Source organism: Taudactylus pleione, unplaced genomic scaffold, assembly GCF_031769625.1.
Source record: "Taudactylus pleione unplaced genomic scaffold, aTauple2 ptg000575l, whole genome shotgun sequence".
Taxonomy (NCBI): Eukaryota; Metazoa; Chordata; class Amphibia; order Anura; family Myobatrachidae; genus Taudactylus; species Taudactylus pleione.
Genome location: NW_028284977.1, coordinates 534,373 through 606,461, shown reverse-complemented (window position 1 = coordinate 606,461; position 72,089 = coordinate 534,373). Strand labels below are relative to the sequence as shown.

The 72,089-nt window shown below is 42.3% G+C and overlaps 1 protein-coding gene across 1 annotated transcript; it reads right to left on the bottom strand.

Annotated features, from left to right (window-relative positions):
* Positions 1-21,332: 21,332 nt before the first annotated feature.
* LOC148481523 (vomeronasal type-2 receptor 26-like) lies at positions 21,333-69,502 on the bottom strand. The gene is made up of 7 exons (XM_088453280.1): positions 69,426-69,502; positions 63,283-63,574; positions 52,320-53,108; positions 51,319-51,357; positions 49,586-49,810; positions 24,187-24,310; positions 21,333-22,240 (listed from the first exon to the last, which is right to left on the bottom strand). Exons 1-7 carry the CDS (start codon positions 69,500-69,502, stop codon positions 21,333-21,335), a joined length of 2,454 nt encoding a protein of 817 aa, XP_088309406.1.
* Positions 69,503-72,089: the final 2,587 nt, after the last annotated feature.

Here is a 72,089-nt window from a genome sequence, read left to right as displayed (position 1 = left end):
TTTACTAATTAGGAAATTCTTTTCTTGAATACTTACGATTCATTAGAGAGCGTTGTCTATAACCGGCAGAATAATTGCAGTATTATACTGCTTGATGATTTGATTTAGTCAATATTTCGCATTTGTGCAGCAGTCATTTATTTTAGGTGTATTTTATACTAACTCCTTTTATTTTATTAGTATTATATATTAAAAGCTAAGGGCCTGATTCAGACCCACTCGCGAGCGGCTGTCCACTCGCAAGTGGGTCGATGTTCTGCACTGAGCATGCGCACGACGGAGGGAGCTCCGTCGTGCGCATGCGCCAGATGCGACGAGCGAAGGATTTTCCTTCGCTCGTAGAGTCTCTTCAAAGGGGGCGTGCTGTCGATGTTGACTGACAGCACGCCCCCTTTGGTGGGTGTGCCGGGGGCGTGCCTCCCTGACGGGGGCGATCCCTCGGGAACGCCTCCCGTCAGAAGCCGGCCCACTGACATCACTAGTGATGTCAGTGGGAGTGATTTTGGCTCTGATAGAGCCAAAATCACTCCGGAGCTTGCGGTTGAAAACCTCAACCGCAGGCTCCGGCTCGCAGTTTCGATGGTCGCGATGGTCACGACCATCGCGGCCATCAAAATGCACGCTCGTATAGGCTGTGGGTGGTGACCCAGGAGGACGCTCCATTTTTATGGAGGGCGGCCCTCATTCAGAGCGTGCGCTCTGCTCAGAGCGTACGGCTCTGAATGAGGGCCTACGTTTTAACTATATTTTCTCCCTATAAGTGTGCCCCCACACAGAGTCCTTTTTCTACTTTTTCTTTACCATGATGACTATACATGACTCGGGGGAGCACCATTGACCAAGCAGAATTACTACCAACATATATTTTTATATAAAGGTAGTTCTGTTCAAATTACAATTTTTAGTGATTTCTTTGGTCAGTTTCAGGAGAATTTCAAATCTTAAATCCTAATCAAGGTGAATTTTTTGTAATACCCTTTACGTTTTCGTGGAAGAAGTGAATGATACAGTGACAGGCGTCACTTAGAAAGTGCACAGTGCAATAAATATATAGAAAAAAAAATTTAATCAAAGGTTCAAAAGGACACACTAACATGAATACATGAAATAAAAACGCACATATTACATATGACTTTAAATGTCAAGCTAATATCTAAAAAAATGAAGGAGCAAAGATATTAATAATATTAAATGACTGAGTTAAAAAGCAGATAAATAAATCTCAACACCACAGTGTTGGAATAAAGTGCAAATTGGAAAATGGTAAGTATTGCACAAGCCCAATAATATAAATAAAAAACAAATGAACTGAGAGTAAGGTTCTAAAAACAGAGATGAGTTCAAAGGTGCTTATCTTAGTAACTCAAAGGCAAGAGTGCAGCTTCCCCCTTTACTTTTTCCTTTGTGCGGACTTGCCTAAAAAACTTTTTTTGCATATATCAGACTGTATGCCTCCTGTCCAGTCCTGCCCATCGCAGACCCTGGCCTCAGCACTCAGCACAACCCCTTTCCGGGAACGCAGGCTGCCACCACCCTTTCCCCATCCCTAAATGGCATGTCAATGAAGCTGCGGCTTGGAGCAATGTGTGCGATCACGTAAGACTAGTTCTGTGCATGTGCCGGCACTCCACCCTCATATGCTGGTACTGTATGTATGTAAACCATCATTTCTGAGACAGTCTCTAAGTTACTGTTATCAGAAACAGCAAATCCTGAGGAGGGTCTTCGTGGGGTAAGCCACTTAGCTATCACATCCCTGAGTTTTCCCAACAGATTGACACCAGTATGCATCCTAGTGAAGCCAATGATACAGAACATAGTTTGCCTGCGAATGGGCTGGTGTTAGATGACGCTGCTGAATGTGATACACCCACCCAGTGTGCTGCCAGTCATGTAACCTTTAGTTTGACCATTACAGATGGTCCAAATATCTGTACTTAATTGGATAGTACTGTAGGGACAATGGATTTACAAGGCAAATGATAATATTTTTAACATCCTGGTACAGGAGAGGAATTGCTGTTCTGGTAAAAAAGAATTGAGATGGAATTTTTAAGTGCGGCCACATGACATCAACTAGTCGGCTAAGACCAGAAGCATTGCTTGTTGATATTGGATGCAGATCTACTGCTAACATAACCGTCATGGCTTCAGTGATCCGCTGTGCAAGAGGATAGCAGCTGTCATACTGTACTTGGTTCCTCTTGCAAATGATTGTTTCACAGCCAATTGTTTGAACCTTCTAGTTTTCTTAGACCTGTTCTGTGATGAAGATTCACCCCAAGCAGCAGGAGCCCTAGCATGGAAGGATTTTTCTTGGGCATCCTGGACAAGGGAGGAGTCAGGTACCTTTCGAAAGTGGGTGCAGTAGGACTACCTCCGATTATTATTGAGGAGGATAATGATGAAGGTGTTGGCAGTGGAGATAACATGTGCAGTGATCTGTCCAGATTTTGATAAATAATTTGCATTAATTCGTTGCGCATGATGTAACAGTGAGGAGGTGCCTAGATGGTTAATATCTATACCTCCATTTTCCTTGGCCTCACAAATGCTACAAATTCCTTGGTAAATGTGGCATTGTTGGTCTTTTACCCATGACATTCTCTTTCTTGTTATAACTGGCAATAATTGCTGCACTGGTGGCTGACTTACATTGACACAAACAACATCCTCCTCCTAAATGTTATCAACTTGTTCTTGTCCAACACATTCATCACCAAAATCCTCATTAGTGTCAGTTACAGAATTATCACCCTCTTCCTGTTGCACTTCCATAGTAGCATCCAAAATTTCTATGCCACCATCGTTACTTTTACTGCTACTCATCTTCACAATTGAAGATAATTAAAAAATGGTGGAAGGAGACTTCTCTGGAAATACAGGAATGTTAGACTCACCCATAGTGCATGTGGACATCCTTAGACTCTCATCAAGAATCTGTTAGGTTTGTTAACATACTTTGTTCTTCAGCCTTAGTGTTGTTTTTGTGCACTAATTTGTCTGTTTTAAAGGTGACACTTCTAGTGAGAAGGTAGCACAAGTGAGTTTACAGAAGATGCCACACTGTGTTTGGCCAGAGCATTCTAGTGCAAGAAGCAGCAGTGGCAGGACCACCACTTGTAAAGAAATACATTGTACTGGGTTGCTCCTGCTCTGCTATTAATTGATCCATGAAATATACAAAATTTTTTTTATACAAGGACAGGAGTAAAGCTGTTATTTAACTGCCACCACACCAAGTGAACATACAATGAGATAGTGACTATTACCTTTACCATGCAGTTTTCATAAAAGACTGCAGTTTTCCTTTTACACTTTCATTATTTTTTGGGGCGCAGCTAATGGAGACCTACCAACACCCAGAATAAGTACAGTAATATATGCTAATTTTCAAATACACACACTCTTGAAATACTATTTAATTATATTTTTTTACACCAGATAATAAAAAATGTCTCTTGTCCACTCTAATTATCTTTTTGGGGTGCAGCTAACCAAACCCATCAACACCAAAATTATGTGCAGTAATATATGCTGCCTTTCCAAGACACAGACTATTGAAATACTTTTCAAAATATTTTATAAAAAGACTACAGATAAAATAAATATGCTATGTTATGTTTTTTGCAATTATTTTTAATAATAGGAAACAGGTCTTCTTTTTTTATTCTTCATCCAAGGTCGTATGGCCCTCAATGATGAAGTATTCACCTCAACGCAGGAGATACATAACACCAGAGCAAAACATTATTGCTCGAGTCTGGAGACAGCTGCTCCAAAATGCAGATGTCCTAACTATAAGTGACACTGACACACAAGAAGCAGCATAAACTCCCCACATCGCTGCCTTCTGCAAATGTGTGACCTAAGGTAATGTATGCGCAATGCCGCCAGGGGGGAAGTGAGGAGATGGTGGAGGGATCCGCTGAGATCCCTTCTCACATCCCCAGAACTCTTTCACATAGGAAGGAGTGGGTCTACGAGAACAAGAGCCATCTGAAGTGTGTGTGACATATATAGCAATGTGTGACACTATCACCTGTTATTACACCATAACCCTCTCATGTACAGACCACAGTCATTATAGTGTAATACTCACTCCAGATCTATCAGGCTGCACCGATGTTCCCTGCTAATGTCTCATCATATATACCTGTCACTGATCATTACACAGTGTGTGTTACACAGCGTGTGTGATATATACAGCAATGTGTGACACTATCACCTGTTATTACACCATAACCCTCTCATGTACAGACCACAGTCATTATAGTGTAATACTCACTCCAGATCTATCAGGCTGCACCGATGTTCCCTGCTAATGTCTCATCATATATACCTGTCACTGATCATTACACAGTGTGTGTTACACAGCGTGTGTGATATATACAGCAATGTGTGACACTATTACCTGTTATTACACCATAACCCTCTCATGTACAGACCACAGTCATTACAGTGTAATACTCACTCCAGATCTATCAGGCTGCACCGATGTTCGCTGCTAATGTCTCATCATATATACCTGTCACTGATCATTATACAGTGTGTGTTACACAGCGAGTGTGATATATACAGCAATGTGTGACACTATCACCTGTTATTACACCATAAACCTCTCATGTACAGACCACAGTCATTATAGTGTAATACTCACTCCAGATCTATCAGGCTGCACCGATGTTCCCTGCTAATGTCTCATCATATATACCTGTCACTGATCATTATACAATGAGTGTTACACAGCGTGTGTGATATATACAGCAATGTGTGACACTATCACCTGTTATTACACCATAACCCTCTCATGTACAGACCACAGTCATTATTGTGTAATACTCACTCCAGATCTATCAGGCTGCACCGATGTTCCCTGCTAATGTCTCATCATATATACCTGTCACTGATCATTATACAGTGTGTGTTACACAGTGTGTGGGATATATACAGCAATGTGTGACACTATCACCTGTTATTACACCATAACCCTCTCATGTACAGACCACAGTCATTATAGTGTAATACTCACTCCAGATCAATGAGGCTGCACCGATGTTCCCTGCTAATGTCTCATCATATATACCTGTCACTGATCATTATACAGTGTGTGTTACACAGTGTGTGATATATACAGCAATGTGTGACACTATCACCTGTTATAACCCACTCATGTACAGACCACAGTCATTATAGTGTAATACTCACTCCAGATCTATCAGGCTGCACCGATGTTCCCTGCTAATGTCTCATCATATATACCTGTCACTGATCATTATACAGTGTGTGTTACACAGTGTGTGTGATATATACAGTAATGTGTGACACTATCACCTGTTATTACACCATAACCCTCTCATGTACAGACCACAGTCATTATAGTGTAATACTCACTCCAGATCTATCAGGCTGCACCGATGTTCCCTGCTAATGTCTCATCATATATACCTGTCACTGATCATTATACAGTGTGTGTTACACAGCGTGTGTGATATATACAGCAATGTGTGACACTATCACCTGTTATTACACCATAACCCTCTCATGTACAGACCACAGTCATTATAGTGTAATACTCACTCCAGATCTATCAGGCTGCACCGATGTTCCCTGCTAATGTCTCATCATATATACCTGTCACTGATCATTATACAGTGTGTGTTACACAGCGTGTGTGATATATACAGCAATGTGTGACACTATCACCTGTTATTACACCATAACCCTCTCATGTACAGACCACAGTCATTATAGTGTAATACTCACTCCAGATCTATCAGGCTGCACCGATGTTCCCTGCTAATGTCTCATCATATATACCTGTCACTGATCATTATACAATGTGTGTTACACAGCGTGTGTGGTATATACAGTAATGTGTGACACTATCACCAGTTATTACACCATAACCCTCTCATGTACAGACCACAGTCATTATAGTGTAATACTCACTCCAGATCTATCAGGCTGCACCAATGTTCCCTGCTAATGTCTCATCATATATACCTGTCACTGATCATTATACAGTGTGTGTTGCACAGTGTGTGTGATATATACAGCAATGTGTGACACTATTACCTGTTATTACACCATAACACTCTCATGTACAGACCACAGTCATTATAGTGTAATACTCACTCCAGATCTATCAGGCTGCACCGATGTTCCCTGCTAATATCTCATCATATATACCTGTCACTGAGCATTATACAGTGTGTGTTATACAGCGTGTGTGATATATACAGTAATGTGTGACACTATCACCTGTTATTACACCATAACCCTCTCATGTACAGATCACAGTCATTACAGTGTAATACTCACTCCAGATCTATCAGGCTGCACCGATGTTCCCTGCTAATGTCTCATCATATATACCTGTCACTGATCATTATACAGTGTGTATTACACAGCGTGTGTGATATATACAGCAATGTGTGACACTATCACCTGTTATTACACCATAACCCTCTCATGTACAGACCACAGTCATTATAGTATAATACTCACTTCAGATCTATCAGGCTGCACCGATGTTCCCTGCTAATGGCTCATCATATATACCTGTCACTGATCATTATACAATGTGTGTTACACAGCGTGTGTGATATATACAGCAATGTGTGACACTATCACCTGTTATTACACCATAACCCTCTCATGTACAGACCACAGTCATTATAGTATAATATTCACTCCAGATCTATCAGGCTGCACCGATGTTCCCTGCTAATGTCTCATCATATATACCTGTCACTGATCATTATACAATGTGTGTTACACAGTGTGTGTGATATATACAGCAATGTGTGACACTATCACCTGTTATTACACCATAACCCTCTCATGTACAGACCACAGTCATTATAGTGTAATACTCACTCCTGATCTATCAGGCTGCATCGATGTTCCCTGCTAATGTCTCATCATATATACCTGTCACTGATCATTATACAATGTGTGTTACACAGCGTGTGTGGTATATACAGTAATGTGTGACACTATCACCTTTTATTACACCATAACCCTCTCATGTACAGACCACAGTCATTATAGTGTAATACTCACTCCTGATCTATCAGGCTGCATCGATGTTCCCTGCTAATGTCTCATCATATATACCTGTCACTGATCATTATACAATGAGTGTTACACAGCGTGTGTGGTATATACAGTAATGTGTGACACTATCACCTGTTATTTCACCATAACCCTCTCATGTACAGAGCACAGTCATTATAGTGTAATACTCACTCCAGATCTATCAGGCTGCACCGATGTTCCCTGCTAATGTCTCATCATATATACCTGTCACTGATCATTATACAGTGTGTGTTACACAGCGTGTGATATATACAGCAAGGTGTGACACTATCACCTGTTATTACACCATAACCCTCTCATGTACAGACCACAGTCATTATAGTGTAATACTCACTCCAGATCTATCAGGTTGCACCGATGTTCCCTGCTAATGTCTCATCATATATACCTGTCACTGATCATTATACAATGTGTGTTACACAGGGTGTGTGATATATACAGCAATGTGTGACACTATCACCTGTTATTTAGGGGTGAGCGGGTTCGGATTTCTGAAATCCGAACCCCCCCGAGCCCCCCCGATCCGAGTCCGATCCGAGTCAGGCTCGACTTTTCCCGCCTGACTCGGATCTGAAATCGAGGCAAAACGTCATCATCCCGCCTTCCGAGTCTCGCGGGTTTTGGATCCTATATAAGGTACCCGCGTCGGCGCCATTTTCTCACTCGGCTGTGGACAGTGAAGAGGGAGGGTGGGAGTTATGGCTGTGTAGTGTAGTGTAGTGCTGCTGTTGTCCACTACTTCAAAGTCCATAGGGGCTGGCTGGACTGTGTTGTGCAGTCAGTTCTCCATAGGGGCTGTGTCCACTCCAAAGTCCTGTGCAGTGTCCCAGTCCTAAAGGAGTGCTGTAGTGTTGTCCAGGGGGTGCTCTGTCCATCAGGGGTGCTCCCCTCAAGTGCTAAAAAAATAATATATTTTCTGTGTTTGTGAATTGTGTGCGCAGTAGCCGCACGTGCATCAAAAAAGTAGTGCCAAGCGTGCGCCTGTGTCATAAGTAAAGGGCCGGCTGGCTTGACCGTTAAAGGGTGCTGTAACCCCCGAAAGTACACTCCAGTCCAAACCAAAAAAAAATTATTTTCTGTGTTTGTGAATTGTGTGCGCAGTAGCCGCACGTGCATCAAAAAAGTAGTGCCAAGCGTGCGCCTGTGTCATAAGTAAAGGGCCGGCTGGCTTGACCGTTAAAGGGTGCTGTAACCCCCGAAAGTACACTCCAGTTCAAACCAAAAAAAATTTATTTTCTGTGTTTGTGAATTGTGTGCGCAGTAGCCGCACGTGCATCAACAAAGTAGTGCCAAGCGTGCGCCTGTGTCATAAGTAAAGGGCCGGCTGGCTTGACCGTTAATGGTGCTGTAACCCCCGAAAGTACACTCCAGTCCAAGCCTAAAAAAAAATTATTTTCTGTGTTTGTGAATTGTGTGCGCAGTAGCCGCACGTGCATCAACAAAGTAGTGCCAAGCGTGCGCCTGTGTCATAAGTAAAGGGCCGGCTGGCTTGACCGTTAAGGGTGCTGTAACCCCCGAAAGTACACTCCAGTCCAAACCAAAAAAAAAATTATTTTCTGTGTTTGTGAATTGTGTGCACTGTGGCTGCACGTGCATCAACAAAGGAGCAGCGCCAAGCGTGCGCCTGTGTCCCATAAGTAAAGAGCCGGCTGGCTCATTTCTTAAAGGGTGGTGTAACCCACAAAGTGCACTACTCTCCAGCAAAAATAAAATAATATTTTCTGTGTTTGTGTGCGCTTTAGCCGCACGTATATATATCAATATAACATAAATGGAGGACCAAACTTTCTCCGATAAAAATAAAATAGGGAAAGATCAAGAACCTCTTCCTCCTAGTGCTGTTGCTGCTGCTCGGAGTTGTTCATCATCCCAGAGAGGAAGTAGGAACATCACTACTTTTACTAAACAATTGACCCTCCAACAGTCCCTAGCGATGAGGATGAAGTACGACAGCAGTCATCCTGAAGCAAAACGTATAACTGAGGCCTTGACTGCTATGTTGGTGTTAGACGTGCATCCGGTATCCGACATTAGTGCAGTGGGATTTAGACAATTGATGGAGGTAGTGTGTCCTCGGTTCCAAATCCCGTCTAGATTCCACCTGCATCATCAAAGCAGCAGCGACAAGCGTGCATCTGTCTGTTAAAGGGTGGTGACACCCTCAAAGTGTGCTACACAAACAATTAAAATATTGTTCTTTTTTTTTCTGTCTTTGTGAATTGTATGGGCTGTAGCCGCACCTGCATCCTTAAAGCAGCAGCGACAAGCGTGCATCTGTCTGTTAAAGGGTGGTGACACCCTCAAAGTGTGCTACACAAACAATTAAAATATTGTTCTTTTTTCTGTCTTTGTGAATTGTGTGGGCTGTAGCCGCACCTGCATCCTTAAAGCAGCAGCGACAAGCGTGTGTCTGTCTGTTAAAGGGTGGTGACACCCTCAAAGTGTGCTACACAATCAATTAAAATATTGTTCTTTTTTCTGTCTTTGTGAATTGTGTGGGCTGAAGCCGCACCTGCATCCTTAAAGCAGCAGCGACAAGCGTGCGTCTGTCTGTTAAAGGGTGGTGACACCCTCAAAGTGTGCTACACAAACAATTAAAATATTGTTCTTTTTTTTTTGGTCTTTGTGAAATGTGTGGGCTGTAGCCACACCTGCATCCTTAAAGCAGCAGCAACAAGCGTGCGTCTGTCTGTTAAAGGGTGGTGACACCCTCAAAGTGTTCTACACAAACAATTAAAATATTGTTCTTTTTTTTTCGGTCTTTGTGAAATGTGTGGGCTGTAGCCGCACCTGCATCCTTAAAGCAGCAGCGACAAGCGTGCGTCTGTCTGTTAAAGGGTGGTGTAACTCTCAAAGTGTTCCAAAAAATAAAAAACTATTTTTTTAATGTGTTTGTGACTTGTGTGCGATGTAGCCACACTTGCATCCTCAAAGCAGCAGCGACAAGCGTGCATCTGTCTGTTAAAGGGTGGTGACACCCTCAAAGTGTGCTACACAAACAATTAAAATATTGTTCTTTTTTTTTTGGTCTTTGTGAAATGTGTGGGCTGTAGCCGCACCTGCATCCTTAAAGCAGCAGCGACAAGCGTGCGTCTGTCTGTTAAAGGGTGGTGTAACTCTCAAAGTGCTCCAAAAAATAAAAAACTATTTTTTTAATGTGTTTGTGACTTGTGTGCGATGTAGCCGCACCTGCATCCTTAAAGCAGCAGCGACAAGCGTGCGTCTGTCTGTTAAAGGGTGGTGACACCCTCAAAGTGTGCTACACAAACAATAAAAATATTCTTCTTCTTTTTTCTGTCTATGTGAATTGTGTGGGCTGTAGCCGCACCTGCATCCTTAAAGCAGCAGCGACAAGCGTGCGTCTGTCTGTTAAAGGGTGGTGACACCTCAAAGTGTTCTACACAAACAATTAAAATATTGTTCTTTTTTTTTCGGTCTTTGTGAAATGTGTGGGCTGTAGCCGCACCTGCATCCTTAAAGCAGCAGCGACAAGCATGCGTCTGTCTGTTAAAGGGTGGTGACACCTCAAAGTGTTCTACACAAACAATTAAAATATTCTTCTTCTTTTTTCTGTCTTTGTGAATTGTGTGGGCTGTAGCCGCACTTGCATCCTCAAAGCAGCAGCGACAAGCGTGCGTCTGTCTGTTAAAGGGTGGTGTAACCCTCAAAGTGTGCTCCACAAACAATAAAAATATAATTTTTTTTTTCTGTCTTTGTGAATTGTGTGGGCTGTAGCCGCACTTGAATCCTCAAAGCAGCAGCGACAAGCGTGCGTCTGTCTGTTAAAGGATTACATCGGTGACAGCATCCAAGTAGGCATGTCAGACAGTCCGTACCTGTACTGGCAGGAAAAAGAAGCAATTTGGAGGTCCCTGTACAAACTGGCTCTATTTTACCTGAGTTGCCCCCCCTCCAGTGTGTACTCCGAAAGAGTGTTTAGTGCAGCCGGGAACCTTGTCAGCGAAAGGCGTAGGAGGTTGCTTCCACAAAATGTGGAGAAGATGATGTTCATAAAATGAATTATCAACTCTTCCAGGGAGACCAGCCTCCAGAACGTACAGAGGGACCTGTGGTTCCAGCAGGGACGAATTAATACTCTGTGAGGATGAGGATGTACACACTGAAGAGGGTGAGGAATCAGTGGATGAGGAGGATGAGGATGACATCTTGCCTCCGTAGAGCCAGTTTGTGCAGGGACACATTAATTGCCAGCTTGTTTTGTGGGGGCCCAAACGAACCAATCATTTCAGCCACAGTTGTGTGGCAGACCCTGGCGCTGAAATGATTGATTTGTTAAAGTGTGCATGTCCTGTTTATACAACATAAGGGTGGGTGGGAGGGCCCAAGGACAATTCCATCTTGCACTTCTTTTTTTTCTTTGCATTATGTACAGTTTGGGGCCTAGTTTTTCTAACTGCCATCCTGTCTGCCACTGCAGTGTCACTCCTAGATGGGTCACGTGTTTGTGCCGCCCACGCGTGTCGCTTAGCATAGTCATCCAGCTACCTCGGTGCAACCTTTTGGACATGAAAACACTATTGTGAGGTGTGAGGTGTTCAGAATAGACTGGAAATGAGTGGAAATTAAGGTTATTGAGGTTAATAATAGCATAGGAGCAGAGAAACCAACAAATTCTGTGATTTTAGCTGTTTTTATGCTTTTTTTAAAAAAAATACAGATCCAAAACACAAAACCCAGAACCCAAAACACGGAAGGGTGGTTTTGGCAAAACCAATCCAGATCCAAAACACGAAGAAAGATCCAGATCCAAAACCAAAACAAAAAACACGAAAAGTGGCCGGTGCACACCCCTAGTACAGACCACAGTCATTATAGTGTAATACTCACTCCAGATCTATCAGGCTGCACTGATGTTCCCTGCTAATGTCTCTTCATATATACCTGTCAATGATCATTATACAATGTGTATTACACAGCGTGTGTGATATATACAGCAATGTGTGACACTATTACCTGTTATTACAGCATAACCCTCTCATGTACAGACCACAGTCATTATAGTGTTATACACACTCCTGATCTATCAGGCTGCACCGATGTTCCCTGCTAATGTCTCATCATATATACCTATCACTGATCATTATACAGTGTGTATTACACAGCGTGTGTGATATATACAGCAATGTGTGACACTATCACCAGTTATTACACCATAACCCTCTCATGTACAGACCACAGTCATTATAGTGTAATACTCACTTCAGATCTATCAGGCTGCACCGATGTTCCCTGCTAGTGTCTCATCATATATACCTATCACTGATCATTATACAGTGTGTGTTACACAGAGTGTGTGATATATACAGTAATGTGTGACACTATCACCTGTTATTACACCATAACCCTCTCATGTACAGACCACAGTCATTATGGTGTAATACTCACTCCAGATCTATCAGGCTGCACCGATGTTCCCTGCTAATGTCTCATCATATATACCTGTCACTGATCATTATACAGTGTGTGTTACACAGCGTGTGTGATATATACAGCAATGTGTGACACTATCACCTGTTATTACACCATAACCCTCTCATGTACAGACCACAGTCATTATAGTGTAATACTCACTCCAGATATATCAGGCTGCACCGATGTTCCCTGCTAATGTCTCATCATATATACCTGTCACTGATCATTATACAGTGTGTATTACACAGCGTGTGTGATATATACAGCAATGTGTGACACTATCACCTGTTATTACACCATAACCCTCTCATGTACAGACCACAGTCATTATAGTGTAATACTCACTCCAGATCTATCAGGCTGCACCGATGTTCCCTGCTAATGTCTCATCATATATACCTGTCACTGATCATTATACAGTGTGTGTTATACAGAGTGTGTGATATATACAGCAATGTGTGACACTATCACCTGTTATTACACCATAACCCTCTCATGTACAGACCACAGTCATTATAGTATAATACTCACTCCAGATCTATCAGGCTGCACCGATATTCCCTGCTAATGTCTCATCATATATACCTGTTATTGATCATTATACAGTGTGTGTTACACAGTGTGTGTGATATATACAGCAATGTGTGACACTATCACCTGTTATTACACCATAACCCTCTCATGTACAGACCACAGTCATTATAGTATAATACTCACTCCAGATCTATCAGGCTGCACCGATGTTCCCTGCTAATGTCTCATCATATATACCTGTCACTGATCATTATACAATGTGTGTTACACAGCGTGTGTGATATATACAGCAATGTGTGACACTATCACCTGTTATTACACCATAACCCTCTCATGTACAGACCACAGTCATTATAGTGTAATACTCACTCCAGATCTATCAGGCTGCACCGATGTTCCCTGCTTATGTCTCATCATATATACCTGTCACTGATCATTATACAGTGTGTGTTACACAGCGTGTGTGATATATACAGCAATGTGTGACACTATCACCTGTTATTACACCATAACCCTCTCATGTACAGACCATAGTTATTATAGTGTAATACTCACTCCAGATCTATCAGGCTGCACCGATGTTCCCTGCTAATGTCTCATCATATATACCTGTCATTAATCATTATACAATGTGTGTTTCACAGCGTGTGTGATATATACAGCAATGTGTGACACTATCACCTGTTATTACACCATAACCCTCTCATGTACAGACCACAGTCATTATAGTGTAATACTCACTCCAGATCTATCAGGCTGCACCGATGTTCCCTGCTAATGTCTCATCATATATATATGTCAGTGATCATTATACAGTGTGTGTTACATAGCGTCTGTGATATATACAGCAATGTGTGACACTATCACCTGTCATTACACCATAACCCTCTCATGTACAGACCACAGTCATTATAGTGTAATACTCACTCCAGATCTATCAGGCTGCACCGATGTTCCCTGCTAATGTCTCATCATATATACCTATCACTGATCATTATACAATGAGTGTTACACAGCGTGTGTGATATATAGAGCAATGTGTGACACTATCACCTGTCATTACACCATAAACCTCTCATGTACAGACCACAGTCATTATTGTGTTATACTCACTCCAGATCTATCAGGCTGCACCGATGTTCCCTGCTAATGTCTCATCATAATTACCTGTCACTGATCATTATACAGTGTGTGTTACACAGCGTGTGTGATATATACAGCATTGTGTGACACTATCACCTGTTATTACACCATAACCCTCTCATGTACAGATCACAGTCATTATAGTATAATACTCACTCCAGATCTATCAGGCTGCACCGATGTTCCCTGCTAATGTCTCATCATATATACCTGTCACTGATCATTATACAATGTGTGTTACACAGCGTGTGTGATCTATACAGCAATGTGTGACACTATCACCTGTTATTACACCATAGCAATCTGCAAAATTGTCACAACTTCAGTCACTATCCCATCTGTAGAAATACCTGGTTGTAGCTGCACACATGTTGTGCTGTGTCTCTCTTAGTACATGTATGTAACAGGATGTGTGCTCACTCTTTAACTACTTTAATAATTTCTTCCAAGAGAACAAATCATACAGAAATAATCCTGTAAATAGGACAACACACAATAAAGCAGTTATAAAAGGCACAGCACATACATTGATACAGACTTACTGTGCACATATATTGTGTAATACAGATATCCCATCATGAGAATTATGCTCTACAGTTCTGGAATGAGCAGATATTAATCCTCCGATAATGACGTCTCCATCTTGGTAATATTTATACTCAAACACCGGTCTTTGTGCGGCCAGGTTACAGTGAATGGCAGAATTCTGCTTTATAATCCCATAACATGTTAGCGGCAGGATAAGTAACCACTGATAGGAGGCAGAGTGTACAGGAGACCAATTCATGTCCCATACAGGATCTTCTCATTCATCTATAGTCACTGACAGCCCTGCAGGTCCTCAGTACAGGAGCTTATATACATTATCTGGGACTGATAAGACTCAGAGCGACAGCTGCAGAATGATAAACAATTATAATAATGGCAACTTCAAAAATAATATCTATATTTGATTGTGTTATTACTATCGTACAGATTTCTTTATTTCCTTATTTATCTGTGATTTGTCCAGGATGAGCTTTGATAAACACAAAAAGGGGTTTCAGAGCTTCATACAGAATGAAGTCACTGACGCGGAGCTGAGCGCATACCAGTGTGAGTAGCGTATCCTGCATAAGTTCGCTGTGCTAGGAAAATGAAACCGTGCGGCTGTGGTATTTGCTTACATAATAATATAGAACAAGAACAGTGCAATACTACAAAAAAAAACAATGTAACCTAAACTTAGGCCACTGGTCACTGGACTCTACAGACACCCGTCTGTGACATTACCACCACTGGTCACAGGACTCTACAGACACCCGTCTGTGACATTACCACCACTGGTCACATGATTCTACAGACACCCGTCTGTGACATTACCAATACGGGTCACAGGACTCTACAGACACCCGTCTGTGACATTACCAACACTGGTCACAGGACTCTACAGACACCCGTCTGTGACATGACCACCACTGGTCACATGATTCTACAGACACCCGTCTGTGACATTACCAACACTGGTCACAGGACTCTACAGACACCCGTCTGTGACATTACCAACACTGGTCACAGGACTCTACAGACACCTGTCTGTGACATTACCACCACTGGTCACAGGACTCTACAGACATCCGTCTGTGACATTACCAACACTGGTCACAGGACTCTACAGACACCCGTCTGTGACATTACCACCACTGGTCACAGGATTCTACAGACACCCGTCTGTGACATTACCACCACTGGTCACAGGATTCTACAGACACCCGTCTGTGACATTACCAACACTGGTCACAGGACTCTACAGACACCTGTCTGTGACATTACCACCACTGGTCACAGGACTCTACAGACATCCGTCTGTGACATTACCAACACTGGTCACAGGACTCTACATACACCCGTCTGTGACATTACCAACACTGGTCGCAGGACTCTACAGACACCCGTCTGTGACATTACCAATACTGGTCGCAGGACTCAACATACACCCGTCTGTGACATTACCAACACTGGTCGCAGGACTCTACAGACACCCGTCTGTGACATTACCAATACTTGTCGCAGGACTCTACAGACACCTGTACTGGTCGCAGGACTCTACAGACACCCGTCTGTGACATTACCAATACTGTTCACAGGACTCTACAGACACCCGTCTGTGACACTACCAATACTTGTCACAGGACTCTACAGACACCCATCTGTGACATTACCAACACTGGTCACAGGACTCTACAGACACCCGTCTGTGACATTACCAACACTGGTCACAGGACTCTACAGACACCCGTCTGTGACATTACCAATACTTGTCACAGGACTCTACAGAAACCCGTCTGTGACATTACCAATACTGGTCGCAGGACTCTACAGACAGCCGTCTGTGACATTACCAACACTGGTCGCAGGACTCTACAGACAGCCGTCTGTGACATTACCAACACTGGTCGCAGGACTCTACAGACACCCGTCTGTGACATTACCAACACTGGTCGCAGGACTCTACAGACACCCGTCTGTGACATTACCAATACGGGTCACAGGACTCTACAGACACCCGTCTGTGACATTACCAACACTGGTCACAGGACTCTACCGACCCCCGTCTGTGACATTACAAACACTGGTCGCAGGACTCTACAGACACCCGTCTGTGACATTACCAACACTGGACACAGGACTCTACAGACACCCGTCTGTGACATTACCACCACTGGTCAAAGGACTCTACAGACACCCGTCTGTGACATTACCAACACTGGTCACAGGACTCTACAGACACCCGTCTGTGACATTACCAATACTGGTCGCAGGACTCTACAGACACCCGTCTGTGACATTACCAACACTGGTCACAGGACTCTACAGACAGCCGTCTGTGACATTACCACCTCTGGTCACAGGACTCTACAGACACCCGTCTGTGACATTACCAATACTGGTCACAGGACTCTACAGACACCCATCTGTGACATTACCAATACTGGTCACAGGACTCTACAGACACCCGTCTGTGACATTACCAACACTGGTCACAGGACTCTACAGACACCCGTCTGTGACATTACCAACACTGGAATGTGTTTTAAACTCGTAGAAGGTTGCAGATTAAGGGAACTTGGAGTGAGAAAAATCCGTGGGCGCTGCACCATAGCACTTCATATACAGAGTCAGGCACTGTCGCACACATATGTACAAATGTCGCACATCATATTGATCAGTGTAAGTTAGCAAAGTAGTTTTGTCACTTTCAGTTGTTTTATTTACGCGAGTAGAATGCACATTTGAAGTGAAAAAGATGTTGAACTGAGTCTCGTGGGATCTGGTGTGAAGAGAGAGGAGCTGCTTGGTGCGACTGTAGCCACAGTCAGTGAGGACACATCTGTAGTTATCACACCCCTGACATGTTCTATCTGTGAGAGTGGCATCTCCAGGTCCTCCAACAGAGATGATCTTGGTTAGAAGTCAGAAGTACTGATGCAGGGAATAAAAGTGATGGCCTCAAGTCTCCTTCAGCCTGGCCCTGGTGGTGTCATAGCTCAGCCGGGGATTGGCTATCCCTTACCATCCCGCCGGCTTCCTCTGACTTCCCAGGCAGTCGGGCGGCTGGCGCGGTGATGTGGGAGGAGCTGAGCATTCATCCTGTTGCTCCTGTGTCGGGCGGTCCGGTGAGCGGGGATCGCAGTTTCTGTCATGAGAGAGCTCCCTGAGTGATAGAGAAGTACCTGACAAGAGATTGTACGGAGCTGCAGTGCAGTGTGTGGTATCCGGCTGGTAATCAGCAATAAACAAAGCAGGACGCGTGTTTCGCCAACAGGGCTTGGTCACTCTCATCTGAGTGCACAAGCAGATGACTCCCCCTGCAATGCTTTTATAGTAACAGGGGAGAGACTCTGCCCTATCTCAAACAGCAGAAGCGCTGGCTGTTGTTTCATTTGGGGTAACACGCTGTTTTTCACTCTCTCATCCCCCGTTTTATTTGATGGGGGACAGTAGAAGTGATCACACATTTCCTATACCCCAAACTTACTTCCATCTTATTTAATTCTAATGCTATTAATATCTTTTGTATTTATTAACTATGTTATGCAGATGCACATGTCACTGTTTTGTATTGCTGATTATTATGGATAATTCTCTTATTTAGGATGTCATCAAATTTATATTATTCACTACATATGTGACTTAGTGCATTCTATTTGTCAAGACATGAGAACTATGGCCCTGATTCAGAGCCGGACGCTCTGACCAGAGCGCTCGCTCTGAATAAGGGCCCTCCTCCATTAATATGGAGCGTCCTCCTGGACGCTCATATAGCTGTGGGTCACCACCCACAACATATACGAGCGTGCAAAAAGATGGTCGCGATGGTCTTGACCATCGTGACCATCGGAATTGCGAGGGAAACCCTGCGGTCGGGTTTCCCTGCTGCAAGGCCAGGAGTGATATTGGCTCTATCAGAGCCAAAATCACTCCCACTGACATCACTAGTGATGTCAGTGGGGCCGGCTTCAGACGGTAGGCGTTCCCATGGGAACGCCTCCGTCTGGCAGGCATGCACCCGGAACGCCCACCAAAGGGGCGTGTTGTCAATCAACATCGACAGCACGCCCCCTTTGGTGCAAGACCCGGAGCGATGGAAAGTCCTTCGCTCCCTCGGTCGTGCGCATGCGCAGTGGGGACCATCGACTCACTTGCAAGCGTACTGCCGCTCACGAGTGGGTCTGAATGAACCCTATGACATTGATTGTTTCAATTCACAGCCTGAGATTGATTCCAAAAAATAACTTATTTTAGGTCCTGTCTATTTATATGTTCATGAATTTCTGTTCAGAATATACTTAGATTTGGATCCTAATTTTGAGATCTTGATTATTTGACTGCAGTACATCTTTATCGTATATGTCTCTGGAAGAGTGCATTTCAGTACTGTAGCTCTATATATTTTGACGCTCTACAACTATCTCCCAGAACATTACATCTGATTAATTTCTGTGTGAGATCAGTTGTATTTATTGTATTTTCGCCACAATTTTGACTATTTCTGTCATTATATGTCTATTTCTTTTAATATTTATCTATATATTGCCTATTTAGCATAAATTCTACATTGCTATATGCTTCAAACGAGATAATTCATTTTAAGTTATGAATTAAACGTTAAGTTTTAAATTTCATCATTTACCCCACCTTTACTCCTTGCTAATTTATTTGTTTCTTAAGAGTGCCCCATATAGACATATTTGTCTTCAAATTGGATTTTTTTGTCCTATACAAAAAAATTCTCCACTTTTCTTCATTGTGTATTGCACAAATTTTATGGGCGCACCACCAACACAGTGTCATTTCATTATTCCAAAAATATATATAATAAGACCTTTATGTTGGTTTCTGTGATTGTAATTAAATAAAAATATATCCATTCACTTGTGAAACTGTGCGGACTCTACTCCCCCTCTTTCAGGTGCACTATATTATGTCCCTATTTATCCCCAGCATCTCCTGGCCTCCCCTATCTCTTCCCTGGCCCTTCCCCATGAGGCCACGGCCCTCTCTCAGGTGCACTATATTATGTCCCTATTTATCCCCAGCATCTCCTGGCCTCCCCTATCTCTTCCCTGGCCCTTCCCCATGAGGCCACGGCCCTCTCTCAGGTGCACTATATTATGTCCCTATTTATCCCCAGCATCTCCTGGCCCCCCCTATCTCTTCCCTGGCCCTTCCCCATGAGGCCATGGCCCTCTCTCAGGTGCGCTATATTATGTCCCTATTTATCCCCAGCATCTCCTGGCCTCTCCTATCTCTTCCCTGGCCCTTCCCCCAAGAGGCCATGGCCCTCTCTCAGGTGCACTATATTATGTCCCTATTTATCCCCAGCATCTCCTGTCCTCTCCTATCTCTTCCCTGGCCCTTCCCCATCAGGCCATGGCCCTCTCTCAGGTGCACTATATTATGTCCCTATTTATCCCCAGCATCTCCTTGCCTCTCCTATCTCTTCCCTGACCCTTCCGCATTAGGATATGGCCCTCTCTCAGGTGCAGTATATTATGTCCCTATTTATCCCCAGCATCTCCTGGCCTCTCCTATCTCTTCCCTGGCCCTTCCCCATGAAGCCATGGCCCTCTCTCAGGTGCGCTATATTATGTCCCTATTTATTCCCAGCATCTCCAGGCCTCTCCTATCTCTTCCCTGACCCTTCCCCATGAGGCCATGGCCCTCTCTCAGGTGCACTATATTATGTCCCTATTTATCCCCAGCATCTCCTGGCCTCCCCTATCTCTTCCCTGGCCCTTCCCCATGAGGCCATGGCCCTCTCTCAGGTGCACTATATTATGACCCTATTTATGCCCAGCATCTCCTGGCCTCCCCTATCTCTTCCCTGGCCCTTCCCCACAAGGCCATGGCCCTCTCTCAGGTTCAGTTTATTATGTCCTTATTTATCCCCAGCATCTCCTGGCCTCCCCTATCTCTTCCCTGGCCCTTCCCCATGAGACCATGGCCCTTTTTCAGGTACATTTCTTACGTCCCTAATTGAGAAATAATGGCGGGGATGCCAAAGCTCTTTCTGGCATAGGGCACCAAAAATTCTGGTTATGGCACTGGTAAAGTGTCCCCTGCGGTGAGGTGCATACTTTATCATTGGGGTCATACAGCTCCCGATGATGAATAGGCCCCTCTGTCTTATTTTAAGCAGCTGTCAGCATGCAGAAAATACAGCATGTAAACCATCTTAAGGTAAACATCCGAGTAATGATTATGGTGAGGAGTCACTGTATCTTTTAATGGCAGACAAGAATAATACATACAGACTATTTGTGTATAATAGCAATCCCTCTGTTGTGATGTCATAACCCTACTGTTGCGCAAATGCATCCGATTTTGTGATAAGTACATAAATCATTATGACACAAAGAATAACATAGAATAGGAGACTACAGTAGTTGTGTAACTCTGCGAGAAGTAGAATTGTAGGTATGTCATGCCCAATGTATTGGTCATGTAACTTTATTCCCTTAGGTGCATCTATACCTATTTACATAAATAATTTTACAATGCAGATAAGTTTAATGAAACAAAGGTCGGAGAGCACAAAAGTTATTGTATTGCATAATAGTTTAGTATCTGATGTTTTATACATTGTTGTTTTCCAGGATTATTTTCCTGGAGTTAAGTTCAGGTCTTATTATCAGAATATACATCTTTGGGAAAAATATACAGCCCAGAACTCCAGCACATGAGGACAATATGGCGAATATCTCCACAGCCACTGTGTCCTTTCCTTTGGTACTCAGATAGGCCGGGATCATTGCAATCCAGACACTGCAGAACACCAACATGCTGAAGGTAATGTACTTGGCCTCATTAAAACTGTCCGGTAATGTCCTCACCATGAAAGCCAGAACAAAGCTCACAGCCGCCAGGATCCCCATGTAACCCAACACAGAGTAAAACCCAATCACCGACCCTTCATTACACTGAATGATGATCATTCCCTGATAGGAGTGGTGGTCATACTCCTGGTAGGGAGGAGAAACAGACAGCCAGATACCACAGATCAGAGCTTGGACAGAGGAGCACACAATCACTACACAATTAGACACTTTGAGTGTGACCCACTTCCTCCAGGGACTGCCAGGTATGGTGGCTTTGAAAGCAATGCAGACAGTGACCGTCTTGGCCAGTACAGAAGAGACAGCTGTGGAGAAGAAGATCCCGAATGACGTCTGTCTCAGCCTGCAGGTTATATCCACTGGCCGACCGAGGAACAAGAACACAGAGAGGAAGCTCAGCAAGATGGAGACCAGGAGAATGAAGCTTACAGCCCGATTATTGGCTTTCACAATGGGAGTGTCCCAGTAATAAATAAAGTTCCCTAATATAAATAATGTTATGGTAGAAAAAGATGAAGCTGTTACTGCAGAAATAAGCACCACAATGTCCTTCTCATATGACAGAAAGTCGTACGATTTTGGAATACAGCTCACTTTTCTCTCATCTGGCCATTCTTCATCAGGACATCTATGGCAGCTCTCACTGTCTGTAATTGAATATAAAATAACACATACTATTATTATTATCAGTTATTTATATAGCGCACACATATTCCACAGCGCTTTTCATAGAATATTCGGCCATTCACAGCCATCCCTGCCCCAGAGGAGCTTACAATCTATATTCCCTAACACATGCACATACACACTAGGGGTAATTTTGTTAGCAGCCAATCAACCTACCAGTATATATTTGGAGTGTGGGAGGAAACCAGAGTACCCAGAGGAAACCCACGCAAGCACAGGGAGAATATACAAACTCCACACAGTTAGGGCCGTAGTGGGTATCGAACCAACGACCTCAGTGCTGTGAGGCGGTAACACTAACCACTACACCATCTGTGCTACTGTTTGCTCAGTATTTCTGTTTATAATAAAACAATTCAACAACATAATACTTCAATATAAATCTACAAAAATAATCTTTCATTCATTTTCTCAGAAATGGGAATTTCAGACGTATTTCAACCTATAAATATTTTGTGGGGTAGGTGCACTATTGATTGGTATTAGACTATAAGTAATATAGATGTAATACCTGTATCTCTCAGATGGGATGTAGTTAGATTACCGCCGGCCGGAATGCCAGCCGTCAGAATCATGACAATGAAAGCCCGACCTGGGACTAAAGATAGGCATCTAAGTCCCTACACCTATCTTTGGCCCACACCGAAATCCTGACAGCCAGCATCCTGAATGAAGGTAAGCCAGGCTTTCTAGCTGTTACCCGTGCAGAGGGGGAGGGGGGGGGCATAGGTTTAGGCACCTCTGTGAGACTTAGGGTTAGGCACTCCTCGGGGAGGGTTAGAGTTAAGCTAGTTTAAACAGGGGGTTAGGGATATGCACCACTGGGGGAGGTTAGGGTTAGGCACCCCCGGGAGGTTTATGTTTAAGGTGCAGGAAGGGGGAGGTTAGGGTTAGGCACCACCGGGGAGGTAAGGGTTAGGCACCACTGGAAAGGTTAGGGTTAGGCATCACCGGGGGAGGTTAGGGTTAGGCACCACCGGAGAGGTTAGGGTTTGGCACCACCAGGGAGGTTAGGGTTAGGCACCATTGGGGGTAGGTTAGGATTAGGCAACCCTAAGAGAGGGTTAGGGGGGGACAGGGAAGTGTTAGGGCACTTACGAACCCCTGCTGGGATGTAGACCGTTTAGGCTTCCGGCGTTGGTATTTCATCTGGCGATTAATGAGCCACCGGCATTACATACTGATTCCTCTCAGATGGGTAGAATGTGTCACTGCTGACTTGTAACAAGCAGTGGTCACTAATTGTAAACACTTCCAGCATTACCACAATATGTATTTAGTAGTTGCATTGTAGTAAATCATTAGCAGTGTCCTCATTATTACACTAGTGTGAGGACACAATTTTATTTTTCACTCGGGGGCCTATTCATTATCCGGGTCCATATAGCTGTTGATGATTAAGTATCCAACACGCCACGGGGGACACTTATCCGAAAATCATTTGTCCCCGCGATTAGTATCACTGCTACAGAAGCATTACTTACCTGTCCCAATTGCCAGCCTCTGCCCATGCATGACCTGAGGTCATACATGCACAAAGTCGCTGGGGAGGCAGTGAGGCGGCGGTGGACAGATCTGCTCGGATCACTTTTCACATCCCCGGAACTCCTTGCCAAAGGAAGGAGCGAGGCTACGAGAGCAAATGCCATTTGAAGATGGTGTTCGCAATAATGAATGGCCTGTTACCTTATATATGCGGAAAATAGCGTTTGCGCAGGGATAACATCCATTTTAGTGTTGATGAATAGGCCCCTTAATGAACTGGTTACATAAATATTATTGTTGTATTTTATTTGTCTATTAATTTAATTCTATTATGTATACTATCCTGACCACATAACCCATAATAATTCTATCCTCAATTACTCTCATATGATGATTCTTCCTGTGTGTGACACATCCCTACCTGTAACATTGGACATTTCCCCCTCAGCACACGGCACACAGTCATAGCAGCAGACATGGAATCCTCCATTAGAAGCTTTTCTGTAGCCAGGAGAACATCTGTCATTGCATCGGGATCTGGGGATCTTATACAGAGAGTAAAATGTAAAGTGTGAATCTGTTTTTTTTTATATATATTACTTTTTTGAATAATTATTTTTTTACTTGGGATAAGCTCTAAACCTGGTTACATTTATATGTGTTAATTATAATTATTATTATTTAATTTTTTTTATTATTATTATTAGTATTATTATTATTATTATTATTATTATTATTATAATTATCACTAATAATAATAAAATAATAATAATAATAATAATAACAATAATTACTTATAAAACACCAGCAGATTCCATTGTGCCTTATAATTGGGAATAAGGCACTAATAAATTAAGTCTGGCTATTATCAGAGAGTGAAAAACAAATACAAGGTAACCTATGTATATATCAGGCGCAAACTGAACACAATTAAAATTATGGTTAATTAATAGCTGTAATACAGCTACCACTTAAAGTGCTGGGAAGTCTTCTATAGCTATATAAAACTAGTAAAATACAGAACAAGGGAGCGCATATAGAATAAAAAAAAATTGTTTAATATAACATGAAAAAATCACTAATAAACGTATTTGTTTCTTCCACCATCCATCCAGCCTCCAGTATTTCTGTTCTACCACAACACATCCACCACAACACACAGCCATCTGCTCCCCTCAACCTCCCCCCATTTTTTTCCCTCCTCCCTATCCCCACCAATACACAAACACACAACCAAGGAGCGCACATACCCTACAATCTTACCATAATTAGTAGACTAGCTTACAGTATGTGACTACAGGTTGTGTCTCCCATATTCAAAATGCTTGGGACCAGGGGTATTTTGGATAATGGATGTTTCTGTATTTTGGAATATTCACATACCATAATGAGATCTTAGAAATAGGACCCCAGTTTATACACAGAATGCATATATGTTTTATATACACCTTATACACACAGCCTGCAGGTCATTATATACACCTAATACACAAAGCCTGCAGATCATTATATACACCTTATACACACAGCCTGCAGCTTATTCTATACACCTTATACACACACAGCCTGCATGTCATTATATACCTTATACATACACAGCCTGCAGCTCATTCTATACACCTTATACACACACAGCCTGCAGGTCATTCTATACACCTTATACACACACACAGCCTGAAGCTCATTCTATACACCTTATACACACACAGCCTGCAGGTCATTCTATACACCTTATACACACAGCCTGCAGGTCATTATATACACCTTATACACACAGCCTGCAGATCATTATATACACCTTATACATAAACAGCATGCAGCTCATTCTATACACCTTATACACACACACAGCCTGCAGCTCATTCTATACACCTTATACACACAGCCTGCAGCTCATTCTATACACCTTATACACACACACAGCCTGCAGCTCATTCTATACACCTTATACACACAGCCTGCAGCTCATTCTATACATCTTATACACACACAGCCTGCAGCTCATTCTATACACCTTATACACACAGCCTGCAGCTCATTCTATACACCTTATACACACACAGCCTGCAGCTCATTCTATACACCTTATACACACACACATCCTGCAGCTCATTCTATACACCTTATACACACAGCCTGCAGCTCATTCTAAACACCTTATACACCCACAGCCTGCAGCTCATTCAATACACCTTATACACACATACAGCCTGCAGCTCATTCTATACACCTTATACACACACAGCCTGCAGCTCATTCTATACACCTTATACACACACAGCCTGCAGCTCATTCTATACACCTTATACACACACAGCCTGCAGGTCATTCTATACACCTTATACACACACACAGCCTGCAGCTCATTATATACACCTTATACACACACAGCCTGCAGCTCATTATATACACCTTATACACACACAGCCTGCAGCTCATTCTATACACCTTATACACACACACAGCCTGCAGCTCATTCTATACACCTAATACACACACAGCCTGCAGTTCATTATATACACCTTATACACACACACAGCCTGCAGCTCATTCTATACACCTTATACACACACAGCCTGCAGCTCATTATATACACCTTATACACACACACAGCCTGCAGCTCATTCTATACACCTTATACACACACAGCCTGCAGCTCATTCTATACACCTTATACACACACAGCCTGCAGGTCATTCTATACACCTTATACACACACACAGCCTGCAGCTCATTATATACACCTTATACACACACAGCCTGCAGCTAATTCTATACACCTTATACACACACACAGCCTGCAGCTCATTCTATACACCTTATACACACAGCCTGCAGCTCATTATATACACCTTATACACACACAGCCTGCAGCTCATTCTATACACCTTATACACACACAGCCTGCAGCTCATTATATACACCTTATACACACACAGCCTGCAGTTCATTATATACACCTTATACACACACACAGCCTGCAGCTCATTCTATACACCTTATACACACACAGCCTGCAGCTCATTCTATACACCTTATACACACACAGCCTGCAGCTCATTCTATACACCTTATACACACAGCCTGCAGCTCATTCTATACATCTTATACACACACAGCCTGCAGCTCATTCTATACACCTTATACACACAGCCTGCAGCTCATTCTATACACCTTATACACACACAGCCTGCAGCTCATTCTATACACCTTATACACACACACATCCTGCAGCTCATTCTATACACCTTATACACACAGCCTGCAGCTCATTCTAAACACCTTATACACCCACAGCCTGCAGCTCATTCAATACACCTTATACACACATACAGCCTGCAGCTCATTCTATACACCTTATACACACACAGCCTGCAGCTCATTCTATACACCTTATACACACACAGCCTGCAGCTCATTCTATACACCTTATACACACACAGCCTGCAGGTCATTCTATACACCTTATACACACACACAGCCTGCAGCTCATTATATACACCTTATACACACACAGCCTGCAGCTCATTATATACACCTTATACACACACAGCCTGCAGCTCATTCTATACACCTTATAAACACAGCCTGCAGCTCATTCTATACACCTTATACACACTGCCTGCAGCTCATTATATACACCTTATGCACACACAGCCTGCAGCTCATTCTATCCACCTTATACACACAGCCTGCAGCTCATTATATACACCTTATACACACAGCCTGCAGCTCATTCTATACACCTTATACACACAGCCTGCAGCTCATTCTATACACCTTACACACAGCCTGCAGGTCATTATATACACCTTATACACACAGCCTGCAGCTCATTCTATACACCTTATACACACACAGCCTGCAGTTCATTATATACACCTTATACAAACAGCCTGCAGCTCATTCTATACACCTTATACACACAGCCAGCAGCTCAATAAATACACCTTATACACACAGCCTGCAGATCATTCTATACACCGTATACACACACACAGCCTGCAGCTCATTCTATACACCTTACACACAGCCTGCAGGTCATTCTATACACCTTATACACACACAGCCTGCAGGTCATTCTATACACCTTATACACACAGCCTGCAGGTCATTATATACACCTTATACACACACAGCCTGCAGGTCATTCTATACACCTTATACACACAGCCTGCAGGTCATTATATACACATTATACCCACAGCCTGCAGCTCATTCTATACACCTTATACAAACACAGCCTGCACGTCATTCTATACACCTTATACACACACAGCCTGCAGGTCTTTATATACACCTTATACACACACAGCCTGCAGCTCATTCTATACACCTTACACACAGCCTGCAGGTCATTATATACACCTTATACACACACAGCCTGCAGGTCATTCTATACACCTTATACACACAGCCTGCAGGTCATTATATACACCTTATACACACACAGCCTGCAGGTCATTCTATACACCTTATACACACAGCCTGCAGGTCATTATATACACCTTATACCCACAGCCTGCAGCTCATTCTATACACCTTATACACACACAGCCTGCACGTCATTCTATACACCTTATACACACACAGCCTGCAGGTCATTATATACACCTTATACACACACAGCCTGCAGCTCATTCTATACACCTTATACATACACAGCCTGCAGGTCATTATATACACCTTATACACACACAGCCTGCAGGTCATTTTATACACCTTATACACACAGCCTGCAGCTCATTATATACACCTTATACACACACAGCCTGCAGCTCATTATCTACACCTTATACACACACAGCCTGCAGCTCATTATATACACCTTATACACACAGCCTGCAGCTCATTATATACACCTTATACACACACAGCATGCAGCTCATTATATACACCTTATACACACACACAGCCTGCAGCTCATTCTATACACCTTAGACACACACAGCCTGCAGCTCATTCTATACACATTATATGCACACAGCCTGCAAGTCATTCTATACACATTATACGCACACAGCCTGCAGCTCATTCTATACACCTTATACACACACAGCCTGCAGCTCATTCTATACACCTTATACCCACAGGGCCTGATTCAGAGCCGCTCGTAAGCGGCCGCTCGCTCACTCCGAGCGATGTTCACACATCTGCGCATGTGTATGGGTTGTAATTAGGGATGTGCAGGCTCGGATAGGTTCGAGCTTGCATGCTGAGTTCGGATTTTTCCCTCCAAAAAAACGGAACTCAGAAAGAGGCAAGACGTCATCTTGCATGGACAAACATCATCAATCCTGGCCAAAAATTCAGGAATGATGATGTTTGTCCATGCAAGATGACAGTTCCATTTTTTTGGAGGGAAAAATGCGAACTCAGCGAGCAAACTCGAACCTATCCGAGCCTGCACATCCCTAGTTGTAATACGCATGCGCGACCAGTCAGTGCGGTCAGAAATCGTGTGCTCGCAAAATAGCGAATGCCTGCTAATTTGAGTGACAGGATGAGGCGTTTATGGGTGGTAACAGGGGAAGGTGCTTGAAAACGGGGAGTGGAGATCAGAATGCAGGCATGCCAAATGGTCAAAACGGGCATTTTAAGGGTGTGCATAATTAACAAAGAAGCGTCATTGACCACGTCACTTGGTTGTCTTTTAGTCTGAACTGCTCGCATGTTTGCGGTAGGAAAATGCTACCACAAGAATAGCGAGCAGTTCAGACGCCGTTCGATGTACTCGATTAATCTAATAAATAGCGGAGATGATGTATGGTGCGAGCGGCCGGGGGGCGTTTTTTCCAAAATAGCGACCGCATGTTTTGTTCGCTCATTCAGATATAGAGGTGTCAACAGACCGCAAAGAGCGAGCGCTTAATTTAAATATCCGGCCCTTTTATCAGAACGACCGTCCGCAAATAGCATCGGCTCTGAATGAGGTCCACAGTCCTCAGATCATTCTATACACCTTATACACACACAGCCTGCAGCTCATTATTTAAACCTTATACACACACAGCCTGCAGCTCAATATATACACCTTATACTCAAAGCCTGCAGCTCATTCTATACACCTTATACACACAGCCTACAGGTCATTATATACACCTTATACACACAGCCTGCAGGTCATTATATACACCTTATACACACACAGCTTGCAGGTCATTCTATACACTTTATACACACAGGGTCTGATTCAGACCCGGACGCTATTTGCGCTCGCTCGTTCAGAAATAGGGGCTGGCTATTTAAATAAACCATTCGCTCTTTGCGGTCTGTTCACGCCTCTATGTCTGAACGAGCGAACAAAACATGCGGTCGTTTTTTTTAAAAAATACGCCCCCTGGTCGCTCGCATCATACGTCATGTCCACTATTTATTAGATTAATCGAGTACATCGAACAGTGTATGAACTGCTCGCTATTCTTGTGGTTGGATTTTCCTACCGCAATCATGCGAGCAGTTCTGACTACAAAACACCCCACTGACGTGGTCGATGACGCTGCTTTGTTAATTATGCACACCCTTAAAACACCCGTTTTGACCTTTAAGCACGCCTGCGTTCTGATTTCCACTCCCCGTTTTCAAACACCTTCCCATGTTACCACCCACATACGCCTCATCCTGTCACTCAAATTAGCAGGCATTCGCTATATTGCGAGCACACGATTTTTGGTGCGCAGATGTGCGACCATCGCTCAGAACGAACGAGCGGCCGCTTACGAGCTGCTCAGAATGAAGCCCACAGCCTGCAGCTCATTCTATACACCTTATACACACAGCCTGCTGGTAATTTTTATACAATATTTCTAATAATTTTGTATATTAAACAAAGTTTGTGAACAAAGAAACATCAGAAAGCAATGATGTCACTATCTCAGTCGCGCTCAGAAAATTCTGTATTTTGGCATATTTGGATATGGGAGACACAATCTGTATTACCATAAGACCTGATTTATATACAGTATGTCTGTATACTGCCATTAAATTATTAGTAAACATTTGACACCACATTGATCAGACAGTGATGCTGCATACACACGTAACGATTTTGTTAGTGAACGATTTTCATGCAATTTTTCCTTTGAAAAAGTGAACGATTTTTTTAATGATTTTTTCAATGATGAACAAAAAATGTACCTTCCCTTAATGAAAATAGTTAAGTTGGTCAGTCAGAAATTGACGATGAACTACCAACTACAAACTACAAACGGGAACGCGCATGAATGATTATCGTTCATTGTTATAACTCAGAAAATCAACGATTTTTTGAACGATAACGACGCTGTTATCGTTAAATCGTTCAAAGCATTGTTACGTGTGCATGCACCTTTAGTAGTTATTTATATCATACTGTATATTTGTCACTGTTCATGGTGAGCTTTCATCCAGATTAATAACAGACAATAAAAGGTTTGGAAAAAAATAAAATAGAGTTTTCACATTTGTTTATTATATTGTATATTTTTATATAATAACACTTTTCATAACATTTTATTTTGGTGTCTAAATTGGGAGAATACATAATCATAGAATATTTCTTCATTAAGGTCCGATGTTCACCCTCATCTACAGGCTTCTAATGCCTCCAACAGTCTGGGGCAGCTCTCCATGGAATCGGTATGGTTCGATTCCCAGCAGCGCCTGGCCGACAAAAGCAGAGTTCCCGGTACCGGAAGCCTGACAGCGCTGGAAATCCCGATCGTCGCTAAGGTAAGTAGAAACTAACCTAACCCCCTAACCCTCCTTAGGGGTGCCTCCCCCCAAGTGCCTAACCCTTATCCCCCCTGTAAGTGCCTAACCCCCCCTTCCCCACTGCCTAAACCTAAGTCCCCCAGGGGGTGCCTAACCCTAAGTCCCCCATGGGGGTGCCTAACCCTAACCCTCCCTCCCCTAGCCTAACCCTAACCTTCCCAGGGGGTTGCCTAACCCTAAGTCCCCCCCCGGGTGCCCTAAACCTAACCCTCCCCCCCCCCGTGGCTGTCCGCTCGCATCGGGGAAATGACACCAGTCATTTATCCCACACTGGGATAAAGCAGTCGGGAAGCCGGCTGTCGGTATTCCGGCGGCCGGCTTCCCGATTGTATACCCTCTCCATACTGCTGAAGGCATTGATTTTTCATTCAACAGTGTGTTGTCCACATTTTTACACAGGTCGGAAAAGTGTAAATGGATCATATCAAACATCAGGACACCCACTGGTTTATAATGTACAACATCAACCAAAACATGTAATTCTTATTATAAAACTTAGTTATACATCATACTACCTGTAAATTTTTAACAATTCTTTGAAGTGAAATTTTAGACTGAGACACTCAGAATTGGTGTAAATATTTTTGATTTATTTTTTTTTTTCATTCACTTTCAGTCCAGGATTCTAATATATTTCATCATTTTCACAACTCTTTTTCTCCCACTTGGCTGAGATTTCCAGTTGACTGACAAGAACAGGACTATTGATACCAGACAATACAGGCAGACCATCCCCTCCAGTCATGTCCTGTATAAAGCTTGACAGCAGGTGATGGGGCTTCATGTATTATCCTATGTGATGGACAAGAACAGGACTACTAATGCTATGAAATACACACAGACCATCCACTCCAGTCTTGCCCTGTATAACTCATGACAGCAAGTGATGGGGCTTCATGTATTATCCTGTGTGATGGACAATAACAGGACTATTGATACCAGACAATACAGGCAGACCATCCCCTCCAGTCATGCCCTGTATAACACATGACAGCGGGTGATGGGGCTTCATGTATTATCCTGTGTGATAGACAAGAACAGGACTATTGATGACAGGCAATACAGGCAGACCACCCCCTCCAGTCATGCCCTGTATAACACATGACAGCGGGTGATGGGGCTTCATGTATTATCCTGTGTGATAGACAAGAACAGGACTATTGATGCCAGGAAATACAGGCAGACCACCCCCTCCAGTCATGCCCTGTATAACACATGACAGCAGGTGATGGGGCTTCATGTATTATCCTGTGTGATGGACAAGAACAGGACTATTGATGACAGACAATACAGGCAGACCACCCCCTCCAGTCATGCCCTGTATAACTCATGACAGCATGTAGTAGGGCCTACAAAATGTCATTGTACCCACTGTCCACTTATCCACATATATGTGGTCAAGTGGTAATGGACAAACAAAAGATTACATGATTGTGACAGCTCACTAGGAGGGTGAATCACCTTCAACAGTATCAGCAGTTGGTAGCACAGTTCATTCCTAGGAAGGCTACTCCCTGTATCACCAGCTTCACTAGGAGACATACTTGGGTCAACCTGTTAGAAAAATTTAGTGATGTAATATAAAAATGGCTTACCTTGCTTGGACTCTCCCCAGGATTTGTAATTTCTGATAACACCACAAATATTGTGAGAGCATTACAGATAGGTAAATTCAAACACATTCCATGTTATGCTCACACAATCAACTTGGTGGTGCAGAATTTTTTTTTTTTTTAAAAGGTGACTTGCAGGAGATAATGTCTGTGGCCTGAAAACTTTTTCGCCATTTAGCAACTGCGTGTAGAAGTTTGCAGCGGCTACAAGACAAGTAAAATTTTCCCTGCCACCAATTGAAGCAAAAGGTAGTAACAAGGTAGAATTCCAACCTTTATATGCTTTAGCAATTGGAGGAACAGCAACAAGCCATTCAAACCTACAGAACAAATCATGACATAGGGAGAGGAAGGGGAATGTACCGTAATACAATGCAGTGGAGAATACTTTCCATGTTGTGCAAAGTGATGAAACCATTTGAAGAGTCACCTATGAAATTAGTTCAGACATTGTCAGATTGAGTCAAGTGATTTCCCCTAATTAGACTTTAGGAAAAGTTGCATGAGAAACTGAAGGAGGAGATGTTGGACTTTTAGATCAAGTCATTTATTCACTTCTCCAGAATTCAAGGGTCATCAGCATCTTAAAATTGGATCACTGCATTTTGGCAATCATGCTTGATCCCAGGTTTAAGTCATACATTATGTCTTTCTTTCCAACTGATACAGATCTTAAGAGATGCAAAGAGCTCCTGGTGAGCAAGTTGTTATCTCAAGTGGCAGATGACACAATTATATATCCTCTTTTTCTGGCAACTATGGCTGCCAGCAAATATAACTGAGCTTTCCCATGAGACCCAATGGTGATGCGCATTAGTCAAAACAAAAGTCTAAAAAAATTGCCAAAAAATAGTGACACCTCTATTGTAATGCAATCTGATATGGTCACCATTCATAGAATGGTGGAGGATTGTTTTAATGACAGTGTACAATAGGCATTTCAGGCAGTCCCTTTGACTATTGGGAGGGAAAAAAGGCAATTTGGAGGCCCTTGCATAAACTGGCTTTATTTTACTTAAGCTGTCGACCCTCCAGTGTGTACTATGAAAGAGTTTTCAGCACAGCTTGGATCCTGTCAGTGATCTGCATAGGAGGTTACTTCCTCAACATGTGGAAAAGATGATGTTCATCAAAATGGACTATAAATTCCAAGAGGAAGACCTCTACCACCAATTACATCAAAGTACAGAGACTTCTGTAATGGTGGATTTTCGCAGAGATAAATTAATATTGTGTAAAGATGATGTAATCACTGATGAGGGTGAGGATGAAAATGATGATGACATCTTGCCACTCTAGAGATCATTGACAGCACTGTTAGCTTAGCTGCTTTAAACCCATCATTAACAAAAACACTGTTAGCTGCCATATGCCCATTGGTAGCTTGTTTTGTGGGGGCCCAAATAAACTAATTACTTCAGCCACATAATTGGTAGTCCCTGTTACTGAAGTGATTGTTTTTTTTTAAACTGCGCATGTCCTTTTTAATATACAACATAAGGGTGGGTGGGATGGCTCAAGGACAATTCCATCTTGCACCTCTTTTCTTTACATTATGCACTGTTTGAGGCATTGTGACTATCTTTTTGCAAAAAATGTAATAAACTTACAGAGATCTCAGAGATCCGAACCCACACGAATTTCAGGGATCCGGGGCGATCCGAGCAATGCTCGGATCTCCCTGCCTGCCCCGGACCCCTCACCCGAGCAAAACCTTGTGACCCCGTTGTCGGGTCACAAGGTTTTGTATTGTGCAGGCTTAACGCTGATTGGCTGATAGAGCCATCTGTCACGGCTCTCAGCCAATCAGCGATTAGCCCTTTGAAAATGAACACTGAAGAAGAAGATGGCGCCCGCTATCCCCCGCCGCCTTACACTGCCGCACCCCCCCCACTGCTGACAAAACCGGCACCCCCACTGGCAGCACCCCCCACTGCCGACACCACTGCTGCTGACACTGCTGACACCCCTGCACTGCTGCCCCACATACTGAGGACACCGTTTGCAACCCCCACACTGCCAACACTCCCACACTGAGGACACCACCAGCACCCCTGCACTGCCGACACTGTCAGCACACATGCTCTGCTGACACCGCCGGCACTCTGCATTGAGAACACCCCTGCACTGCCAACACAGTCAGGAAACCTGCACTGAGGACACCACTGGCACCCCACTCTGCCAACACCGCTGGTACCATTCACTGAGAACACTGCCAGCACCACAGCACTGCAACTCCATGTACTGAGGACACCGCAAGCAACCCTCACTCTGCTGACACTGCTGTCACAGTAAGTGCACTATTGGTGTATCCAACCCACACTGTATTCATGTTGGAAATTAGAAGCTGAACTGCCACATGTTAGTGCCGCCCAATGTGTCACTTAGCTTAGTCAGCCAGCTAGCTGGATGCAACCTTTTGGCCTTAACTAGATGAAGCAAATAGTATTCTGAGGTGGTCAAAATTGATATGAAATTACTGGAAATAAATGTTATTGAGGTTAATTATTCTGTAGGAACAAAAACAGGCCCAAATTATGTGATCTTAGATGTTTTATGATTTTTTAAGAAAAATCCAGATCCAAAACCAAAACACAAAAGGTGAGGTTTTGGCAAAACCAATTCAGATCCAAAACCAAAACACGGGGGTCGGCGCACATCTCTACTGGCTGTATTGCTGTATTACATCCTTCATGCAACTTGACTGCTGGGTTGTTTATGCGGTGGCCTAACAATCTCCTACATACCAACCTGTACAATGCCTGATGATTACATTGGTGTTTCATCTGAGTTGTCTTCTCTGATAACGTGGACTGGCACATACATGTAATTTCATTATTTATACCAATCTCATGAGATACTTCACCTGATAAGTTATCACAACTTGGGTACACACTGATAGATATATCGGCCGTTCCATGGAACACCCGATATATCTATAGTACATCGGTCGGTGTGTACACCCGATATGTCTGTGAATGACATTGTTCACAGACATATTGGATTGGTTCTGCAGCACAGCAGATGGCTGATATATCTGAAAGATAATATTCTGGTAAGCACGGGTGATCCGCCGATGCAGGGACCCACCAATGAGCGACAGCTCAATTAGACGGGAAAATTTAAATGGTGCCGACGACTGGTAAGTTAGTATGCATTTATCAATCGTCAGGCCAGTCAATTAGTGTGTACCCAGCTTTAGAGCTTAATCCCTGGGAACAGCAAGTTCTGGTGAACACAGGGCATGCTATGGGAACTATAATTGCTGTAGGTGAAATACTCATCAATACTGGGGCTCATAGCTGTACAGTATCGTACGCAAATGTTTTTTTTTTACAACTGAATATGATTGGTCTCATATGAACATGTTGATCTATTTAGCAAAAACTTGCTGCATACTAATTGTATAGATTTATTTTAGTGCCCCAGAGAGTTTCTTATTTTTATTTTATCTCTTCCTTTTTTTTATAAAAAAATAGATTAATTATCAATGGTGTTGATTAATTTCTGTTCACATCCTTAATTATTATAAAGTTAGTATCGTGCACTGGCGTCTCAAGGGGGGGGCGTGGGGTGCGGGCCGCACCGGGTGACACCATCCAAGCTGCTCTGCTATTTTGGTGTCACCCCCTCCGAGCTGCCACACTGCAGTGAGAGGCTGTTGGCTGTCCAGCAGTTGCTGCGCTGGGCAGGGCTAACTCAGCGGGGCAGCACAGCAATTACTGGGCAGCCCCTAGCCTCTCCCAGGGTTGTCTTAACAGCAGTGTGGGCCCTGGGCAAAGCAATGCACTGGGGCCCCTACCAACACATTCACAGGAAAAAATGTAAATGGTCAGTAAAATTAAACCCTCCTGCATGCCCATCAGACCTCCCACACATGCAGAGAGGCTGGTCTGAAGCCGGCGGATGAAGTGAAACTGGGACTGAGGTGAGTACTCGTCACCGAGGGGTGGGGGGGGATGGGGTAGGGGAGGTTAGATCAGAATACAGTGCACCGGCGGCCGGTTTATAAAAATATCACAAATTTACCAACTGGCCGCAGCTGGTGGGGAGCGGGTTGGTTGGCCCCTACAAGCTTCGGGCCCTTGGGTAACTGCCCAACAAGCCCAAAGGAAGAGATGGCCCTGGCCTCTCCCCTGGCCATTGAGTGCAGAGGACGGGGGAGGTAACATGCGGTCACGCCCCCAACAGTGTTAATCACAAGTGGCCATGGCTTCGCAACAAGCACCCCAGATCGACTACCACACCAGGTGCAAATAAGGTAAGTGATGCCACTGGTATCATGTCATTGATAATATCACCAGATCATTTGACAAATGTTCAGCAGTCTTTCTCTATACCACAGGAATATGCAGTTTATCCTGATTGATTTGTAATTTGTAGTACATTTGGAACATACAATATAGCTGCCACCAGGCTTGGAATACACAAGTCCTAGGATTCTCTACAGCAGTGGTTATCAAATTCAGGACCCGATTCAGACCCGGACGCTAAGCCGTGGACATACACTATGGGTGACTGTCTCCCGTCTGCACATGCGTATGCGGCAAAATTAGGGGTGAGCGGGTTCGGATTTCTGAAGTCCCCCCGAGCCCCCCCGATCCGAGGCCGATCTGAGTCAGGCTCGACTTTTCCCACCTGACTCAGATCTGAAATCGAGGCAAAACGTCATCATCCCGCCTTACGGGTCTCTCGGGTTTTGGATTCTATATGAGGTACCCGCGTCAGCTGCATTTTCTCACTCGGCTGTGGACAGTGAAGAGGGAGGGTGGGAGATAGGGCTGGCTGGGCTATGTAGTGTAGTGTAGTGCAGTGTAGTGTTGTGCTGTGCTGTGCTGCGCTGTGCTGCTGTTGACCATAGGGGCTGTGTCCACTCCTCCAAAGTCCATAGGGGCTGGCTGTGTTGTGCTGTGCTGCTGTTGTCCATAGGGGCTGTGCCCACTCCTCCAAAGTCCATAGGGGCTGGCTGTACTGCGTTGTGCAGTCAGTTGTCCATAGGGGCTGTATCCACTCCAAAGTCCTGTGCAGTGTCCCAGTCCTAAAGGGGTGCTGTAGTGTTGTCCAGGGGGTGCTCTGTCCATCAGGGGTGCTCCCCACAAGTGCAAAAAAAATAAATATTTTCTGTGTTTGTGAATTGTGTGCGCAGTAGCCGCACTTGCATCAACAAAGTAGTGCCAAGCGTGCACCTCTGTCATAAATAAAGGGCCTGCTGGCTTGACCATTAAAGGGTGCTGTAACCCCCAAAGGGCACTCCAAACAAAATAAAAAAATATTTTCTGTGTTTGTTAATTGTGTGCACTGTAGCTGCACGTGCATCAACAAAGGAGCAGTGCCAAGCGTGCACCTGTGTCCCATAAGTAAAGGGCCAGCTGTCTTGTCCGTTAAAGGGTGATGTAACCCCCAAAGTACACTCCAAACAAAATAAAAAAATATTTTCTGTGTTTGTTAATTGTGTGCACTGTGACTGCACGTGCATCAACAAAGGAGCAGCGCCAAGCGTGCGCCTGTGTCCCATAAGTAAAGGGCCGGCTGGCTCTTCTGTTAAAGGGTCCTGTAACCCCCAAAGGGCACTCCAAACAAAAAAAAATAAAAAATGTTTTTTTGTTTGTGAATTGCATGCGCAGTAGCCGCACGTGCATCAACAAAGTAGCGCCAAGAGTGCGTCTGTGTCCCATAAGTAAAGGACCGGCTGGCTTGTCTGTTAAAGGGTGCTGTAACCCCCAAAAGGCACTCCAAACAAAATAAAAAAATATTTTCTGTTTGTGAATTGTGTGCAATGTGGCTGCACATGCATAAACAAAGGAGCAGCATCAAGCATGCGTCTGTCTGTTAAAGGGTGGTGTAACCCCCAAAGTGCACTCCAACAAAAATAAAATATTTTCTTATGTGTTTGTGAATTGTCTGCACTGTACTTGCAGCCTCAAAGCTGCAGCGACAAGCGTGCGTCTGTCTGTTAAAGGGTGGTGTAACCCCCAAAGTGCGCTCCACAAAGAATAAAAAATTCTTCTTTTTTTTGTCTTTGTGAATTGTGTGGGCTGTAGCTGCACGTGCATCAACAAAGGAGCAGTGCCAAGCGTGCACCTGTGTCCCATATGTAAACAGCCGGCTGGCTCATTTCTTAAAGGGTGGTGAAACCCACAAAGTGCACTACTCTCCAACGAAATAAAAAATTATTTTCTGTGTTTGTGTGCGCCTTAACTGCACGTATATATCAATATAACATAGATGGAGGACCAAACTTTCTCCGATAAAAATAAAATAAGGAAAGGTCAAGAACCACTTCCTGCTAGTGCTGAAGCTGCTGCCACTAGTCATGACATAGACGATAACATGCCATCAACGTCGTCTGCCAAGGCCGATGCCCAATGTCATAGTAGAGGGCACATACAATCCCAAATGACAAAGTTCAGGAAAATGACCTTGAAAAAAACATTTAAATCATCTGAAGAGAAACGTAAACTTGACAATATGCCATTTATAACACGGAGTGGCATGGAACGGCTAAGGTCTTTCCCTATGTTCATGACTAGTGGTTCAGCTTCACATGACGATGGAAGCCCTCCTCCCGCTAAAAAAATCAAACGAGTTAAGCTGGCAAAAGCACAGCGAAGAACTGTGCGTTCTAAGAAGATATCACAAATCCCCAAGGAGAGTCCAAGTTGCGATGCCTGACCTTCCCAGCACTGGACGGGAAGAGGTGGCTCTTTCCACCATTTGCATGCCCCCTGCAACTGCTGAAAGGAGCACCCACAGTCCACTTGCTGATATGCAAATTGAAGATGTCACTGTTGAAGTACAACAGGATGAGGATACTGGTGTAGCTGGCGCTGAGGAGGAAGTTGGCGAGGAGGATTCTGATGGTGATGTGGTTTGTTTAAATCAGGCTCCGGGGGAGACAGTTGTTGTCTGTGGGATGAAAAAGCCCATCACGGTCATGCCTGGGCAGAAGACCAAACATTCCACCTCTTTGGTCTGGCAATATTTCTATTCAAATCCGGACAACAACTGTCTTGCCATATGTACCATATGTAAAGGTGAAATAAGTAGGGGTAGGGACGTTAACCACCTGGGAACATCCTCCCTTATACGGCACCTGTAGTGCATTCATAAAAAGTTACTGTCAAGTTCAGAAACTTTGGCTAAGACCATAAGCAGTCCAGGGACACCTAAATCCCTTTTTCCTGTTTTATCCAAGGAATCGGTGGATGAGGAGGATTTGGACGGCATCTTGCCTCCGTAGAGCCAGTTTGTGCAGGGACAGATTAATTGCCAGCTTGTTTTTTGGGGCCCAAACGAACCAATAATTTCAGCCACAGTCGTGTGGCAGACCCTGGCACTGAAATGATTGGTTTGTTAAAGTGTGCATGTCCTGTTTATACAACATAAGGGTGGGTGGGAGGGCCCAAGGACAATTCCATCTTGCACCTCTTTTTTTTCTTTGAATTATGTACTGTTTGGGGCCTAGTTTTTCAAACTGCCATCCTGTCTGCCACTGCAGTGTCACTCCTAGATGGGCCACGTGTTAGTTCCGCCCACTCGTGTCATTTAGCATAGTCATCCAGCTACCTCGGTGCAACCTTTTGGACATAAAAACACTATTATGAGGTGTGAGGTGTTCAGAATAGACTGGAAATGAGTGGAAATTAAGGTTATTGAGGTTAATAATAGCATAGAAGCAGAGAAACTCACAAATTCTGTGATTTTTGCTGTTTTTAGGTTTTTTTTTAAAAAAAATACAGATCCAAAACACAAAATCCAGAACCCAAAACACGGAAGGGTGGTTTTGGCAAAACCAATCCAGATCCTGAACACGAAGAAAGATCCAGATCCAAAACCAAAACACAAAACACGAAAAGTTGACGGTGCACACCCCTAGCTCTTTAGATAATTTAAATGTTTTTTTCAAGGTCGTTTTCCTGAACTTTGTCATTTGGGATTGTATGTGCCCTCTACTATGACATTGGGCATCGGCCTTGGCAGACGACGTTGATGGCATGTTATCATGTATGTCATGACTAGTGGCAGCAGCTTCAGCACTAGGAGGAAGTGGTTCTTGACCTTTCCCTATTTTATTTTTATCGGAGAAAGTTTGGTCCTCCATTTATGTTATATTGATATATAAGTGCAGTTAAGGCGCACACAAACACAGAAAATAATTTTTTATTTTGTTGGAGACTAGTGCACTTTGTGGGTTTCACCACCCTTTAAGAAATGAGGCAGCCGGCTGTTTACATATGGGACACAGGCGCACGCTTGGCACTGTTCCTTTGTTGATGCACGTGCAGCTACAGCCCACACAATTCACAAAGACAGAAAAAAAAGAAGAATTTTTTATTCTTTGTGGAGCGCACTTTGGGGGTTACACCACCCTTTAACAGACAGACGCACGCTTGGCGCTGCTGCTTTGGGATTGCACGTACAGTGCAGACAATTCACAAACACATAAGAAAATATTTTATTTTTGTTGGAGTGCACTTTGGGGGTTACACCACCCTTTAATAGACAGAGGCACGCTTGACACTGCTCCTTTGTTTATGCACGTGCAGCCACATTGCACACAATTCACACACAGAATTTTTTTTTTTATTTTGTTTGGAGTGCCTTTTGGGGGTTACAGCACCCTTTAACAGGCAAGCCAGCAGGTCCTTTACTTATAGGACACAGGCGCACTCTTGGCACTACTTTGTTGATGCACGTGCGGCTACTGCGCACACTATTCACAAACACAAAAACATTTTTTTTTATTTTGTTTGGAGTGCCCTTTGGGAGATACACCACCCTTTAAAGGACAAGCCAGCCGGCCCTTTACTTATGGGACACAGGCACACGCTTGGCGCTGCTCTTTTGTTGATGCACGTACAGCCATAGCGCACACAATTCACAAACACAGAAAATATATTTTTATTTTGTTTGGAGTGTACTTTGGGGGTTACAGCAACCTTTAACGGACAAGCCAGCTGGCCCTTTACTTATGGGACACAGGAGCACGCTTGGCACTGCTCCTTTGTTGATGCACGTGCAGCCACAGTGCACACAATTCACAAACACAGAAAATATTTTTTTATTTTGTTTGGAGTGTACTTTGGGGGTTACAGCAACCTTTAACGGACAAGCCAGCTGGCCCTTTACTTATGGGACACAGGCGCACGCTTGGCGCTGCACCTTTGTTGATGCACGTGCAGCCACAGTGCACACAATTCACAAACACAGAAAATATTTTTTTTATTTTGTTTGGAGTGCCTTTTGGGGGTTACAGCACCCTATAACAGACAATTCAGCCGGCCCTTTGCTTATGGGATACAGGCGCATGCTTGGCGCTGCTCCTTTGTTGATGCACGTGCAGCCACAGTGCACACAATTCACAAACACAGAAAATATTTTTTTCATTTTGTTTGGAGTGACTTTTGGGGGTTACAGCACCCTTTAACAGACAATCCAGCTGGCCCTTTACTTATGGGACACAGGCGCATGCTTGGCGCTGCTCCTTTGATGATGCACGTGCAGCCACAGTGCACACAATTCACAAACACAGAAAATATTTTTTTATTTTGTTTGGAGTGCCCTTTGGAGGTTACAGCACCCTTTAATGGTCAAGCCAGCTGGCCCTTTACTTATGACAGAGGTGCATGCTTGGCACTACTTTGTTGATGCAAGTGCGGCTACTGCGCACAGAATTCACAAAAACAAAAATATTTTTTTTTTATTTTGTTTGGAGTGCCCTTTGGGGGTTACAGCACCCTTTAATGGACAAGCCAGCCGGCCCTTAACTTATGGGACACAGGCGCAAGCTTGGTGCTGCTCCTTTGTTAATGCACGTGCAGCCACAGTGCACACAATTCACAAACACAGGAAATATATTTTTATTTTGTTTGGAGTGCCATTTTCTGGGTTACAGCAACCTTTAAAGATCAAGCCAGCTGGCCCTTTACTTATGACACAGGCGCACGCTTGGCACTACTTTGTTGATGCACGTGCGGCTACTGCGCACACAATTCACAAACACAGAAAAAATATTTATTTTTTTTGCACTTGTGGGGAGCACCCGTGATGGACAGTGCACCTCCTGGACAACACTACAGCACCTCTTTAGGACTGGGACACTACACAGGACTTTGGAGTGGACACAGCCCCTATGGACAACAGCAGCACAGCACAGCACAGCACAGCACAACACTACACTACACTACACTACACAGCCCTAACTCCCACCCTCCCTCTTCACTCTCCACAGCCGAGTGAGAAAATGGCGCTGACGCGGGTACCTTATATAGAATCCAAAACCCGCGAGACCCGGAAGGCGGGATGATGACATTTTGCCTCGATTTCAGATCCGAGTCATGCGGGAAAAGTCGAGCCTGACTCGGATCGGCCTCTGATCGGGGGGGCTCGGGGGGGTTCGGATTTCAGAAATCCGAGCCCGCTCACCCCTTCTAAATACATTAATAAATCTGCTTTCTCATCACTACAACCATTATTCCCTTTTCTTTTGAAACCATCTAAGAATAATAACATTAATTAAAAGCAAAACCAATGATGTCCCAATAATGACTGTTTCCATATCAGTCACATCTGTTATTGTTCCTGCAGCCTGGAACATGGATCTAGTTACAAAGTCAAATGTAATATTCAGAGATGTGCGGAGCTGGATTTCTGATATCCAAACACAGCCAAATTTAGAGGTTCCGACTAGAACCGGGTCAAGGTTTGGATTCACTTTTGTGAGCTGGTCCAAATCGAGTGCCGTTTCAGATCCGTTGCTGGATTGGATCTCGGATTTAAAAACCGGACTCGGGTTTAGGTTTTGGACATTTTAGCCTTTTTTTATTTTAATTGATTTTATACAAATCCTAAACCACAACCAAAACATGAAGATGAATCCAGAACCAAAATAAAAATCAAAACGCACATCGCTAGTAATATTCCCGAGAGGTAAAGGAAAACTAGTTGGCTGGCTATTGCGCAGTACAGAGGATTTAGGGCCTGATTCAGGTTGGATCGCAAGGCTGTGTTCGCACACGTACCCGGACAATAGTTTGCATTCTGCAAATGCATATAAGATGCAGTGTGCAAGCGATCACAGGCAGTACGCAAACCCAGTACTCAGTGATTGACAGGATCTGTGGGTGGTGATGGGGGGTGGTCGTGCAACCAATTAGCAGATTTTTGCAGCTAGCATGTGCGTGCACTCCGTGCTGAATCAGGCCATTAGTTCATTATATTTTCCCTATTATTTTCTAATTGGAGTTGCAAGGATGGTAGAGGTGACTCTGGAATGATCAGAGATATAAATAAAAAACAAACATAATTTATGATTGTTTTTAGAGGAGAGAAATATCCCAATCCGTGTAGCTATGGCTGACATCAACCTTTATCCTACCTTTATCCAACCCTTATCCAACCTTTATCCAACCTTTATCCAACCATTATCCAACCTTTATCCAACCTTTATCCAACCTTTATCTGACCATTATCCGACCTTTATCCAACCTTTATCCAACCCTTATCCAACCCTTATCCAACCTTTATCCAACCTTTATCCAACCCTTATTCAACCTTTATCCAACCATTATCCAACCATTATCCAACCTTTATCCAACCTTTAAGGTGCATACACACGGTATGATCTGTACCACCAACGACTTGAAATATATCTTTCAAATATATCGTTCATAAATCGTTCAAAGATCTTTCAAAGATATCTTTCAGTGAGTCATCCTGCCACATCTCTGAACAGGGAAAATTGATGATAGCATCCAAGTTGGCCTGCATGCATGGACGATGGAAGATATCTTTATCATCCATGTGGGAACGCGCAACGTTGGTCATTGTTCGATCGTTCACTGCCTAAAATTGAACAATATGAACGATATATCGTTCAATTATATCATTATTGTTCAGGAAAATTGTCCCATGTGTATGCAGCATTAGCCAACCCTTATCCAACCTTTATCCAACCCTTATCCAACCCTTATCCAACCTTTATCCAACCATTATCCAACACTTAAGGTGCATACACACGTAACGATTTGTGTATGCAACGATTTTTGTTAACGATTTACCGTCAGATTTCCCCTTGAAAAATAAAATGATTTGGGTTATGGGTTACGATTTTGTCAATGATTTCAGCAATGAAGATGGCTGTGCTTGGCTGAAATAATCATGTTGGACAGTCAGAATGGACGATGAATGATAATTAAAAACTACAAATGGGAGCGCTCATTGGTAGTTATCGTTCATCGTTCTGGCCCTGAAACTGAACAATTTTTTAAAGGACTTAATGATAACAATGTCGTTAATGATAAATCGTTCAAAAATCGTTACGAATTGTGGAAGATTAGTTTATATGAAACATTATATTTTACATAATTACATATGAGAATACAGCTCATGCAATTCAATATGGCTTTTGCATAATGAAACTTAGTTATATCTAAGTAATGAGTTGAGAGTCTTTAAGGACAACTCCCTGTGAAAGTGTTTATCTGAAGAAGTATACAAGAACTTGACCATTTATGTATAATTCTGGGCTAAGAGAAAGATACGGACCAAATATAGTGATAGAGCATCTCATAAAGGAATATGTGTGCGCTATATAAATAACTTGTAATAAATAAATAATAAATAAATATATAAAGGAATCTATTTTCTATTTGATTGCCAAAGGATCGAGGCAACAAGAATAAACATTGTCCAATCTGATGAATGTTATATTTGAATATGCCAAATGTCGTTATATGCTTGTATAATGTGGAATAATGTAGGATGCTCTAGGATGTAAGGGTGCGTATTAAATGAAGATTGTAATAGAAAGATATAAAAAACCCTGTAATTAAGTTAATCATTGTTATTGTTCCATTATAACCCTGGGGGATATGCGCTCCCAGTTAAGGGCTAGATCTATTTATTTAATTAATTAATAAATTACAAATTCTTAAGTGTATTGGACTGGAGTCTATTACTTTAGGCAACAATGGAACACCTGGTAAAAGTTAGTTTTGGACAGTGTGTACGCACCTTTAAGGTGCATACACAAGGGACGATGTGTACCACCAATGACTTGAAAGATATCTTTCAAAGATATCTTTCAAAGATATCATTCATAGATCAATCAAAAATCATTCAAAGATTATTCATAGATATCTTTGAGTGAGTCATACTGCCACATCTTTGACCAGGGAAAATTGACAATATCATCCAAGTTGGCCTGCATGCATGGACGATGAAAAATATCTTTATCATCCTTGCAGAAATGCACATTGTTGGTTGTTAGTCAACCATTCACTGCGTAAAAATGTACGATATGTCGTTCAACAATATCATTACCATTCATATCATTCAGGAAAATCATCCCGTGTATATGCAGCATTATCCAACCTTTATCCAAATTTAATCCAACACTTATCCAACCTTTATCCAACCTTTATCCAACCCTTATCCAACCTTCATCCAACCTTTATCCAACCTCTATCCAACACTCAATTCTTGCATATTGTTGGGCATACAAGTACTGTCTTGAGCTAAAAATGAAGCTTCCTAAAGAATATATATATATATTTTATATATATATATATATATATATATATATATATATATATATATATATATATATATATATATATATATATATATATACATAAAGTGCATCTGGAAAGTATTCATAATGTTTCACTTCTTCCACATTTTGTTATGTTACAGCCTTATTCAAAAATGGTAAAAATAAGTTTTTGTCCTCAAAATTCTACACACAATACCACATAATGACATCGTTTAAAAGTTTTTTTTGAGATTTTTGCAAATTTAATTAAAATTAAAAAAACTAAGAATTCACATGTACATAAGTATTCAAAACCTTTGCTCAATACTTTGTTGATGCACCTTTGGCAGCAATTACAGCCTCAAGTCTTTTTGAATATGATGCCACAAGCCTGGCACACCTATCTTTGGGCAGTTTCGCCCATTCCTCTTTGCAGCACTTCTCAAGCTCCATCAGGTTGGATGGGAAGCGTCGGTGCACAGCCATTTTCAGATCTCTCCAGAGATGTTCAATTAGATTCAAGTCTGGGCTCTGGCTGGGCCACTCAAGGACATTCACAGAGTTGTCCTGAAGCCACTCCTTTGATATCTTGGCTGTGTGCTTAGGGTCATTGTCCTGCTGAAAGATGAACCATCACCCCAGTCTGAGGTCAAGAGCACTCTGGAGCAGGTTTTCATCCAGGATGTCTCTATACATTGCTGCTTTCATCTTTCCCTCTATCCTGACTTGTCTCCCAGTTCCTGCTGCTGAAAAACATCCTCACAGCATGATGCTGCCACCACCATGCTTCACTCTAGGGATGGTATTGGCCTGGTGATGAGCGGTGCCTGGTTTCCTCCAAACACAATGCCTGGCATTCACGCCAAAGAGTGCAATCTCTGTCTCTCATGGTCTGAGAGTCCTTCAGGTGCATTTTGGCAAACTCCAGGTGGGTTACCATGTGCTTTTCTAAGGAGTGGCTTCCAACTGGCCACTCTACCATACAGACCTGATTGGTGGATTGCTGCAGAGATGGTTGTCCTTCTGGAAGGTACTCCTCTCTCCACAGAGGAATGCTGTAGCTCTGAAAGAGTGACCATCGGGTTCTTGGTCACCTCCCTGACTGGGGCCCTTCTCCCCCGATAGCTCAGTTTAGATGGCCAACCAACTCTAGGGAGAGTCCTGGTGGTTCCGAACTTCTTACATTTATGGGTGATGGAGGCCACCTTGCTCATTGGGACCTTCAAAGCTGCAGATATTTTTCTGTACCCTTCCCCATATATGTGCCTCCAGACAATCCTGTCTCAGAGGTCTACAGACAATTCCTTGGACTTCATGCTTGGTTTGCGCTCTGACATGCACTGTCAAGTGTGGGACCTTATATAGACAGGTGTATGCCTTTCAAAATCATGTCCAATCATCTGAATTTACCACAGGTGGACTCCAATTAAGCTGTAGGAACATCTCTAGGATGATCAGTGGAAACAGGGTGCACCTAAGCTCAATTTTGAGCTTCATGGCAAAGGCCGTGAATACTTATGTACATGTAATTTCTTAGTGTTTTTTTATTACATTTTTACACATTATCATTATGGGGTATTGTGCAGAATTTCAAGGACAAAAATTAATTTATTCCATTTTGGAATAAGGCTGTAACATAACAAAATGTGGAAAAAGTGAAGCATTGTGAATACTTTCTGGCTGCACTGTGTATATATATATATATATATATATATATATATATATATTGAGGAAGCCAGAGAACTGGTGAAATGCGTTGGGTCCCTTGCTCCTTATCTAACCTCTGCCACTTGGTTACCCTTCATGTTCCTGTATGGAATTATTTGCATATGTCTTACAACGCATCTCCATTGGAATCTACCACTACTAAGATAAGCACCTTTTTTCATTTTTACTTGTGTGAGGAATTTTTGTGAATAAATGTAATCATTTAATAATACCAAACTATGGAGGCAATTTATTTTCCTTAAATAAGGTAGCTGTGATACTGTCTGGTGGTGAACAGATTTCCAAGGCTACCCTGATGGGATACCCTGACTGCTAAAGACTGCTATATACACTTAACCGAGTGTATACATGGTATGTATATATATTGGAATATTTTGCTGAGATTAATTGGTACTTAATATATTACAGGTTGTCCTTCTCCCCCTCTCTCCATATATATTTAATTTATTTATTGCAAACTACTGTATGATCATCACAACAGGAAAAAAACAGAAGTATACCAATTTGTCAAGTTGTGAATAATAAATAAAAGCAATGACATGTTAAACAAGAAAAAGCCTTTTTTATAAAAAATTGCAATGCTTATGAATTACAGTAAGGCAGCTATACCCAGTGCCAGGAATGCACCTGAAATTACCAAATGGTGGAAGACGGTGTCATGTCATTGTCTTTTATTAGTTTGTATTATCACCTTCTCAGTGTACAGTGCTGAGTACAACGCTGGCACTGTATAGATAAAATATACTTCTTATACTACAATAATAATAATAATAATAATAATAATAATAATAATAATAATAATAATAATAAGTAATAATAGTCAATAATGTGTTGCTTTCATCACAAAATTGTCACAAATCTTTGCTGTCTAACAATATATAACACACTACCTTTAGTTATTCGCAAATCTCAATGTAACTGGCATGACTCATTATAAGATCTTTTGTGTTATCACTGCACAATGTGCCTTTGTCAACTTGCCATGAAGGTGGTATCTTGTGTCTGAGCCATCAGAAGAGGCTGCACCCAGGGGGTCTCTGACCAATCTCTGTAGGGGTCTTACAGATTTATCTCAGCTTAATCAAAATATTTCAAATGGAAGGTAATAATAATATTTCTCTATGCAATAAATAATTCTGACACATGAACTCGCTAAGCTCCTATATGATACAGTATATTTCATTATCTCTCACCGAGCCATTTTTCCATGTGATATCTCCTGGTTCTATATGGTAATCCTGGTCATCTTCTAGTGATTCTCCAAAGGTGGCCACAGACTTTACCACAAATTTAAATCCAGTGTCTGTTCTGGAAATGACCCAGTTTGCCATAGACCACTTAGAGGGCAGATATCCTCTCTCATTAAAGGACATATCTTCCCCAGTGGGATCTATGTAATGAAGATTTTTCATATATCGCTGTTTTCATATGGAAATAAAAATTCATGTTAAATTAATAACAAAAGCACTGTGTAAAGATTTTAAGGCAATGAAATATTATATTTTATTAGTGCAGTGCGTGACCACACTGAAAATTCTGATCCTCGTAGTCCTGATCTTTCTTCATAGTTACGTCATTCCCTTCTTGATTTTGTTATTCAAAAGCAAGTAATAAAAATATGACATGTGATATTGGAATAACATCAGTAAATTAAACATGTTCATACCAAAAATTCAGCACAGACAAAATGCAAAACTTAAGCTAGGAAGGACAGGTGGGGATAGTCTAGAGCAGGCTTGGCCAACCTATGGCTCTCCAGCTGTTGTAAAACTACAAATTCAAGCATACCCTGCCACAGTTTTGTTATTAGGGAATGCAAAAATGATTGCAGGGCATGCTGGGATATGTAGTTTTACAACAGCTGGAGAGCCACAGGTTTGCCAGGCCTGGTCTAGAGTAATAAGGTGGATTAGCCTAGTAATCAGTTAGACCATATATGGAGGAGGATGTAAGTCCAGAGGCCAATCATAGTGAAGGAAACATGAGATGTGGATTTAAATTTAGTCAGAAATTGTTCGAGAGTTCCAAATGTGGGAGGGTCTGGAACAGGCAGAAAAGTTTATGGAGTATATTCATTTTACCCGCCGTGTCCCTCCCCAGCCACTCAGTTACTGGAGGGCATGACTGTAAGACAAGATGTCTGATTTACTTTTGACAAACAGGCCAGGGAAATTATCACTATAGAGGGTGTTATTGGTTTAAGTAATAAATACCTCTAGGTATTTAAAGTTTACATTTTGTCACTTAAAGTTAAATTGGGAAGTCATCCTGGGTGCATTATGGGGGCAGAGGTTAAACAACAGGGCTTTCAAACAATAGTAATCTAGAAATCTAGAAGTTTAAAAAGAGGCAGGAGAGACATTCTGGGTTACTGAAGAATCAACACCAGAGCATTGTCTCAGAATAAGGCTAAATACTTTCTATCACTCCCATAGGTAGCACATGGATGGAGATATAGTAATTACGTCGACATTTACAACATTGACATTCATAATGTCGACACCACAAAGTCAATAGCTATGATGTCAACATTACTAAATGTCAACAAGTAATGTGTTGTAATTCTCATAATGCTGACATGTGAATTAGAAACATCGTCAGAATGTCAACATAAGGGTTGGGGTGTGGGCAGGAGGGTCAGGGTTAGGCACTAGAGGGTTGTTAGGGGTGGGGATTAGAGTTAGGGAATGCTTTCTGAAAATGCTGAAGGGTCAGAGGCCTGCCCCAGAAGTCACAGTCACATGACTGCTGGCACCTAGAATCCACGCTGGAGCCGCTACAGCCAATGGGACGAGGTAAGTGACAGCTGAGCCACAAGAAACCATATGTTGACATTTCAACATGGCAACATTTTATCAGTGTCTTTATGATGAATGTCAACATGGTCAATGGCCATGTTGACATTATGAATGTCAATGTATCATACCCAACCCTTCCGAAAGAGCCACTTTAGTTTGTCAGCTACCTGATGAGATAAAAAATTGTTAAGTTATATTCTGGTATTCTGGTAGCCAACAGTTTATGGAGGATGGCACAGTCAGAAGAAGATTTATGTTATAGTTCCATTACATGCAGACTATGTGTCAAGATCATTACTTTGGTCATCCTATACCACATAATTTTGGAAGTGAGAGCAATAAGGTGTCCTTTGATGACTGTCTAATTGGTGTCCCATAGAGTCATCAGGAAGACATCACCTGTATCATTAGTCTTGATACACTCAAGTAAAAGGTACGAGAGATGGGTGGTGGTGTGATCATGTGATAGGCATTCATAAATCTACCATGTTGCCTTGGGGAGGCTGAAGGGCCAGGGAGGAGAGGTAAGAGGCATCTGGAGCATGATCAGCCATGGTATGGGATGGATTCCAAAATTAATGAATTTCAGAGTGATGTCTTAGTTGAGAAAGGTCAGGTCAATTATGAATAGGAGCTTTTTGGAGGGGAGTAGAAGAAGTAGTCCCTACCCAAGGAGTCAGATAATTGCCAAGAGATACAAAGGTTGTACAGCTTCAAGTAATCCTGCAATGATTCAGTATTGTGTTGGGGTAGTGCCTGAAGGGGTAGACCTCTATGAGGGACATAATTTAATTCTCAATCTTTTTTACTCTGTTTCACACAGCATGTCACTTTAATGGGAAAGAATTTCTAGCGATACAGTATTTCCAGTAGTTCACAGCTAAAGACAAACACAAGCTAGATGTTACAATTACATAAGTATTCTTCATATGCATAATGCTAGGTGAGAAGGATTGCTGGTCTGTCAAACAGATTCATTTGTTTTGTTTATTTATTGCTCTCCTTAGGCCTTCAGTACTGGCATGTTGGGCATTTGACTTTGTGGCAAAAAAAATGGGACTGAAGGTACCAAAAGGGTCAACTGACAGTTACGGTATCTCTTTATTCTCTTTACATAAACACAACTTACTGTTCGCTTTAATCCATATGTTTGTGCATTATTTTTATGTAAATTCAAATTATGCAGAGCGTGAGCCAGAGCATATACCGCCATGTAAGCATAATGGGGCTTTGAGTCTGTAACGCCATGAATTGTTGAAGGAAGATGACCGCTGCCAGTGCAGTTAGTAGCAGAAAAGTTATGTATGTGTTGAAACACAACAGTTTTGAACATGTTTGCGGAAAGACAATGATAACACTGGAGCCAGATATCTTCCAATACTGGATCAGAGGGTCTATTAGAGGGATTTACATTGTTAATAAAATTATTAATATTGGGGAATTTTTTGGGAGGAAATAAAAAAACTAAGCTACAATTTACAGATGGATAAAATACATCTTCCATATATTTTATATTAGTCCATGATTCATGGAGGATTAGTGTGATATTTTCATTCAGAGCTTCAGATTCATGAAAAAATTCTATATAATATATAGAAAAAAGTCCACATATTATTATAACTCGAGCAGCAAAATTTTTAATATCCTTAACTTTCCTTCTATTAATTTCTTCATTACTAGAAAGCTTAATGATAAATTCAATGCAGATCCCATGCTGGGTCATCATTGTACTCAGTTCTCGTAGTTCCATGTCCCCACTACCGTCACTTGGTGTAATGACTCCAACCCAATTCCATCCGAAATGTTGCAGACATTTCACAATAGCTGCAAATCGCCCCCAATCCTCTGGGACAATACGGTAAAAGGTTGGGTATAATTGTCTGTTACTTAGGACAGGGTCACTGGTTCCGTAATTGATCTAGGTGAAGAAAATATACTAGGAAATACTGTAAATATATTTTAGTCAACACAAAATAGATTTAAAGAATGATGAGTGGACAAAATTTTAAATATGGAATTTAATTATTTACTGCATATTTTTTATGTCAGAACAGCCTCCAGAATTACTCAGATAGACAGGTACAAAACAACAGGATTAAGATTTCAATATGTGTTTATTGTGTAATTGTGGAGTATTAACAAATTCGCCATGGACCGTAAACACTGACACATATGAAATATAAATGATCTCATTGTACATATGAAGCATATATGTGAACTGGATAATATGCGGCCAAGTAGAATAATAAACTGGGGTTGGTGAGGGCAGAATATTTCCTTATGCAATATACTAAAACTATTACCCTACTCCAAACTATTACCCTACTCCAAACTATTACCCTACTCCAAACTATTACCCTACTCCAAGCTATTACCCTACTCCAAACTATTACCCTACTCCAAGCTATTACCCTACTCCAAACTATTACCCTACTCCAAACTATTACCCTACTCCAAACTATTACCCTACTCCAAGCTATTACCCTACTCCAAGCTATTACCCTACTCCAAACTATTACCCTACTCCAAACTATTACCCTACTCCAAACTATTACCCTACTCCAAACTATTACCCTACTCCAAGCTATTACCCTACTCCAAGCTATTACCCTACTCCAAACTATTACCCTACTCCAAACTATTACCCTACTCCAAACTATTACCCTACTCCAAGCTATTACCCTACTCCAAACTATTACCCTACTCCAAACTATTACCCTACTCCAAGCTATTACCCTACTCCAAGCTATTACCCTACTCCAAACTATTACCCTACTCCAAACTATTACCCTACTCCAAACTATTACCCTACTCCAAACTATTACCCTACTCCAAGCTATTACCCTACTCCAAACTATTACCCTACTCCAAACTATTACCCTACTCCAAACTATTACCCTACTCCAAACTATTACTCTACTCCAAACTATTACCCTACTCCAAACTATTACCCTACTCCTAAAGGCAGTGAAGAGTGGGTTGGATAAATGACCCTATGCCTATTTATAGAGTATGTACAATCACCTGAATTGGTATTTTTATTATAAACTTTGACATTATGTAATATAATATTTATGTAACTCATGGCCAGGCACTCATTTATCAGGGTAAATGAAAAGCAAATAATAAATAAGGATGTTTTGCAATAGAGATGACAATTTCTGTTTAGGATTGTCCCATAGGGGATCCAGTAAAAATCCTGACAGACAGGATGCCGGCATTTAGAATCCTGGTGCTGGAATCCCGAACGACAGCATCCCGATAGTTAGAGAGAGGGTTATAAGTTAGGGGTTAGGCTCTAGGGGAGGGTCAGACACTAAGGGGGAGGGATAGATTTAGGGTGCAGGGAGGTTAGGTTTAGGCACAAGTTGGGGATAAGGGTCAGGCACTGGGGAGAGAGGGCTAGTGTAGGGAGAGGGCGAGGGTTAGAATACTGACCGATAAGTGTCGGTATTCTACCACCTATCGGGATGCCGGCATCAGGATTCTGACCACCGAGTTTCCAAGCACCGGCATCCTGTACCCAACCTGCCCCATAGTTATCTCCTTTCCAGATGATAGAAAGACCATTCATGTGTAGACATATCTAAGATATAGGGTGTAATTATCTTACTCACATAACATGTTATTGTAGATCAGCTTGTTTGGTCCTTCACTATCTTTATTTGGATATAAATAAGTAAACAAATGGAACCTCTGAAAAAAATTAGAAACATATGCCTCTCATAGCATAAAAAAGTTTTACAATTTATTAAAATAAAACATGGTTAAAACAGCCACCTGAAGTCAAGATTAATATGCACCTCTGTGGGCCTTAAGTAAGACATGTTTCAAGCATGGAAGGATAGATGGTAAATAGCCTTCCCCTAATTTAGATGGTATCCCTCACAAGGTCCCAGTAGGTGGCAGTCTCTATCTAGCTACAGCTGGCAAATTTCCCAATTGATAGAGCCAAAGTGGCTTGATGCATATGTTCTCTTTTCTCTCAGGTCAAGCCCTCATCTGGGCCTCTCCCCAATGGGAATGGAATGATCCCAAAATATTTAATTTTGCTAATTTCCTGAAAGCTTTTTGTGAAATATTTGATGACTCAAGTGATGGGTGGTTCCTGTCACCTCAAGTCTTCTGAAGTTACTTCAGGGATCATGCAGTTCACGTCTGTACCCCGAACTGCAGTGGAACAATGAGGCTCTGGTTTCTGTTTTTATCTCAAAGTTTGGCAGACTGCATCAAGTATTAGCTAGCTGCACAATTACTCCTGTCCTCCCTTGATGAATACATCTCTCTGTGCACAAGATTGATTAAAACCTTTGAGAGATATCTATAGGGAAAAGGAGTCCCTTCCAATCTAAGATCCATCTAGCCCCCCAGTTTCAGGCCCCTGTTCAAACTCAAGAGCAACCTTTGTAATTTGGGCACTCTTATCTAACCCCTCTGGAATGGGAGAGAAGGTTAAAAAATAAATTGTTTCTATAGTTTGCTTCCTCTGACCATCTACTGGCAGCTTGCCTTCAGTTTCTGTGGTAATGGAAATTTTAATTGAGAGGCCAACTTAGGAGAAGTACAAAACTTTTTAAAAACCCATATTGATAACCTTTTCTCTCGGTGTAGATCATTCTGGATCTGTCAGTCTGGCTGCTCTCCTGCATGCTGGTGCTCCTGTGAATTTTATTGCCTCTACTATGGTCAACAAACTCAATGTTCCATCTCATCTATTAGAAATACATCTAATCCTCACCTCCATTGATGGAAGCTGCATTCCAGAGAGAACCGTTTGCTTTCAGACCACACCTGTCTATCTGCAAATAGGAGTATTACATTCTAAATTAATTTCCTTCCTGATTTACCTCAGTCCTCAGCATCATTAGTAAAAGGTCTTCGTTGACTCCAGCTTCATTCCCCAAAACTGGATTTGACAATTTTCCAAATTTTGTCTTGGGGACCTTCCTGTTTTGATCACTGCCTTAGCAAAATACTCCCTCCCTGTGATCCTAGACTCAACACAAGGCAAGGTTCTAATTAAACATTTGCTACCTGTCTTTTCTAAAAGTTTTCAGTAAACAACAAGCAAAAGTTCTTTCTCCACACCATCCTTGAGACAGCACTATTGACCAAATGCCTGAGAACGTACTTCCTTGAGGTCATTTCTATCCACTCTCACTTTTAGAGACTCAAGCAATGTCTGGCTATATTCAAGGAAATCTCCAACAAAGCTTTATTCATCCATCTGCCTCAGTGACCCATATCACTTTGAGTCAGGACCCGTGGACTGGGTTGATGGGTCAGAGCGGAATAGGGGAGACTGAATCAGAGGTCTACTTATGGAGTGAGACCCATGCAGTAAAAACCAGATGCTTTCAGAGAGGTCAGTGACACTTGGAAGGCTCCCTGCCTGTTCCTGGAACCAACTTAGTGTAACTTAAACGCTTATCCTGAATACAGGAATAAGTGCCAGAACCAGTGTTTGAGAACTCAGGGAACAGAGAAGAGTAATACAGGTAATTGGTAACCTGCCTGAAATCTGCTAACAGATGCTTAAACTTATTACCAGAGCTGGGTCACTGGAGTCTGGACCCTCAGAGAGGAATCCAATCCAGCACCCAGTCCCCTGCAACTGGACTGAACACTGAAGCAGAATCTCATCATGAACCCTAACACTCTAGAGGGTATGTTTACTAAAGTGAGAGTTTTTAGAACTGGAGATGTTGCCCTTAGCAACCAATCAGATTCTACTTAACTTTTAACTAGTACCCTCTAAAAGATAAGCTAGAATCTGATTATTTGCTATGGGCAACATCTCCACTTATAAAAACTCTCACATTGGTAAATATACCCCTAAGAGAGGACCCTCATGGCAACAGCCACCAATAGAGATGCCAATGGTATAGTGGGTAGAAGCACTCAGAGTAGCAGAGTAGGACATGAACTGTGATGCTATGAGGAAGCAAATTAATTTACAGAGCAGAATGGTAATCTGATGTACAGTAAAAGAACAGTCCACTTGAACCTGCAATGAGCAGGAGAGTTGTACTCAGAAGACTTTCTTGAAGTCAGGGTCACCATATGCAGGAGACTTGTCCCTTAGAAGCTCTAGGAAAGCCTATATGATGCCCAGCAGACTTCAGACAACTATGCAGGCTGGAAAAAGGGATAAGTCACTGGCTTGGACCTTACTTAACCCGGATTGGGACGAGAGGTAGCAGACATTGAACCAAAGACTTGAGCCAGACTAAGACTGGAGATAACAGCAGCTTAGCCAGAGTGGAACCACAGCCTTGAACCAGAGTGGGATCGGAGGAAACAGCAGTGTAGCTGGTGTGGAACTGCAGACTTGAACCAAAATGGGACCAGAGAGAATAACAGCCAGCTATAGTGGAACTACATGCTTTAATTGAAATGGAACCAGAGAGAGCAGCAGCCAGACAGAAGGGGACAAAAGTAGGCAGCAACACAGGTTCAGGTAGTGGATCAGAGGTAGTAATTGCTCACAAATAAGTGAAATCACTGGTAAGAACCACATTGTGCAAACAATTTGCTAGTAGCAGATGCAGGCTTAAATAGGGCACTCTTGCCAAAGATAGGAGGTGGTCATGTGAGTGCTAAAAACTGATAGAGACTGGATACTGCTGTTCACCTGATCAGAGCCAACATAGCTGCACCCATGAGCCTTAGGAATAATTTGATAGTGCTCAACAGAGTGGCCTACCTTGATAAAGCACTGCCATACAGAGTAAGAATGACTAAGTCCCAGCTTTGTGACAGCAAGATTTGAAGGCAAATCATTCAAGTCTATTATAATTTAGCAGCCCCCATCACAGCTTAACCAAACAGCAAGCCAATACTAAAAATTGGTCTCCATAGGCTTTTACAGCTTTTCAAACATTGAATGAAACCTTCTCTTCAGTTCCAATACTTCTTCAACTGTATGTATCTCTTCCATTCTTCCGGGAGTTTGCTTCTTTTCCAAAAAGTTTAAATTTTTTAGATAGAAATTATACAATTGGAGATAAAGAGTTATTGGCCATGCGTTTAGCTTTGGAAGAATGGAGGCATCTCCTAGAGGGTGCCAAGGTTTTAGTGACCATCTACACTGATCATGAAAAGCCCTTGCACCTGAAACCTGCAAGCTGCTCAGTGTTTGAACCCTAAGCTAGTCTTTTTCTCTTACTTCAATCTAATTGTCACCTTCTGACCAGGTACTAAAAATCACAGAATTGATGCTTTAAGTAGAGCTTTTCTTCCCAGGATTTCAGAAACTTTTTTTGCCTTGACCCATTCTGTAGCCTACGTGTACATGTCTTGTCTCTGCTACTTCACATTCAAATACACCTCAGGGAAAAACGTTGTTCCCTCTAAACTACATAACAATTACTTTCTTGGGCACATTCCTCTAAAGCTTCTCTGGTGAAATTGTGCACAACACAAAATTTCACTTCAGTCACTCTCTGGAACTCTGACTTTTGCCAATTCCTACCAAATCTTGGACTCATCTCACTATGGATTTCATTATGTACATTTCCAAATTAGGAAGATTTGACACTTTTGGGTCTTAATATACTGGTTTTCTAAAATGGTTAATTTCGTTCCACTGGCAGGTCTACCTTCTTTCCCTTCATTGGCAAAATTGTTTATTAAAAAAAATATTTCATCTACATGGCTGCCCAAAAGAAATTATCTCTGATCACGGAGAATTTTGGTGAGTTCTATATACTGTAAAAGCCTAAAAACTTGACTTCTACCACCCACAAACTAATGGTGCAACATAAAGAGTGAAATCAAGAGCTCAAATCTTTCCTTTGGCCCTTACTCAGAATGACTTACCAGAATGACTCAGCTATTCAGAATGACTGGTTGGATTTACAACCTTGGCCGAATTCATCCACAATATCCACTTCCATTCCTCCTGAGGATTAACTTCTTTCCTCACAGTCTACAGAAACATTCTTCTTTCTCACACACCAACTGAATTATTTTTTTTATTCTTTCGTGCAGCATCAGTTCTCTAACAGCCATTATTGTGATCTCCTGCCATCCCCATTCTCTCCATACTGTATCCTTGTTTATACCTGTGACAAGCTACCTGCTAGTTACTCCGGAGTACTGCTCAAGGGGGCATGGTCTTCAGGGATACTGCCTTGAAGCCCAAATTCCCTTATGGGCATCCTTGGTGAAAACCAGTATGCCATAAGACTGTTTGCCCCAGGGTTGTTTCCAGCATGTGATGACACAGAAAACTACATAATTCCAGTGAATCCTGAAAACTTAGTGCTATTTAAATTGGATTCATTGAAAACATATAATAACTTCTGATTACAGATGTGTCCTCATACACAAAATTCACTTGATTTGATTTCAAATATGGTACTACACCCGAATTGAGATTTGGATTTTGAACATGGCAATTGAGTTTTTGAGTGCTAATGGCTAGAGAGTTGTGTGAGTGAATAGTGTGGCACATGGTGGACAACTGGGAGTTGTTCCTCATCATGTCCTATGATGGCAAGGGGGACAACTATACCAGCTCCGCTGAGTTCCTCCTATCATGTCCCAACCCTTTGCATATGGTGGTTTATGCGAATTGGTGGTGGCTGGGCAACTGTTTTATTTCGTCTTTGAGGTTTCCCACAATGGTGAGCTCTAGTGGTATACTCTATATACTTAGATGTTTATATTCTGACTTATTTACATACAGTATGTGTTACATTTACTTACTGACTTAAATACTTATATACTTTTTAGGTATATTTTCAAAGTTTTTGCTTATTTTCTTATGTACATACTTACTAACTTACTCGCTTAGGAGTTTATTTAGAGTTGCATGCAGGTTAGATGGAATTGCGGGTAATCACCTGTATGCAGTGACACATGTTTCCACGCAGCTGCCCCGTCTCTGTCCAGCCACCTGTGGAAATAGCGGTCAGCACCATCAGCTATTAGCTATACCTGGTGTAAGACACTGTATGACATCAGATGGACACAATTAGCATCACCTCTGTGTCTTTGGACGCTAACACATGCTAATGCAGCAGGAGGGGTCTGAGGAGAGAGACGCCTCCGGATAGCATTGCAGATCTGACTGCTTTGTCCTAAGATGCACAATTACATCTTCTGCACCACCATTAGCCACCTGAGTAATCCTGATGTTACTCAGATTGGCCCTCGCAGCTCCATAGCCGAGGGCACCACCATTGACCACCTGAGTAATCCTGATGTTACTCAGATTGGCCTTCACAGCTCCATAGCCGAGGGCACCACGATTGGCCATCTCAGTAATCCTGGTGTTACTCAGATTGGCCCTCGCAGCTCCATAGCCGAGGGCACCACCATTGGCCATCTCAGTAATCCTGATGTTACTCAGATTGGCCCTCGCAGCTCCATAGCCGAGGGCACCACCATTGGCCATCTCAGTAATCCTGATGTTACTCAGATTGGCCCTCGCAGCTCCATAGCCGAGGGCACCACCATTGGCCATCTCAGTAATCCTGATGTTACTCAGATTGGCCCTCGCAGCTCCATAGCCGAGGGCACCACCATTGGCCATCTCAGTAATCCTGATGTTACTCAGATTGGCCCTCGCAGCTCCATAGCCGAGGGCAGGAAGTCTGTATTGGATGAAGCAGACCCTGGCCTCTGCAATCCCATGGGGTAGACAGAGGTTTCCAGGAGTGAGGTTGGTGACACCCCCTCCCCACCCCCAAAGGCCATAGCATATCAGCCATGCTGCAGCTTGGGGGTACTGCATGCTAACACACAGGACTCGTTCTGCGCATGCACACACCCAAATAATGGCGATGTATGGAAACCATCAGGTTCTACGTACATCTCTGTATCAGGGCCACTGTGTACTAATTCATTATAATCAGCAATTCTTCATACTGATATGTTTATACACTTGATGAACAGACAAAAAGACGAAGAGAGCATTGCTCTTGGATCATCCCCATTTCAAAAAACATTTCTGAGCATTGTTAGCAATTATTTGCAGGGACATTAGAGATTATTGGCAGGGATAGTTAAATACAGATAGTCAGGGGTGGATTAGCAGGTATTTTCTGTGGGAAAAATCCTGGTGGGTTGATTGGTTGTGGGTCCGCTATTCTGTTGAGACCCCGTCCCCTTATTTGCATCACCCGCCGGCTCCTGTACAGACTCATTTTCACAGGCAACTGACTGCCTGTTAGATCTTTCTGGCTGTGCCTTAGCCTCTTTCTCATAAGAAGAGAGGCCAGCGGCAGCCTAATTAAGCCCCACCCAGCATGCTGTCAGCATCACACACCACGGAGGACTCAAGATGGGAAGTGGTGTGGCCCGTGGGTGACAGCAGCCATCGGCATGACCGTAAGGTAGGTAAGTTGTGGCGGGAGTGGGGGGCTGCCCAGGCAGTCTGTTAGCATGAACGTCTCCTCTCTACTCTTCCCTCCCCAGGCTGTAAAGTGTCAAGTTTAATTTCACATCCTGGGGAGAGGGCAGAGCGGAGAGGAGACATCTGGCTAGCTGCAGCAGTGCAGTAGGGCAATGGGGCTGGGAGATGGAGACTGGACTCAGGATGTCTGGGGTGGGGGCCCTGCTCAGGGGAGAATGAGATCATCTGTCTAAGGGAGAGGGGAGTTGATCTGTTTAAGGGAAAGATATCTGCAGGGGAGATGCTGAACAAGTAGGAGACAGTCTTTCTGTGGAGGGAAGGGGGTCTTCTATACTAGGGTGGATCCTTATTTGGGGTCATTTTGTCTGTGGGGTTATTTTGTGCCAAGGGGAGAAGGTATTTCTGTGGGGGAGGGGGGCTGCTATACTGAGATGATCTGTCTGTGGGCTGGGGTGGGTTCATTTTGTTCTAAGGGGAGATGATATTTCTGTGGGGGGTCTGCTATACTAGGTGGAGAAGATCTGTCTGTGGGGAGGGGGGATCTGCTATATTAGGGGTGGGGGAGATGATGATGTGTCTGTGGGGACGGGGGTCTACTATAAATGGGCAGGGAGATGATGATCTGTCTGGGGATGGGGGTCTGCTATACTTGGGGCAGGGGAGTTGATCTGTTTGTGTGGAGGGGGGCTCTGCTTTATTAGGGGTGGGGGAGATGATGATCTGTCTGTGGGGGAGGGGGAGTGTGCTATACTAGGGGTGTGGAAGATGACCTGTCTGGGGGAGAGGGATTTGCTATATTAGGGGTGGGGGAGATGATGATCTGTGGGGGAGGTGGGTATTCTGTGCTAAGGGGAGATGACCTGAGTGTGAGACAGAAGGGCTATTCTGTGCTAGATGCCACTGAGGAGACGCAGGATGATAGCGCCTAGGAGATGCAGGAGGATGGCACTGTGGGAAGACACAGGTGGATGGTGCCGGAGAGAATTGGGGGTGGCACTGGAGAGGCGCAGGGGGATAGCACTGAAGAAACACAAGAGAGGGGATAGGCTGGAGACACACCAAGGTGATGGTGCTGGAGACACACATATAGGACGGTAGGAACGCTGGTATTATTAGAAGAAAACACTGGGGCACAGTAATCTTTTGTAAGATAACAATTCTAATGAAACCATATTCTAATGCAAAGAGAATCAAATGAGCAAATATATTTTATTAATCATACATTGTTCAATATAGGAAACTCCCATTTTATCCTGCCCCAAACCATCTGTTACTATGTATTATCTGGTTAAACCTCTGTTGCATAATGATGACATTGGATTTATTGCTACACAAACAGGTGGCTTCCGGACCATGTGATCTCAGCATGAATAATGACTCAAGAAACTGCCTGTCCAAGAAGGATCAATTTTTTCAGAGGTTCCCAGCTACAGAGAAATCATATAGGTAAGAAAATATTCATGCACATGCTTTCTGTGCTTATTCACTGGAGAGAGGGATTGGGGGCATGGCTATCATCTCCTGGAGCTGTGGGCATGCCCCCAGCATGAAAAAATTGGGGCATGGCTTGTGGGCATGGCATTTCTCATTAGACCACACCCCTTGTAATTAGGCCCCGCCCACTTTTCCAGGCGCACACACATACTGTAGGGCCTCTTCCACATTTTTTTTCCAGGGCCACTTTAAATTCCCAATCCGCCCCTACATATAGTATACAAAGACCACTTACCTGTGGGTACTGGTACAGACTCAGTAATTGGGCCATCGCATGACTTGTATGGAAACCGGAATCACCAATAAAACCAGCTACTTCCCCGTGTTCCCTACATAAATAATTAGGAGCCTCCTTCCTTTCTCCAGACAATATCTGCAGGACATAGCTTAAGGATTTCTTTGGATCTTTACATGTGTTATATATGTGATAGCCCAGAGTAACATTGGGGAGAAGGTCGGGGTCCTTGTTAATGTCATCAACAGCAAAGATAAATGCCAGGATGCTCCTGTACTCTTCAATGTTAACACTGAAAAATGTTGAGCATAAGTTACATTTAGTAAACCAATCATTAAATGCAGATGTTCAGTGCTGAAAGTATACTGTAGTTGTAGACTAATGTGTACTCTGCACTCATCCAGAAAGACTCTCAAGGAGGACAGGTGCAATAGTCCTACTTAGTTGCTGGAAATTATGGAACTAAAACTTGGCAGATTTTAAGGTGTAATAATGAATTGTTCTTCCAGTGTTCTGCATTACCATGCACTAATTCCAGTCACTTCTAGTTTCCTCACAGGGTATCCCTATTTCATCTGCTAGTGTATATAGAAATCTATAGAATTACTTCATATATCATCAGGTAGATTTTTTATTCTATACTAACTTTTGCCAGCAGATTTGTTAGCTTGGATGACTGTTATTGCTCAGCAGCCCTAATTTTACAAAAATAGTAGTGGTCTCTAATATTGTAATGTACGGTATATTTTGTATTGTTGATATTGATCACAGAATATCTTTGTAAATTTCAGTTTTTCCTTCATGTATTAACGCAAAAAGATGCTTGGGGCTACTAACTCCTGAGCAAGCCACTTAACCTACAGTAACACTGAAAAGGTTGCAAGTAACATAAGCAGCAACTCTATGAAATGTAGTATTGTTTTGGTGTGCCATCTACTGGATTGACAGATACTGCAACTTCATGAGTAAAGATAAGCTGCCTAATTAGTGCTTAATATATAGTAGGATTTTCATATGAAATTTATCTTGAGTTATATATCTATTTATTTATATCTGCATAACTATATAAATGTTTGTGTTAGGGTATGCAATATATGTATATATTGTGTGTAAAATATCCATGGAAATGTAGTACATAATCAAAGTGCATTGGTGTAGCCCAGCAAAACCATGAGACAATGAGCATAGAATGTGCACAATATACAACATATAAACATTGCATCCTGCTTAACATTCAGAAATAATTTTGTTTTAAAGTGCAAATGTGCAAATAAAACCTCACATCATCTAAAGTGCAAAAATTAAGTATATGAACTGTCTTTTCCTCTCTTGTGTGGACTAATATTTGGTTGAGGAGTAACCCCATCATATGACCTTATCACTAAGTGATTTTACATATGCTACATATCCCCTGTACCTCTCCTGGTCTCCCCATCAGTCCTGGCCTCCACTGTCAGCTTATGGGCCTGGTTGAATAATAGTGAGAAAACATTAAGGACAATGATGCTTAATATTTGAGAGGAAACAGTTTTTCTCTCTTTCAGTGAAACAACCATTGTATCCTATTCAGCAAGATGTTCCCAGTACAGTGCTTTACCATAAATACTCTACCTCTCGACTGCTAAGAGAGAGCAATGAGCTACACTCTACACATCATACAGTCCAAAGCTGCAGAATACAAGTCTTACTTGCCTTGCAGTTGTGTGCTTAAAGAAAAGTCTACTTAGGAACAATAGATGAAGAGCAGGTACAAACACCCGGGACCATGTCGTCCCTCATGAGCTGTCTACAAAATTTAATTAAATAAAGCTTATCTGTATGACCTTTTAATTGAGTCCTTCATGTCTGGATCTCTCTTCTAAAATTATATCATAGTCACTGTTATATTATAGTCACTCTTACCATATGATGGATTCACAGATAAGGATCTCGTAGTATGAAGGTTGATACTAAGGGAAAACCCTTTCACCAAAGGTAGCCAATAACAAGGCCAAAAGCCATTAATTGTGTAGTACAATCGTAACTTAATAAACTTATTAAAAACAGCTGTAATACACTTATATAAAATTAAATACTTGTGCGCATATAACTGACCACCAGTCACAAAAGATGTTAGGTATACCTAATAAGGGTGCGAGTGCTTAGCAGCCGTGTGTGATGCTTTAGTAGTACAGGCAGTAAATGTCACCCTTATCATCCAATGCGTTTTGTTGCAGACTACTTCTTCAGGGCTGCGGCTTTGTGAAAGGTAATAAGGTGCTTCATTATTTATATACTTTTCTTATACACATCATAATTCACCAAATATATTTTTCTATAGGACATCTTTATATCAATTATTATAACATAGTACATTTTCATAATATATATTTAGACATAAAATATGTAAAGTACAGTATAGAATATTTCCATAACACTCATTTTAGCGAAGAATTAGTTTTTTTACACATGATAGCAACTGATGCTTTTGATAAGTTAAAATGTGTGCTTAAAATTGCTGTAAATTACTACATCTTATTGAGTTATGCACTGCACTTATCTAAAAAATACACTTATTAAATTCTGTAACTAGTTACGTCTACAAATTAGTATTAGTTAATACCAGCTAAATCAATAATTGTTTTGCCTTCCTATAATGCAGAAATTGTTTGGGGTTCATGATAGAGATGAGCAGGTAAGATTCTCTGAGAATCGGACCCACCCGAACTTCCAGATCTAGGCTCAAGTTTTACCGCATGACTCGGATCTCAAAACGAGGCAAAACATCATCCTCCTGCTGTCGGATTCTCACGGGTTTTGGATTCCATAAAGGTCCCCGCGATCAGTGCCATTTTCACTCCGGCTGTAGAGAGAGAAGTTAGCAGATGTAGTCAGTCACTGTCAGTCAGTCAGTGTGTCTGTCCAGTCAGATCTTTGCCTAAAGGCTGCTGCTGTGTTGTCCATAAAGAGGCTTAAGCTGGCCACACATCTAAAGACGATCTGTCCAACCAGCCAACTAGTTGATTGGTTGAAATGAAAATCTGGTAAGGAATACAATCAGCAATTTGCTCCCAAATGGTGGAAAATGGACCAAAACTGCTGCTTGAACAAATTGTTTGGATCAAACATTTAACAAACTTGTCTGAACGACCATTTTCATCTGTTTTCTGGCATTTAGGAGCAAATTGCTGATCATCAGTTATCCCCATACATTACCAGATTTCATTCCAACCAATCAACAAGTTGGCTGTTTGGATGTAAGTTGGTCTAGTGTGTGGCCAGCTTTAAGCTGCAGTATATAAAGGGGGACTTCCTTCAGTGGGTGCTGCAGCTGCTGTGTCACTTTTGCTGTCAATTAACTATGGCTGCTCCTGTGTTTTTGTTCTGTCAATCAGGCTAGGGTTGCAGTCAATAAAGGAGTGCTGTGTTGTCCAGGAGGGGTGCTTTGTCAATTAGGGGTGCTCTTCCCCAGTGTAAAAAAAAGTGTTTTTCTTTGTATGTCTGCATTAGCAACTTAGCAGCGCTATTATTGTATGGTGACACTGCCGCAGTTTATAATCCATGTATTTGTGACTCTGCAGGTGGTCTGTCCGCACTCGGCAGGGGTTCTTTGTTGTCTATCAAAAAGTGGTGCTGTCTGTGTTATTTATCAATGGGCTGCTGCCTCATTCAGGGGTGCTCTTCCCCAGTATGAAAAAAATAAAAGTTAAATTAAATTAATAATAACAATATATAAATCCACAAAAAATATATATATTTTTTGTGTGTGTGCGCTAGAAACTTAGCTGCACTATTATTGTACCGTGATACTGCCACAGTTTATCGCAGATGTATTTGAGACTCTGCAGGTGGTCTGTCCACACTCGGCAGGGGTGCTTTGTTGTCCATCAAAAAGGGGTGCTGTCTGTGTTTATATAAAGAAGAAAAACACACTGTGCTAAGTGACGGTCTAGGAAATATAAAGGAACGGATATTTCAATATAATTACTGTATATTCATAGATCTTTATCATTAAAAAGGAGAAGTGATAATAAAACACAAACTAATACATATCACTTGTATAATCAGGACATCTTATACTCATATAGACAAATAGTAAAACACATAATAAAAAATCACAGGGGTGCTCTTCCCCAGTGTGAAAAAAATAAAAGTGAAATGAAATTAATAATATCAATATCAATATACAAAAAAATATATTTTTTTTTTGTGTGTGTGTGTGCTTTAGTAACTTAGCTGCACTATTATTGTTTGGTGACACTGCAGGCTAGACTGCAGTTTATCATCCACAAATTGTGACATTATAAGTCGTAGCACAGTGTGTTATACTTATTCAGAAATAATACATCTTGTGATACTGTAAGTGGTAGCGCAGTGTAAATAATTAATCTTGTGACACTGTAAGTGGTAGCGCAGTGTGTTATTCTTATTCATAAATAATTAATCTTTTAACACTGTAAGTGGTTTCGCAGTCTAACATTCAACTTTTCACTTCTTTCCTCAATTGTGAATAAATTATTACTATACACGCTGACTACAACAAAGTTCTAAATAACATCTTTTATATAGAAAACATAATGAGATCACTGTAAGTGGTAGCGCAGTGTACTGTTCTTATTCCTAAATAATTAATCTTGTGGCACTAAGTGGAAGATTAGTGTGTTATTCTTATTAATAAATAATCTTGTGACACTGTAAGTGGCAGCAGAGAGTGTTATTCTTTTCTTATTCATAAAAAATCTTGTGATACTGTAGGTAATTGATAACACAGTGTAATATTTAAAATTGGTGCAAATTGACGTGTGTGCTGTACTTCATTAGTGTTTGTTGATAAGGAGAACGATCTTGAGAGGAGAGTAGGAACCACATACTAGTGCTGGAGCTGCTGCCAGTGCCACCAGTCATGACGATACTAGTCCATCTACATCATTTACTAAAGCCAATGCCCAAGGGCATACAGGGCTTAAGTCAGGCCATCTAAAATCAAGAACCAATCTTTTACAGTGGTAAAAAAGAAAATCACAGAAATTTCAAGCAGAGTGCTAATTAGCACTGCAAATCACATTCTAAATTATTATCAATGGGACCTGCAATCTCTGCCATATGTAACAAAGAAACAAATCTATTTGAAGTTTGGCACTAGTAGTTTACACCTGTAGATGGTTTAAACTGATTTAATCCTATGGAGACTTACAAGCAGGAGAGAGCTCTATCGATTCCTCTCACACAGCCTCTGGCCTCCAGCAGAAGCTGACACTATGGGCATATGACATTGTGCACTTTTATAGGATTCTGTCTATTTTCCTATAGTCTTGTTGCATTGATTTATAAAATGCCTCTTAAACACATTTTTGTTTTCTGATGTACAGTATATCCTATTACTTTATCTTTTGATACTTGTTTTATTTGTTGAATGATCAATTTCTGGCCTTTACAATGGTGTTTTCTACATAACCACTCTCCAGAAATCTATTGCTGAAGATTTTGGATTAGTCCAGAATTTTTTTGTCTACAGTACAATTTTTTTATGTATTAAAAATTGGTAATATAGAAATTCTCTATCCAGGATGAGAGGTAACGACTATTTTAAGGGATCAAACTATATGCTTCGTAGTTGTCATAAGAACCTTTTTTAGGTTTTTATGACAATTTTATTGTGCCCATTGATTGCATTACCATTATGCTTCAATGTAAATTTTCAGTTTTAATCATTTTGACTATTAGATGTCATAAAGATTTCAATACTTCTTTTAACCACTTTCCAAATTATAATAATGGCATCAATATATCATCTATATGTTCCTTTTCCTTTTTTTTCAATAAACAAATTTATGATCCCACTCTCCCATAAGTACATTTGCATAGGATGGAGCAAATGTTGTGCCCATGGCAGTTCCTTGCTTTTGCACATAAAATTATCAAGTCTAATATAGTTGTGTTGCTAAATAAATGTTATGCTACAGATGTGTCCTCGTATCTTTGCCACGAGTTGCAATTAAACTTACACATCCTATATTTACACCCATGATCCATAGGATTGCATGGTGCGAACGCTGCAGCGACCTGGTATACCATCGCGTGCACGTGCTAGGCAACTAGCATGTGCATGTTTGCCATCAATGCATCAAAGATAGAAAAGGACACCTCTGAAGACCTGAAGATACCGGGACTCCAATACCCAGATAAACGTGTCAAGGATGGAGAGATTGCTCTGACAGCTCCTTTGATCATCCTTACTCATGCTGACTCACTGCCAACTATACTGCTGAGCCGAGCTGGGATGCACCATTGAGGGGACAGCTTACCGCAAAAAGATAGACACACTGGTGAATTCATCTGGATCTTACTACCGCACTACACAGCCCAGCTGATACAGTTCACGTAGCGGCTGGGCAGCGGAAAGCCTGTGCTCACCCTGTCAGGGGTTGAGAGCTACTCTGTTTGGACTGCACATAAATTCAAGAGACAAAAGAAGAATCTATGAAAGTTGGCTGTCCATTAAAGATCCTTTGGAGAATTTCAAGTAACATTTTCCTAATACCATAGGAGTTTCTGATACCTGGACTAATTTATGAGACTTTCAGACTATTGACTCTTTACCTAATTTGTTTTGTGCTCAGTGTATCCTTTCTGTTTTTTTTATACTATCCACTGCCTCCTTACTATCCACTCCTGGTGTACTGTGATTGTATATCATCCTTAATTGTTACTAATGTATCAGATATATATGTATAGATAGTGTGGCTAAATGAACTACTGGAGTGGTTTCCATGTTATATATTATTCATCTATGAGTATTTCTATATGTATTCTGCTCTGATAATAACATGTTAAATGTTATGCCAATCGCTAAACCACCTAAAAGTTGTGGACTCAATTAATGAGCACTTGAAATCCCAGCCATTCCACAATAGGACTTCACTGTGGAAATTTATCTCCATATGTGCTCATTCACATTTTTATGGGACGGTTTTGTACATAAATCTTTCTATGGATATATTTCAGTAGGACTCTGATGATAATTTTAAGGATTCATTTGAAAAAGATATAACTATTAGTCATTGATAACCTTTTAGTTGGTTTCTCAGTACCTCACTCACAGATGTACTTAATATTATGCCTCCTAGTAGCACAAACACAACTACTGTAACTTTTTTGATCTTTAGCCAATGTTTCATAAGTATTAATGTCATCCAATATTTGTTTTGCCTTCTGTAAATGATTGGTGATCCTGTACAAACACCCATCCCATTATCAGTAGTTTTTATTACCATTGTATTATCCATACAATATATTTATATAAAATCTATATAAAAATATAATAGTTTACCTATGTCCTAATTAGAGATGTGCAGGTCTGGTTCCATGAGAACTGGACATGTCCAAACATGGTAATTCTGAGTTGGATCCCAGTCCGGCTCAGGGTTTTCCCACCTGATTTGGACCCACAAAAGGCAAAACATCATCAATCCCACATCGGAAACGTGTGGGTTTTGGATTGTATATAAGTCCCTTCCCGCTGTGATCGGTGACATTTCCTTGCTGAGTCCCATCTATCTAGGGCTGTACTGTGCTGTCCATCCAGGAATATGCTGTGCTGTCCGTACAGGGGTGTGCTGTGCTGTCCATACAGGGGTGTGCTATCCATCCAGGGATGTGCTGTGCTGTGCAACCAATGTACTGTACATCCAGGGATATGCTGTCCATCCATTGTGCTGTCCATCCAGGGGTGTGCTGTCCATCCAGTGTGCTGTCCATCCAGTGTGCTGTCCATCCAGGGGTGTGCTGTCCATCCAGGGGTGTGCTGTCCATCCAGGGGTGTGCTGTCCATCCAGGGGTGTGCTGTCCATCCAGGGGTGTGCTGTCCATCCAGGGATATGCTGTCCATCCAGGGGTGTGCTGTCCATCCAGGGGTGTGCTGTCCGTCCAGTGTGCTGTCCATCCAGTGTGCTGTCCATCCAGGGGTGTGCTGTCCATCCAGGGGTGTGCTGTCCGTCCAGTGTGCTGTCCATCCAGTGTGCTGTCCATCCAGTGTGCTGTCCATCCAGTGTGCTGTCCATCCAGGGGTGTGCTGTCCGTCCAGTGTGCTGTCCATCCAGTGTGCTGTCCATCCAGGAGCATGATGTGCTGTCCATCCAGGGGTGTGCTGTCCATCCAGGGGTCTACCGTCCATACAGGGGCTATAAAAAAAGTCAAGAAAAGTTTACAAAATGTAAAAAAATAAGTAAAAAAAGTAAAAAAAAAAGATTTTTTTTTTGCTGTACCCCAGTGAATCCATATAAGTACTGTGACGCTGCAGCCATACCCCAGTGTATCCATATAAGTACTGTGATGCTGCAGCCATACCCCAGTGTATCCATATAAGTACTGTGATGCTGCAGGCCATACCCCAGTGTATCCATATAAGTACTGTGATGCTGCAGCCATACCCCAGTGTATCCATATAAGTACTGTGATGCTGCAGGCCATACCCCAGTGTATCCATATAAGTACTGTGATGCTGCAGCCATACCCCAGTGTATCCATATAAGTACTGTGACGCTGCAGCCATACCCCAGTGTATCCATATAAGTACTGTGATGCTGCAGCCATACCCCAGTGTATCCATATAAGCACTGTGACGCTGCAGCCATACCCCAGTGTATCCATATAAGTACTGTGACGCTGCAGCCATATCCCAGTGTATCCATATAAGTACTGTGATGCTGCAGCCATACCCCAGTGTATCCATATAAGTACTGTGACGCTGCAGCCATACCCCAGTGTATCCATATAAGTACTGTGATGCTGCAGCCATACCCCAGTGTATCCATATAAGTACTGTGACG

What these genes read in the sequence shown, in the direction of transcription:
- LOC148481523 (XM_088453280.1), bottom strand. Translation starts at nt 69,502, where the DNA reads ATGAGTAAGGATGATCAAAGGAGCTGTCAGAGCAATCTCTCCATCCTT. An exon ending in ATCTGGGTATTGGAGTCCCG is followed by an intron (nt 63,575 to 69,425) that starts GTATCTTCAGGT and finishes AACATTTTTCAG; the next exon opens with TGTTAACATTGAAGAGTACA. An exon ending in GTCTGTACCAGTACCCACAG is followed by an intron (nt 53,109 to 63,282) that starts GTAAGTGGTCTT and finishes TTCTTCACCTAG; the next exon opens with ATCAATTACGGAACCAGTGA.